This window comes from Dendrobates tinctorius, unplaced genomic scaffold, assembly GCF_039654945.1.
Source record: "Dendrobates tinctorius isolate UK_male_01 unplaced genomic scaffold, ASM3965494v1 ptg000060l, whole genome shotgun sequence".
Lineage (NCBI taxonomy): Eukaryota > Metazoa > Chordata > Amphibia > Anura > Dendrobatidae > Dendrobates > Dendrobates tinctorius.
In genome coordinates this window covers 13,838,529-13,910,617 of record NW_027361728.1, presented here as the reverse complement: position 1 = coordinate 13,910,617, position 72,089 = coordinate 13,838,529, and the positions used below count along the sequence as shown (strand labels likewise).

Below are 72,089 nucleotides of genomic sequence, written 5' to 3'. Positions count from 1 at the left end.
AAAATAGCAAAAAATACAAGATTTTTATAAGATCGGGCTCCATCTTATTGTCCGAATTTAAGGTATCTTACCTTAGGGCCAGCGTAGAGCGGGGTCACAGGAGGCATGGTCCTTTCCTCAGGAAGCCAATTGCGGCAGAAGTGGCGCAATGTTGCAGTCCCGGGGAATCGCAGCGGTGCGATGCTGCGGGTCCGGTGTCTGTGGCGAGACAGAGCAGAGTGCGTTGCATGGAGTAGAGTCCCTTACTCAGGATGCTGACGGCAGAAATGTGGCAATGCTGCAGCCCGGTGTCCACAGGGAGAAGAGCCTAGTGCATCACCGGTTTCTCAGCGGCCATTTTCCTGAAGCCGAGAGCCGCCGAGATCTCAATCTGCGCATGCGCGGCCTCTGGCAGTCATTTTCCTGAAGCCTACAGCCTCAGGAAAATGGAGCGAGAGAGGCTTTGTCGAGATCTCAATCAGCGCACGCGCCACCGGTGGCGGCCCACGGCTTCATGAAGATGGCCACAGGGAAACCAATGTTGCCCTCCACACTGCTCACCGACGACACTGAGCTTCAGCATCACCACACTTTTGCCACAGCCGATTCCCTGAGGAAAGGAAGCTGCGAGACCACTGCCGCAACCACCCCCCCCCTGCGGGTCCGCAGCAGATTTACGTGCATTGTACAGTACCATTGTTTTCAATGGTAAACTGAAAACCGCTGTGCACATGATGCGTATTTTTCCGCGCGGATTTGCTGCGGGTTCAAATCCGCAGCATGTCAATTCTTTGTGTGGATTCCGCTGCAGTTTCACACCTTCTCCATTGTAGAGGTGTGAAACCGCAGGGCTAAACCACAGGCTAATCCACAGGTAAACCGCAGGTCTTCTGACCTGAGAATTTACCTGCGGATTTTTCCAAATCCATGCAGAAAAATCTGCAGGACCTAAATCTACGCGTGCACATAGCCTTATATTTCCTAGTTCTGCTAATTTTTGCTGAAATGACCGGAACCATTTAGAGAAGGACTCCAGCTCTTTTTTTATTGCACATATAATGCTTACTCGCCATCAATACTCTCATGTAGAGTTGAGCGACTTTGGTCGGATCGGGTTTAATGAAACAAAATATGTTTCAGATGAAACTGGTCCGACTAGGGCAAAAATAGTCGGAGTTTCGTCCGAAACCCGACCCCAATGCAAGTCAATGGGAAATAAAAGTCGGCATTGAGTGGATGAATGTCATCCGCTCAATGCTGACTTTTATTTCCCATTGACTTGCATTGGGGTCGGGTTTCGGACGAAACTCCGACTATTTTTGCCCTAGTCGGACTAGTTTCATCTGAAACATATTTTGTTTCATGAAACCCGATCTGACCAAAGTCGCTCAACTCTACTCTCATTGTTTAATTTATTTCATTTTGTATTCCACTCTTGAAAAATGAAAGCTGTGTTGTTTTTGCTGCTATGGGCAGCAGTCTTTCTTTTTGACAATTTTATAAATCTGGCCTATAATTTCTTTATATAAGAGCAGTGATAGTAGGAGAGACAAGCTAAAGCTGCACCACATGCAGTAATGGTTAAAAGTTTGGACTTGCTTATTCATGCAATTGCTTTCCTTGTTCTTACTAGAAAGTGTACATGAAGGGAAATGGAACTAACCGGATGATAACTTTAGGGTATGTGCAAGTTAATTATTTGGTGAAGTAATTTCTGCATCTTTTGCCAGGAAAAACGCAGAGTACAATATGCGCATTTTTTATGCCGATTTTTCACTTACTCATTAGTTTGGATGAAATCTGCAGCAAAAACGCTGAAAGAATTGACATCCTGCAGATACAAAGGGAACCTGTCACCAGGTTTGGCCGATACAAGTTACGGCCACCGCCTTTCAGGGCTTATCTACAGCATTCTAGAATGCCTTCATGCTATCACGATGTGGAGGCCAGACCAGGACCTTCCTTCAATTCCAGGAAGTAGTGATCAAAGCCCTAATATTTGGCAGTCAGGAAGGAGCGGTCCAGAGTACTTCCAGAACTGAAAGTGCCTGTGTTGTACCAGGGCAACAACATTTCCCCGGTGAGGTCCCTCAAATTGGAAAGAGATGAAGGTTGCAAAAAAAGTGAAAAGTGTGTTACAGAAGGAGGACATCACTTATCGGTGTGACGTGCCCTGAAAAACTTGGTTAGTGTATGAAAGTCTTTCGGACTACCACTCATCCATGAACTAAAGTTTATTTCTGACTTGCAAAACTCACATATGCCAACCTGACGTAAATCACACAACTCATAAGCCAACCTGATGCACACTACACTTACTCAAATCGCCTACCTGACGTACACTACATAACTCACGTATGCCACTACAAAATTCACATACCAGGAAAACACAAGATCAATTCCAATATAGGGTTACTAGTCAGGGAGTTCCACTACGTAGGCACATTAGGGACTCTCCAAACACATGACACCCGAAGACCATTCCATCAAAGTCTGCATTCCAAAACGTCACAAACCCTGCCGTGCGCCCAAACAGAGGTTTTCCCCCACATATGGGTTATCGGCATGCTCAGGAGAAATTGCACAACATATTTTGCGGTCCATTTTATCCTGTTACCCTTGTGAAAATAAAAATGGTTTGTAAATTTTGTTGGATAAAAAGAAATTGCTGGTCAACTTTTAACCCCCCCCCCCGCCCAAAAAAAAAAAAAGTGCTGATATAAAGTAGACATGTGGGTAATGTTATCTATGAACTATTTTGTGACACATCTCTGATTTAAGAGCATAAAAATTCCAAGTTTTAAAAAAAATTACAAAATTTTCACCAGATTTCCATTTTTTTCACAAACAAACAAGTCCTATCGAAGAAATGTTACCAATACCATGAAGTACAATATGTAACAAAAAAAAAAAAAAAAAAAACATTCTCAGAATCAGCGGGATCTGTTGAAGTTTTCCAGAGTTATTACCTCAAAGTGACATTGGTCAGAATTGTAAAATTTGGCCCGGTCATGAAGGTTAAAACAGACTCAGGGGTAAAGGGTTTAAACCTTCAGTGTAAGTAAACCCCACACACAGCCTGGCAATAAAGTTCGGTGTCTGTTCCGAACACCTACTGTTCAGGCAAGAACCCAGAAGACTGACTTCTCCAAGAAGGCTTCCCGAACACCAGGCGTTTCTCGTGCTGTCATCTGCATGAAACACCTGTGGCTCTGATCAGTGGGCAGGTTATTACCACCAGATAGAGTGCTGCAGCTCCCACGCTGTCAGATGACTGCGTGAGCCCATAGCTGTGAAAGAAGGTAAAAAGTTTATCTCCGGTCAGAGGCATCGTCTGATGGGTGTACTACTCCCCAACAGCCTACACCTGCTGTTGCTGATAACAGCGAGAGCAGTCAGCAGCTGATAGTATTCTTCAACTGATGCCTGCGCTGCAAATAAAAAAAAAAAAAAAGCATGTGTTCCACTGAATTTTTTTATATCAGCTGTAGTATGGCTGGTTATCAAGAATAGAAGGGTCCTCACAAGGTTTTTTTTTTTTTTTAATTAATTATTATGTACATAAATTTAAAAAAAAAAAAAAGGCTTTGAGTCCCCCCACCCCATTTTTGACAACCAGCCAACCAGACAGCTGGGGGCTGGTATGGGGCCATGGATATTGCATCCCCCAGCATAAAAAAAAAAAAAAAAAGCCCGCAGCAGCCCCAGAAAAGCTCAGCAAGTTCACCTTCAGAAATTTCTCATGGTGAACTCACTGAGCTCTGCCTTGCATCGTTAAGACTCAAGGTGTTAGCGGTGATCTCACCGAGGTCATCACAGTTCATTGACCTGGCTGGGAACGCAGCCTAAGCGACCTGCGATAACCTCGATGATGTCACTCACCACTGGTCACTGACGCTGAGCTTGCAGAAGCTCATTCTCAGGTGGTTTTCAGCCTGGACGGTCGCACCTTGGCATTTATCGAAGACATGGATTACAGCATGAGACATAACGTCGGACAAGTGAGGGATATGCTTTTTTTTTTTTCCTTCTTCATTTTTTAACAGGGGACGAGAGCTTTAATGGAATGGGCGTTAGGGGAGTATAGCAGTGTTTGTTGTTTTAAATAAAAGTAAAATGGTGTGTCTTTATTTCAAATAAAGGACTTTATTATTGCTTTGTGTTTATTTACAGTATGATCATAGGATTACTACAGCACAGGCGTCTTATAAACGCCTCTCCATTACTAATCCATGGGCTTGATGTCACCTGACAATGCAAAGGTGACACCAACCCCACAAATATTACTCCACTTGACACCGCCACAGGGCAAGTGGAGTGGACCAAAATTCCTCCTGACGTGCGCAAAACTCATCAACTACAGAAAACGTCTGACTGCTGTGCTTGCCAACAAGGGTTTTGCTACCAAGTATTAAGTCTTGTTTGCCAGAGTGATGAATGCTTATTTCTCTCTGCACAATGCAAATATATTTATATCAATTTATACAATGTGATTTTCTGGATTTTAAATTTTGATATTCTATTTCTCAATGTTAAAATTATCGACTGCTCATAACTGTCAGTGGGCAAACTTATAAAATCAGCAAGGGATCAAATAATTATTTCCTTCACTGTACAAGGAATTACACCAAACACATTGCAACCTAGTGTAGATGTTCTTGAAACCAAACATTAGCTTATGCGTCCAAGATTCTAAAAGACCTACCAATTAAAGCTTGGAAGAGGTTGCTCTGAAAGATGTTGATGACCCGCTCGATCGATTTTCTGAGTTGCTTATCCTCAGTCTGGTACAGTTTGGTGCGATACTCCTCCAAAAGGTCCAGGGCACGCTGAGTATCTATACAAACATAAAAACAAATATGAATTAGAATACTGGCAGTAAAGCTTTGATGTATCAGGCCCATACTTTCTACTTTGGTTTTCTATCCATATGAGAATTAATAGAGGAGTGTTCAGACATCTGACCTACTACACCATTTTGTAACTGCAATAAAAGTGTCCTGTCATGGACAAAAATTACAAGTTCTCCTGATTCGTGCAAGTCCCTGCGGTCAAATAACCTTTTCTTTGAAACTGGATATGAACTTGTTTTTACCAAATTCCTTTAAAAGAAAACCTGTCCGGTCCCCAGTGCCCCCAGAACGTTGTGTCTACATGGATAAACACCCTTCCTAACAGTCCTTTTATTGTATTAAACACAAACAGATCTTTACAAAAAGTATTTCTAAAGACTGCTTATGATATTTAAATGAAGACTCAGTCGGCCCACTTAGCATGTTATCATGCCACTGTGGACATAACATACAAACGCCGGCATCATAACCAGTGCTATACAAAACCTCACGCATGCACGCAGCTTCTTTCCCACACTACACTGGGCCTCTGAAGCCAGGTGCCCATAGATGCTACTGCACAAGCACTGCCGGCGCTATTTTGCTGAAGCCACATTTTTTCCCTCCAACAAAATGGTGCCAGCATGCACAGTAGCAACTATCATCAAGAAATGCTCTTAACCTGCACAAGTCCTGCACCACTCATGGGCACCATTTTGTTGGAGGAAAAAAAAAAAAAAAAAAAAAAGGGCTCCAGCAAGACGGTGGCGGCACATGTGCAGTAGCATCTACCGGTAAGAGATAGATGCTACCACGCAGGCGTCATTTTGCCAGAGGTAAAAAATAATTTTCAAAGCCAACACTATTGTATGCAGTATTTAAAGGGAACCTGCCACCTCTTTTGGCCGCTATAAGATGTGGCCACCACATTTCAGTGCTTATCTACAGCATTCTATAATGCAGGAGATAAGCCCCCGGTCCGACCATAAAGAAAAGTTTTATACTCACCTGGGGGGCGGTCCGATCCGATGGGTGTCTCAGGTCATGTCCAGAATCTCCCATCTTCTTGCAACGCCGCCCTCCTACTTGCTTCGTCGCTCTCCGGCATCGCGCTTCTGCGCAGGCGTACTTCTCTGCCCGGTTGAGGGCAAAGTACTGCAGTGCGCAGGGCCTCGCTGACCTTTCCCAGCTCCTGTGCACTGCAGTACTTTGCTCTGCCCTCAGAGAAGTGTGCCTGCCCTGGAGCACAATGCCAAGGAGCGACGAAGCAAGCAGGAGGATGGCGTCGCAAGAAGATGGGAGGCGCCGGACCCGGACCTGCAACACCTATCGGACCGGATCGCCCACCCGAGTGAGAATAATAAAACTTATTTTTCTTATCTTGCAGGTCAGACTGGTGGCTTAGGGGCCCGTCACACATAGCGAGATCACTGATTTTGTGACGCGCCAGCGATCTCGGCGTGTGACACGCATCAGCGACAGGCCCCCCACCGGATATCGCTGATCGTGCAGGAATGTCCTGGGCCATTGTTTGATCGTTGGTCTCCCGCTGGCCAACTCGCATCGCTGCGTGTGGCAGCAGGAGACCAACGATCAGCAAGCTCCCAGCACTGTAAGCAGGCACTGGGAGCTGGTATCCAAGGTGAATATCAGGTAACTAAGCGCGTACGGTGCTTAGATACCCGCTGTGTACCTTGGATACCAGCGTGCTCGCGCTGTAAGCTGTTATCCAAGGTAAACAGCGAGTAACTAAGTGCCGCACACTTAGTTACCCGATATTTACCGGGATACCAGCTCTCAGCGCGAGCACGCTGGTATCCAAGGTACACAGCGGGTAACTAAGCGGCGCGCGCGCTTAGTTACCCAATATTTACCTTGGATACCAGCGTCCTCGCTGGTCCTTATCACTGGTGTGTCTGCCTGTTTAGCAGCTCACCAGCGATCATGTAGCGATCCTGACCAGGTTGTATCGTTTGGTGTGATGGGACCCTAATCTACAACGTTATAGAATGCTGTAGATAAGCCCAGAAAGGTAGTGGCCGCATCTTATAGTGGCCAAAAGAGTTGACAGGTTCCCTTTAACATAGGAGGCAGGACACTGAAGAATCAGTTATCTGTCATAAGCCCATAAGGATGAATATGAGAACAGAGCACCAAATAAAGACCCGGCCACAGGCCCGCCGCGAACCACAAGAATCTCATTAACTGAAAACTGCAAATACAGATTAAACAACAACCACAAGACAGATATCATCAACCTATGTATCATTTTAATCAGTGTAATGGCACCAACCTGAGAGTGTCTGTAGTTTACTTAGCAAAATCCTGATGACAGGTCCACTTTAAAGGGAATCTGTCACCTCATTTTGGCACAGTATTTAAATGACCTGGGTCAGGTCCGATGGGCGGTGTTTCAGGTCCTTTCCTCCACCCCTCCTTGGCCGCTGTCCGCAATATTTCTGTGAATTTCCATACTTGGCTTCCATATTAGGCGTATGCGCATTGCAATCTGGACTCGCGCACATGCAGTATGCTTAGACCAACTGCGGGCAAAGCTGAAAAGCATTAGTGCGCATGCGCCGGTGGACTATGTCCTGGAAGTATTTCGCTGTGTTTCGGGACATAGTTCACCGGCGCATGCGCATTAATGCTTTTCGACTTTGCCCGCAGTTGGGCAAAGCATACTGCATGTGCGCGAGTCCAGATTGCAATGCGCATAATATGGAGGCCAAGTACAGAAATTCACAGAAATATTGCAGACAGCGGCCAAGGAGGGGTAGAGGAAAGGACCCGAAACACCGCCTATCGAACCGGACCCCGGCCATTTAAATACCGCGCCAAAATGAGGTGACAGATTCCCTTTAAAGGGAATCTGTCACCATGATATGCAGTCAAATCCGCAGACAGCTTATAAAGCGCGGGAGTTGAGTAGATTAATACAAAGTTTTGTGAAAAAAGATTCAGTGAAACCTGTCTTTTTATCCTTTAGACCAGGGGTGAGGAATCTTTTCTGCCAAGGGCCATTTGGACATTTATACCATCCTTCGGGGGCCATACAAACTCTGCCCACAAAGTACATCCTGACTCTGGCACTGGTGTCAGGACGTAATCTTTCATTGCATGCCCTTCAGTGTTCAGTAGTGAACACTGCATGTGTGTGCTCACAAGCAAGAATAAATTAATGAGCTGGTGACAATCAAAATATAACTCCCTGCCAAAGTACTGTGAACCCTGAGAATCTTCCCGGGGGCCGGATTAAAGGTCATGGTGGGCCGTAAATGGCCCTGGGGCCTCAGGTTCCCCACACCTGCTTTAGACCTCTTTTTGGGATTTTTGGTCCAGTGGGTGGTCTAAACAGTGACTGACAGACAGATTTCTTTGTATAAAGGGCATGTCACACTAAGCGATATCGCTAGCAATATTGCTATAACTTGTGACGTTATAGCGATATTGCTAGCGATATCGCTGTGTCTGATACTTACCTACGACCGGCTCCCCCGCTGGTTATCGCTGATCGCACGAGAACGTCCTGGACAGTTTCTCGTCGTCTGCTTCCTGCTGTGACGACGAGCGACGCATGGAGCCGGGCGGGAGGAAGCAGGATCGCCTGGTGTGACAGGTAAGTAGCGATCCCAGTCTCCAGCGATGTCGCTGGTGAGATCTGCCTGAGTGGCAGCTCACTAGCGACCACTTAGCGATGTACCAGCGATCCTGACCGCGTCATATCGCTGGTCGGGATCGCTGGTACATCGCTATGTGTGACAGTACCTTTAGTGTGCATACAGAGATAGTTGTCAGTCACTGATCAGACCGCCTACTGGACTGAAAGCCCCAGAAAAGTAGAGGATTGAAAAGGAAAAGAAGAAAAAAAAAAAAAAAAAAAAAAAAACACAGATCCTATTAAATCTTCTCACAAAGCTATATCATCCTACTGAACTTCCTCTGCTCTATGACATGGTGCCTACAGATTTGACTGTAGTTTCAAAGTGACATGTTCTCTAAGCTTTATTTAGGAAAAAAAGGAAAAATTCACTAATGGATTCTACACAGGGTAATCAATTTTCCACAGTACTTTTATCATTTTTTTCAATCCGAAAAGAACAACTAGTGTCAGATCAATAAGGCTGGATTCGCACACTGCTTTGCAGCATTTTTCTAACTTTAAAAACAAAACTAAAAAGAAAAATGTGAATGTTTACAAAAATGGCATCTTTGTCTTTAGTTTCCCCCCCCCATCTAATTGTAGTTTACTCTAGGAATGACGTTTCGTTCTGGGGTTCTCTCTTTTATGATTTTAAAAAATGTATCCATGAAACATGGTGCATGCAAGGAACCCGATGTATGGACTGACCTCAGGTCTCCCAAATCAGAACTCAACAGCTCAGACATATGCATAAATAAGGCTGTTGAGCTCGTCCTGGGAGGCTTGAGGCCAGTGTATACACCTTGTTCCATACACTGACTGTGCATTTAAAAAAAAAAAAAATGCTGAAAATAATACGTACTATGGAAGCCCAAAACAGCTGCATATGATAAAAATAAAACGACAGAAGTGTGAACACAAACTAGCCCTAGTATACACTACTCATAGCTGAGAGGACAAAAATATACACTCATCACTTTCTCTTTGCATCTTACATAATTGGCTGCAATCCCATATTATATGGTAATAATGTACAGCGTAAAATTTCCACGAGATTGTATTTATTATATGATATTTCAGATTGAATACTACCTTACTAAGAACTGATTAGGTCTAATAATATAATGGCAACCATAGTAACATAATTACGCAGAACATATTGCATCACATTTGGGCCATACAGTTAAATGTATTTAAAAAAAAAAAAAAAAAAAAAAAAAATCCCCTCTTCCCCCTTGACGCCGCAGCCCATTTTCATTTTAGCATTTCCGCTATTTGCTCCCCTTCCTCCCAGAGTCATAACTTTTTTATTTTTCCGTCAATATGGCCGTGCGTGATGAAATTGCAAAAAAGTCCAATTCCACAATTGTTTTTTTGTTTTTGTAATTTTACCATGTTCACCAAATGCTAAAACTGAACTGCCATTATGATTCTCCAACTCATTACGAGTTCCTAGATACCAAACATGTATAGGATATTTTTTATTTTAGTGGTGGAAAAAAAAAATTTCCAAAGTTAAAAAAAATATATAAAATAAAAATTGCGTCATTTTCTAAGACCATAGCGTCTCCATTTTTCGTAATTTGGGGCTGGGTGACGGCTTACTTTTTGCAAACCAAGCTTACCTTTTAATGGATACCATTTTGGTATGGATAAATTGTTTTGATTGCCTGTTATTGCATTTTAATGCAATGTTGTGGCGACCAAAAAAAAAAAAAAAAAAAAAAATTAATTCTGGTGTTGAATTTCTTCTCATTACGCCGTTTACCGATCGGATTAACTCTTTTTATATATTGACTAGCTGAAGAGCCCTGCGCTGCCCAGGCATAGTAACTAACTACGAAGATAGATAGATAGATGAATGAGTGTGGAGCCCCGCCCACTCCGCATAGCCACATTCACTATAATATCCCACATCATCCCGTCAGCCATAGCCACCGGACAACTACCCCTAATATCCCACATCATCCCGTCAGCCAGAGCCACCGGACTACTCCCCCTAATATCCCACATCATCCCATCAGCCTGTGGTCAGAACCGAGTGGAATTGCCCTAACTTCCATACCGTGGATCCCTTTAAGAGAGGCCTGGGGTTAGAACCAAAGCGCTGGATGGATTTGCACTGACTTCCATACCAATTATCCCTTTAAGAGGGAAGATGTGCCTATTGGATGGAGGATGTGTAATGTGTATATGGGCACGGGAGGGGGGGGTGATTAATTTCTGTGGTGCTCTCTGCTCCTTTCTGGGGGGCAGACAGTGGCTGGGTGCTTATGTTCCAAGGGATGCTAGATTTCTCTCACCATGTCAGTGTCAGCTGAGGTGTTTTCTGGAGTGGGAAAACTGTTGCTCATAACCAATCACAGCTCAGCTTCTCTTTAACAGCTCTGGTGAAATGAAAGATGAACCAGAAACCACAGAAAAATGAAAAGGATCAAAAAGAAAACACAAAAAGACCAAGATAGCAGCAAAAATGACCCCTTAAAAATTAACTTTTAATTAAATAATTAAAATCTTGGACAATCCCATCTCAAAGGGTACAAAACAATCAATAACCAAATGTCACCAGGTAGAAAATTTTTCAAAATATTCAGGGCAAGTACACTCGTCCTAATGGGCCCTATCAAGTCCCTTCCTGGCCGCGGAGGTTGGCACCCCCGCTCAACGTCGGTGACGCTATAACACCCTACAAATCCCTAGTCCACGACGAGGATACACACAAACACCGGAAAAAAAAAAACCCTAGTGGAGAGACAGGATAGCGTCTCTTATATGTGCAAACTTTTTGTTTGTCTTTTTGTTTTTGAAATGAAAGATGCTTTGTGATTGGTTGGTGATACACACATTCATTTTTATAGAGAGAGATAGTATCGCTGCATTCAGAATCTCCCGGACTATGTGTGTATTTTTTTATATTTTTTCAATTGTTTCATTTTGAATGGGGCGATTTAAACTTTTATATTTTTGAAAATTCTTTTTTTACTACTTTTTACAAGCTTTAATAGTCTCCATGGGAAGCTAGAAGCTGCGATCATCCGATCACTTGTGTTACACAGAGCAGGGCTTCGACGCACATAGCTATCCGGCAATGACTACCACAGAGGTCTCCTGCAGACCCCGAGTTGTCATGCAAACCCATCAGAGCCCTGTTGTCATGTGACACTGGCACCGATGGGCGGGGTTTTTGACGTTCTTCCAGTGCGATCATGTTAAATGCCGCTGTCGGCAGATTGACAGCGGCATTTAACATGTTAACAGCCGCGGATGGATTACGATTCCAGCCGCAGCTGTTAGGAAAAAGATGTGGGTTCAGCACCGGAGACCACATAAAAGGGGGAGACCCAACATGTGCAGTACATGTACAGTGCATGTAGTGAAAGGGTTAAGGGTAGATGGAAAAAGAAGTGTGTATTATGGCTTGTTCACACAGTTTTTGCAGTAAAAAAAAAAAAAAAAAAAACCACCACACTGCACTTTACAGTACTAGCAAAGTGAATGAAATTTCTGAAATCACATGCACGTGATGCTTAATTTTTCCTTACAGATTTGATCTAAAAGGTCAACTCTTTCAGCATTTTTAATTTTTTTCAAGCATTCAATTGGGAAGAGATGAGAGTAAAGACACCAAAAACCACATGCCTTTTATGAAGCATTCTTCAAGAAAAAAAAAAAAAAAAAGCAAGAAAAACATGTTTTTTTCCTTGCAGGAAAAAAAAAAAAAAAAAAAAAAAAAAAAGAAAAACGCCTACTGCGAACTTAACCTTGATGATGTACATTGCATCACTAACCGCACACAGGGACCAATTTGATAGCCAAAATCGAGGAGACAAGTTCCCTTTAACTAGTCATCTATATCATGGGATGCATCTGTTGAATCAATCAACTTTAGGCTGAGTGCACGCGTACTTTTTGGCCCTGCAGATTTTTCCACGCAGAATGGAAAAAATCCGCAGGTCAAATGACCTGCATTTTTCCTGCGGATTTCTTGAATTTTTGATGCGGTTTTCCCCCTGCGGATTTGGTGACAGGGGAGATGGAAAACCGCACAAAAGAAGTAACATGCTGCGGATTTTGTACCGCGGAAAAATCCGCAGCGTCTGCACAGCGTTTTTTTTTTTTACATTGATTTTAAGGCTACTGTACATCACAATGCAGAAATGCAACGTTTCTGCGCGGTAAAATCCGCTGCGGAACCGCTGCAAATCTGCATCGTGTGCACACAGCCTTACTGAGATTTTGTCTTCTAAACCAAAGGGCAGGAAAAAGGACAGAAATGTGTTGGTGATATACTAAACAATATATACTTACTCACTTATAGGGCTTGGCTCTTTATTACTTTGTTTTGGCCTTAGATGCTGAGCAGGAGCTTAGAGATCTAAGGACTGTAATGCTGGATAAGACACTATGAATGAGCTGACAGTTCACAACAATCTGATTCAATGTTGCAAGAAATAGAAGTAAAACAGGGCACAAAGTCTCATTGACAAATACTATACTTCCTGCCTGGAATCACTGTTCACTAGAAGCAGATAGCAGGGGGATTAAAAAACTTTCCACCAATCAGAACATTATAACATTAAGTGGTTCTTTCTAACAAGGGAGGCAGCTCCTCCTCGGCCTCACAAGGTGTCCCATTCACCCTGCATGGCTGGTAGTCAGAACAGCAGCAGTGAGGACTGAAGCTACGTGGCGAGTGTGTGATAATAGAGCAGGCATGGCACATCAGGGGGCCCCCCACGAGCACAGCACAGGCATGGCACATCAGGGGGCCCCCCCCCCACAAGCACAGCACAGGCATGGCACATCAGGGGGCCCCCCCCCACAAGCACAGCACAGGCATGGCACATCAGGGGGCCCCCCCCCCACAAGCACAGCACAGGCATGGCACATCAGGGGGCCCCCCCCCACAAGCACAGCACAGGCATGGCACATCAGGGGGCCCCCCCCCCACAAGCACAGCACAGGCATGGCACATCAGGGGCCCCCCCCCACAAGCACAGCACAGGCACGGCACATCAGGGGCCCCCCCCCACAAGCACAGCACAGGTACGGCACATCAGGGGCCCCCCCCCACAAGCACAGCACAGGTACATCAGGGGGCCCCCCCACAAGCACAGGTATGGTACATCAGGGGGCCCCCCCACAAGCACAGGTATGGCACATCAGGGGGCCCCCCCACAAGCACAGGTATGGCACATCAGGGGGCCCCCCCACAAGCACAGCACAGGCATGGCACATCAGGGGGCCCCCCCACAAGCACAGCACAGGCATGGCACATCAGGGGGCCCCCCCACAAGCACAGCACAGGCATGGCACATCAGGGGGCCCCCCACGAGCACAGCACAGACATGGCACATCAGAGGGCCCCCCACGAGCACAGCACAGGCATGGCACATCAGCCCCCCCCACCAAGCACAGCACAGGTATGGCACATCAGGGGGCCCCCCACGAGCACAGCACAGGCATGGCACATCAGGGAGGCCCCCCACGAGCACAGCACAGGCATGGCACATCAGGGGGCCCCCCCACAAGCACAGGTATGGTACATCGGGGCCCCCCACAAACACAGCACAGGCATGGAGCATCAGCCCCCCCCCACCAAGCACAGCACATCGGGGCCCCCCACAAGCACAGCACAGGCATGGAGCATCAGCCCCCCCCCCCCCCCAAGCACAGCACAGCACAGGCATGGCACATCGGGGCCCCCCACAAGCACAGGTATGGTACATCGGGGCCCCTGACAAGCACAGCACAACAGGGGCCCATACAGGAAGCGACTACTGTGAAGGGCCCTTGGGGATGGGTTATAATCAGGGATCGCCCACTAGGTTTGTGCCCCCTCCTCCCCTTTAACGCAAGCACATAAAGTTACAACTGCTGACATTACACAGGACAGCTCGGTGCACACAGCTCCCCACAGTTATAGGAAATGCACTTTAGTGAAGACACACACCTTGCTTCCTGACAGGCATGGCGCCACCCCCTGCCACACAACAGGCTGCCAGGAGGGTGACCTCGCCAGCCCCTGCGCCCCTCAGCTGCCGACTCCACGAAATAATGCCCGGCTTCCACAGTGCCCCACCTCCCGGAGCAGAATGACACCGAGAGCTTTCTTTCACCCCCCACAGGGAGGCAGTGGAAAAGTCCTGTGCTTTGCGGGATTCCTCTCCCGAGACTGTTCCAAGCACTCCAGAAGGGAGGTTCCCCACTCCAGTATTTCCAGCACAAGTAACGTGAGGAGACTCCGGCTGTGCCCCTCACTCCAGTGGGGGTGGAGAAATCTGAAAGTTGTTGGGGAAGGGGTGGCGAAAACAAGTTGCTGTCTCCTCGGCGGGTGGCGAGAAATGTACCGTGCAGCCCCGGAACAGAACAAAAAAGTTACTCCTCACAAAGGACCGTTCTCCTCTTTCTCGTATGAATTTCCTTTCCCTCCACTTCTTCTCCTCGTCTCTCTGTGTCAGCGCCCCTGCCCCTCCTTCTCCTCTCCCTCCTCCTCTCGCTCTCCCACCGCTCCGAAACCCAAACTTTACTCCAAAATGGCGCCCCGGAGCTGACTATAGAGCACCACGTGACCTCCCCTTCAGCCCTAGCCCCGTCTCCACCAATCAGGAGTGAGCTCCGCCGGGCGGCAGCGCCTGCTTTACCTTGGCGAGCCAGGAAAGCTGAGGAGAGTGGAGTCTCTCAAGGGGAAAACTTGTGTCACACAGAGCTCCTGTCACAGACACGCACGTCACGGAGCCCCGCTGACCTGTGACAGGAATCCAGGGGGAAGCTGAATGTGACAGCTCGGGGTGCAGCCTGCTGCCATAACAGCTGGGACTGCCCCAGATTAACCCTGCAGGGGAAACAAGTTTTATTTCTTCGTTTTTCATCGAAACAGATTATCGTACAATATATTTTTCATATTTCCATTCAAGAAAATAGAAAAGTAGTTTTTAAGGGGCGCCGTTTGGGGTACAAGTACCTTGTAGACATGAGCGAATAAATGCGTTACCCCCTCGTTCTGCAGCCAGGTTAGCAATCCGTGACCGCTAGACAATATATTTTTCATATTTCCATTCAAGAAAATAGAAAAGTAGTTTTTAAGGGGCGCCATTTGGGGTACAAGTACCTTGTAGACATGAGCGAATAAATGCGTTACCCCCTCGTTCTGCAGCCAGGTTAGCAATCCGTGACCGCTAGACGGGAGCCCAGAGAACAGCCGACATCCGCGCATCACTAGTCAGCCCGGTACCACGTCACCATCAAGGCGCCACGCTAATCAGGAGGGGAGCCAGCGATAGCGGAGGCAGTATTGTGTGGGTTGTTATAGTCTGAGCCATCATTTTTTCATTTTCCCATTGACAGGTTTTTTTTTATTGTGCGCCAAGCTGTAGGTTTTTTACATCAGCCATGTTTGAAAAAATCTTTAGAAACAAAATTGTAAAAAAAAAAATTGCTTATATGAACAATAAAATGGCTTACCTATAGAAATGATTACGAAGAGTAGTGCAGGTGTATGTGAAACTTTTACTGCACAATAAACACCATAGAATCAAACCCCCAAATCCAATGACAGAGTTGCTGTTTTTCCCATAGCAATTTTTCAGTACATCATATGATAAATTCAGTGGTAACATTAAAAATACTCACAAAAGTATACAGCAGCACTCTGTAAGTGCTAACAAATGCGCAAATATTGGCCATATGAAATTTATCATAAATAATTTTTATTTATATAGCACTTTAGAATTAAGCAGGGACATGTACTTTGTACATACAATCAAAACAATACAATGTAAAACATTTCAACAGTTACAGGAGGAGTGAGGACCCTGCTCGTACGCTTACAATCTATAAGGAAATCTATTAGACAGCATTACTGTTCTATGGAATATACTATTACACGAGGGAACACAAATTGGGCAATTCATGAGAGACCAGCAGCCACGACAAGGTGTACCTTTCTTTAATGGGACTCTAAACCTAAATTAGAAATAGCACTCATCCAGCAAAAAATATAAACCCTCACAAAGCTATGTCGACAGAAATCTAAAAAAAAGTTAAGGCTTTTGAAATGTGAGAATGAAAAAAATCAGGAAAATAACACAAAGGTCAATGTGGCGCAAACGGTAGAATGCGTACATCCTTTAGATGCCTTAAAATAGTTTTCCAGCTTCAACAAAGTCTATTCATTGTATAATAAAGAGTAGTAGAATTTTCTAATATATTTTGTGTATAATTTCACCATCATGCTCAAAGTCTCTGATTGCAGCCTTCGAATGAAAACCTTAAATTTTTACCTTCAAGATATAAAAATCTGTTCTGGTTATGTGATATCATCCCAATATCATCTGTCAGGGAAAACACTGGAGAGATCACGGCAGATCCCACCGCTGCCATCAATTTGTCAGGGAAAACAGCAGGGAGAATCGCGCATGTCCCACTGCTGCCACCAATTTGTCAGGGGACACAACTTCGCTGCCCCCAATCGTCAGGAAAATTACCCAACTGATTGACGGGTGATGGATGAGGCCGCAACTGTTTCCACTACTAGGCCAGTTTATTGGGGAACTCAAAGTCAGTATATGGTATATACACATCCAACTCAATTGCATGGAATATATATATTTATATATATATATATATATATATATATATATATACTGCTCAAAAAAATAAAGGGAACACTTAAACAACAAACTCCAAGTCAGTCACACTTCTGTGAAATCAACACTGATTGTGATTCACTTTCTCCTGCTGTTGTGCAAATGGAATAAACAACAGATAGAAATGATAGAAAGGTCACTAACATCCATGTGTCTGCTCAGTAAGAGTGTCCAGTGTTCCCTTTATTTTTTGAGCAGAGTATATATATATACTGTAAACCCTGATATAATCACAGCCAACTCCACAATAACAAGATGAACTATTAGCTGCCACCACCAATTGTTTATACAAGCTGATTGGGCACCCGATACAGGTAACATGGCTTCAGTGGTGTGCTTTACAGAGCAAGAGGAACAGAGCTATTACATTTTATATAGTTAATTCCAGAAAAGTAGGCATTATTTATAAAAAATATACCAAGATGTTACAAAATGGGAACAAAACAATACAGGATATGCAATCACATGGTATAAAAAGGAAACAAAAGAAAAAATACTAAACCTATGTCACGGAAATGGGTCAGAGCTTAGCGGAGGGAGGTACTTATTTAGGAAATGGAGAGAACCAAAGCAAGATGTACCTTCCAGGACTCACAAATGACAGTAACCCAAACTCTGATGTTTATTAGATCAAGGTTATGCTCACATACCTTCTCTTTGTGAGCTCATATGAGGGCTAGTCCCAGGTGGGTGATATTGTTGTCTTGTTCCCTATCACGATTTTACCTTTCTATAGGTAAAATTACATGGATGAAATATGGCAACGATAGCATCATCCATCTGAGCTGGAGATGTTCTTATAGCCTTGAAGTAATGTGAGTGCATGTGTTATGTTCGTTCCTTCTCTACAACACTGAGAGTACACTACCGTTCAAAAGTTTAGGGTCACTTAGATATTTCCTTATTTTTGAAAGAAAAGCACAGTTTTTTCCAATTAAGCTAACATTAAATGATTCAGAAATACACTCTATACATTGTTAATTTGGTAAATGACTATTCTAGCTGCAAACGTCTATTTTTTTAATCCAATATCTTCATAGGTGTATAGAGGCCCATTTCCAACAACGATCACTCCAGTGTTCTTATGGTACTTTGTGTTTGCCAACTGTGTAAGAAGGCTATTGGATGGTTAGAATACCCTTGAAAACCCTTGTGCAAGTATGTTAGCACAGCTGAAAACAATTTGGGTGATTAGAGAAGCTATAAACCTGATCTTTCTTTCAGTTGAGAATCGGGAGCATTATATTTGTTGGTTCTATTAATCTATCAAAATGGCCAGAAAAAAAGAGCTTTCATGTGAAACTCGACAGTCTATACTTGTTCTTAGAAATGAAGGCTATTCCGTGCAAGAAATTGCCAAGAAACTGAAGATTTCCTACCATGGTGTGGATTGCCCACCAGGACAGTGGGCTACTCGGTACAAGGCCGGTGTCTCAGAAGGGATGTGTCACGGTGGCGGTGACCCGGTCCTTGGCCCTGGGTGTCCATGCAAAAGGGGTGAAACGTAGCTGAATAAAGTTTATAGGTGTATGATACGTGACGCCACCTGTGGTGCTAGGCAATGAAGGGGTTAAGCCGACGCTGCAGGCAGATCCTCTGGGACAGATGGTATAAGGCAGCAAGATGTAAGAGCTCCCCACAGGTAGAGCTGTAGTCCCAGGGCAGTAGTAATATGTGTTAAGGAAGAGGGTGCAGTGTTAGGCACAGAGATGTAGCAGTGCTGAAGGGGTTGCAGGAAGAAGGCAATGACACAACAGGGTGCAGTTTCATTTACCTTAACTGTGCTTTGTGAGTGCAGTCCATGATCCAGATTACAGATGGAACAGGAGTTGATTAGCCTGGAAGCAACTTAGGAATCTCTCTATGCAGATGGGTTGTGTAGTCTCCTTTCTAGCACTTATCTGAGGCACTTGCAGTACTGAGTTACACTGAAGTTCCCCTTGCTTGCTCTCTTTAGAACTCCCCTCGTATGGCAGACGGCCGTAGCCTCCTTTTTCTAGCTCACACAAGTTGCTGCTGTGCCTCCAAATGTTAGCTGGGAACAGAGAATTTACAGCCTTTTGTTCCTCCGGTTTCTGCTACAGGACCATCAGCATCCATACAACCTCGGATACCGGACTCCGGACCATGTGCTACAGCTAGATGTGAGCCTGAATTCTGCTCAGTCCTCCAGCTCCTCTCTCCACGTCTGCACTCTTTTCCCTCTCCACAGAACTCCTTCAGCTTCCCTTTCCTGGCCCCCAGAGAGCAGCTCCTCCCCCAGTTTGGTTCAGAGCTCCCTCTGCTGGCCTGGAGTGGGAACTGTGCTGTGTTCTGTATTTGTCTGATAGAGAGACCCTTTCATTGCTTCCAAGCATGACATCACACTCCCTAGGAGGAAGGTAATGTCACTGTGGCAACCATACTCCTGGGAGCGCCACATTCCCCCCTAGTGCAATTCAGTACTCCCGGGCTGAGAAAACATGCAAACATATGAACAATTGTAACTGTTACAAGATTTCAAAAATGAAAAATTACAAAAATCAAAGCTCAAAAATAGTCCTTGTGACGATTAGTCCATGCGTCAATGTCCATGGTCAAATTCCTGAGCAAGTTGGTAACTATATACAAGGATTGTTTTGGCCACACATAGTCCTGTGGCCCAATTGTCCATCAACATAAAATAAGATATTCAAAAAGTTCTTACAGAGTCTCTGTAGGCACATAAGCTTGAAAAGTTGCACATTTACAGGTACAGTTTACGTTTTCTATTGTTTACTTTAATCTCTATATCTAACTGGGATCTCACCTTTTGTACTACGGGTAGATCTGCGTAGCATGGGTACTTCTAATGGCCTATTTATATTTAGTGGGCCTGTTACTGCTGTTGGTAAACTGGGTAGTAGCCGTCTGCGAACTGTTAGACTCACTGTGGGCATGACAGATTCACCACTGGCAGGGCGAGGATCCTCTTTCTCCACTGCTGGTGTGGCATCCGCTGCCTGTACTTCCTGACTTCCAGAGTTGTCTTGAGTCTCTGCTACTTCAGTTGCAGTTGGCTGGGGCGAGATTAGGACAGAAACTACGATGGCTTGATCCACTCTTGTCCAGTATGCAGGAAATTCTCTGAGTACAGTGCTGACCTTTTTCTCTTCTTCCTCTATGAGTTGAAGGTTGTTTTGCTCTTTCATCTTTTCCTTTTCCTGGTCAGGGCACAGTTTCAGATGATCCCTGTCACGATGACCCGTCCTGTGTGACGCGACCAGCAGGCCGGTAACTAAAACAACAAAACACGGCACGTGATACTGTCCTGTGTGACACGACCCACAGGCCGGTAACTAAAACAACAAGACACTGGGAAAGGGGAAACAGTTACAACGGTTGGCCCTGTGATAGGGAAAGGGGACGTGGAGACCTCCTGCATTCCCCTGTGTCAGTGTCCCTAACGCTCCTAACGTTCCCTATGTCGGTTCCGCACCGGGCGCCGAACAGGAACCTGTCGCCCTAGCACACCCTACACCTATTCCTTGCTAGGGAGCTGGGTGGCGCAGGCACTGGCCCCACCGCTGTACTAATACACTAAGGGAAAAACACAAACAGGGAAACACCACTTAGCTTTACTCTGTTGCTCTTGCTCCTGGCAACAGAGTCCACCACCAGAATGCAGCTCTCCTCCTGAATCGCTGCCACCAAGCTCTGTCAGAGCTACAAGGAAATCCCCTATGACTCCTTCCACACCAGGGCTAAGACAGTGCTGCAAGGAACGCTCTCCAGCTCCTTCCTCCACCAAGGATGGTTGAAATGAACACTATCACCAACACTGATTGCAACACCTGTGACTCTTTTATAGCAGAGCTAGAGCAATCACATCTGCATTATAATCATGTGCACTTAACTTAAGAAACAAGAGTGCAATGATGCTCATCACCACCGGGGGCAAACTTAGAACAAACGACACCACAGTGCAATAATCCTAATGGTCACCAGGGGCAAAAACCAAACTTAAGCACAGCTTAAGATAAAAAAAAGGTTATCTGTGCTTTTTATCAGTCCTGATCCAGCATGGATCGTGACAATCCCTTGATACTGCTGATGAGGTTTCTCCTCCATCCTTACTGATAAGGCACACGTTGGTGTTGTCAAAGTTTGATGGTAGGACGGTGTAGGGTTCAGCTTCCCATTGGTCATCCAATTTATGCATCCTCCTTTTCCTCTTTAGGACTTGTTCTCCTGGTGACAGAGGAACTGCAGGTGCATGTTGATTGTAGTTCTTTTCCTGCTTTTGTCTTGCCTGCGCTAGACTCTTTTCCATGCACTCTTGCACTTTACGGTACTGCTGCTGCCGCTCTGTATCCCAGTCAGCATCTGGTGATGTCACCTCAGGTGTAAGGACTCCCATATCCAAATCAATAGGCAACTTGCCAGGCCTCGCTCTCATTAGGTAGGCTGGTGTGCAGTTGGTGGAATTCACAGGAATGTGATTGTAGAGGTCTACCAGATCTGGAAACTTCTCTGGCCACAGATTCCTCTCTTCCAAAGGCAAGGTCTTCAGTAGATCGATCACCACTTGATTAACCTTTTCACACATGCCATTGGTCTGTGGGTGCTATGGTGTTGGCTGATCTTCTTGCAAACGTACAAGTTACAGAATTCCTGGAACACTTCGGCCTCAAAGGCTGGACCTTGATCTGTAAGCACTCGCTTGTGATATCCGTGTGGTCACAAAAGTGCTGTTGGAATGCTCTGGCTGCTGTCCTGGCTGTTTGATCCTTGACAGGCACGACTACCAGGAATCTCGAGTAGTGGTCAACGATGGTAAGAGCATAAACGCAGCCTGAACGGCTTGGGACCAGCTTCACATTGTCCAGGGCTACCAACGCGAGTGGCTGTTTAGTTATTATTGGCTGCAAAGGAGCTCGCTGGCTGTTACAGGCCTTCCTGCACAGGTTGCATTGTCCACACTCCCGGCACCAATTTTCAATGGCCTTCCTCATACCAGCCCAGTAGAATCTCTCCCAGAGCAAGGCCTCCAACTTTTTCCATCCGAAGTGTCCAGCTCCATTGTGGTATGCTTCCAAGACCATATGATGCCTCCCTCTTTGGGATTACCACCTGACCAACTCATGAGTGCGGGCATTAATACTCCTCCGACACAGCTTTCCCTCATAGATGAACAGCCTGTCTCTTTCATTCCACAACAGCTGGGTTTTTTCAGGAGCATCTGGACCTGGACTTGAGTCAGCTTGTGACAGTAGCTCCTTTACCAGGCGGACTGCGGGATCGCTATCCTGCGTTTCTGCCCAGTCATGATGAGGCAATGGATTTAGGGTGGCCTCTTTCATGATAGATCGTCTGTTTCTCACTCCTTGGGCACGTTGGGCCGCAATTGGCCGGTGGAAGGCAGGTAACTATTTCTTTGAGTGCCTCAGGGTCTTCTCATGCATCTGGCAGATTGGACATTCTGGACAGCGCATCAGCATTGGCATTCTTGTGCCCCGCTCGGTACTTGATGGTAAATTCATAGATAGACAGCCGGGCTATCCATCGCTGCTCTAGTGCACCTAGTTTTGCAGTTTCCAAGTGAGTCAGCGGGTTGTTGTCCATGAAGATGGTAAACTTGGCTGAAACTAGGTAATGCTTGAATCGTTCAGTCACTGTTAGGCGTCGGATTTCTGTCGCTGCACAGCAGGAATCCAGAGCTTTACTTCCGGCGGTCTCCCATTCCTCTCCAGCCACAGAGGAGCTTGCTCAGCAAACTCGTCGGTCCCGGTGCTCTGCCCAGACCAGCTACGTGGGTTTGCTTGCTGCTGCCACCTCTGGCATAGCTATGGCAATGCATGCTGCTCAGCAGTAAGATTCTCCAGGGACTAAGTCCTCATGTCGGGCCACTGAGCATGCCCCGTGATTTGATCTCTCATTGGAGATCGAAGGTCACGTGCTCAGGTCCTGCTCGTGTTCGGATTGGCCCATCCGAGAAGCCTGGAAGGTCCCGGACGCTCGCGGCTATAAAAGGTTTGCATGGCCGCTCGGCCATGCGCTAGAATAGCCAGTATTTTCTGACTATAAGGAGTGAGTGATGGATGCACGTATGAATGTCTCTGGTGACTGAATCATTATGAAACCCCTACCCTTGGTACTCATGTGTTGTGCAGCCTAGCCTGCTAGCGCCCAGGCTTAGGCATAGGTAGGACAGAGTTGAGTCAGATATTAGTCACTATGCAGCATCAGTAGTAAAAGATAGATTGTAAAAAAAAATAAAAAATGGTGTTATTCTTACCCTCCGACGTCCCGCGCAGCCGTTCCCAGTAATCCTTTGCAAAAATGCCCGCGATGACGTCTGTTCTCGCGGGATCGCGATGTCTCGCGGTAATTCGCAATGACGTCGCGCGAATGACCGCGAGACTTCGCGATCCCGCGAGAACGGACGCCATCGCGGGCATTTTCGCAAAGGACTACTGGGAACGGGAGCGTGAAGAGAAGCGGGAAGACTGCGCGGGACGTCGGAGGGTGAGAATAACAATATTTTTTATTTTAATTCTATTTTTTACAGGGATATGGTACCCAAAGCCCGGAGGACAGTCTCCTCTCCTCTGGACCGTGGGTACCATCCGCAATTGTTCTGCTTACTTACCGCATGGTGTGCACAGCCACATGCGGGAAGTAAGCGGAACAATGCATTCCTATGGGTGCGGGATCGCCGCGATTCCGCAAATTAATGAGCATGCTGCGGTTTTTACCGCGAAGCGATTCCGCCGCGGTAAAAACCGCAGCATTAGCACAGCATTGCGGAATCCCATAGGAATGCATGGGATGCTTATTTTTCGCATTTTCACGGCAAAATCGCGCGGTTAAAACCGCCGCGGAAACGCGAAAAAAACGCCACGTGTGAACTCAGCCTGACAGTACTGCTCCCAGTTCCACGTTGCTGGCATCAGTATACAGAACAAATGGTTGGTCATAATCTGGGTAGGCCAGAACTTCATCCCCTGTGAGAGCCATCTTCAGTCGAGTGAAGGACCGCTCCAGTTCCTCATTCCATTCAAATGTAGGACTCTTCTTCCTGGCTTTCTTAGGCTGGCCCACCAGAAGATTTTGCATAGGTGTGGCTATCTCAGTGAAGCCTTTGATGAACCTTCGGGAGTAGCCTACCAACCCAAAGATTTGACGTACCTCCTCGAGGTTGCTGGGCTTCTGCCAGTCCCAGATGACAGTGACTTTGTCATGATCCGGTGCCATGCCTTCTGCACTCACTACATGACCGAGGTACTGCACCTTGGGCTTCAGGAGGTGGCATTTGGATGGCTTCACTTTCAGGCCAAAGTTGGACAAGGCTTCAAGCACCTCAGCCAGGTGCTCCAAATGGTCTTCATAAGTCTTGGAGAAAACAATGACATCATCAAGGTACAACAGAACTGTCTCAAAGTTCTTGTGTCCAAGACAGCACTCCATTAGCCGTTGAAATGTCCCTGGGGCGGTGCAGAGCCCGAATGGCATGTAGTTGAACTCGCAGAGATCCATTGGTGTAGAAAACGCTGTTTTCTCTTTGTCTTCCTCTGCCATGGAAACCTGCCAATACCCACTAGTGAGATCTAAGGTGGAAAAATAGTTAGCAGTTTTAAGTGCAGCTAATGACTCTTCAATTCTTTGTAATGGGTAGGCATCCTTATGTGTAATGCTGTTAATTTTTCGGTAATCAACACACATTCTCATGGTACCATCTTTCTTTTTCACAAAGACTATTGGTGCTGCCCAGGGACTACAACTATCTCTGATCTCCCCAGCTTCCTTCATTTCCCGCAACATACTTGTGCACATTGATATTGTGTTGGGGGTATAGGCCGGTACCTTTCTTTAATGGGTGGATGATCTCCAGTGGGGATATGGTGTTGAACCCATTTTGCCTTCCCAAAGTCTAGAGGGTGTTTGCTGAATACCCACTCATACTCCTGAGCCACTCGATTCAAATATAAGAGAACGAAAGGCCAGCAGTCAAAATGTCATATAAAATGCAATATTTTATTAATCATATATGTAATATAATGAGACATAGGTACATGAAAGAGGGGGGGAAAAGGACACACAAATGGCTGAAAAGAGGGCCTAGTATGGCACCCTCATCTCCCAGGAATACAATCCCATGTGGTCATACCGCAAGACAATACATATAAGAGTCATATATCATTAAGTAATTGTAATATATATCTACATACTGAACCGAGACTCAAAGAGCTCACTGTTAATAAAGGTATCTAGAACAAATGTTCATAATGACTAGACCTACAAGGGGTCTGTAGTATTACCTGGATAGAGTGGGGGTAAACCATGCAGCGGCCGGACCCCGACGCGCGTTTCGGAGCGTACTGCTCCTTCCTCAGGGGGCGTGGCTGGCAACGTCACTGTGTAATGTTTATATCGTGCCAGAACAAAGACTATTGGATGCGCCGCCTGGCTGTCATGTCCGAGGCAGCGCCCCCTCCCGATGAAACGGAAACACGCGGGCCCCACGTGATCCGAGACGTCAGAGAGAGGGAACAGCCATCGGGCCGACCAGTCGGCATTTGCGCATGACAGGAAGTGCAATATCCACCATTTTGGAAAAGGGAATATAGAAGCGGATGGGTACAAAATAACTATACAAAACATATAATAGAACATAATTATGAAACAAATATCAAAGGACACATATGCGGAAGTGTTCATAATCAAAACTTGGACTGGTCTACAAAACGTGGAGAGGAAAACACTTTACATCTAAGTCGATGTGTAACAATAAAGAGACACCATATAGCAACCACATGTAACGTTATATAACAGTACCAGTAAGATAATTTAGACATAATAATATCCAAAATGTGTACTGAATATAGTGCACCTGTATAATTATTTAATGGTATATATATATAAATAGTTGATCAGCATAGGACAAAGGGGCACCATAAGATATAATAACAAATATATGTGGGAACCCTGCTTGAAAGATATATGAAGGAAATAGGGGCATACTACAAAAAACTCACATGTGACACAATATTGTCCCAAGTGAGCATGTCCATACTGGCACATATATAGTGCGACACGCACGTCGTTACATGTGCATACATGGCATATACACATCTGGACACAATAAATGTCCCAAAAGGGACCCAACTATAAGGGGCAATAGTTATACATGGACATAAATATAACCACGCAAAATTAAACAAAACATATAACATAAAAAATTCCGATGTAAATGTCCATGTGGCAAACTGCATCAGCCACCCAGATGAACAAGTGTCTTCACGTGAAAGAATCTTCATTAGTTCTACTCCATCCATTTCAACATCTTGCTATTGAAGACTTCCTCCAAAGATAGCATAGTGAACAATCCAATAGTGAATGGAATATGTCTGAATATTATAAAGGGAAAAATTAAAACCAATAAAATAGAGTAATAGGAAAACTAAAAAGCCACAGTGATAAATCAAATGTTCAGCAAGCGGGAACTATAGAAATGGAGCAAAGGATATGTTCTCATTAAGACCGTTTGGTTGCATAGTGCCCAGTCTCCATATCCACCGAGTTTCAAGTTGAGCTAGGCGACCAGACAATTTGCCACCCCTTATGTTTATTTTAAGAGAATCAATACCCTGAACTCTAAGTAATGCAGAGTTACACTGGTGAAATTCTTTAAAATGTCTAGGCAATGTTTTTAGAAGGGAGTCATCGGTGCAAGACAGAGCAGCCTGTATACCTAGTACATGTTCCCTTGTACGGACTTTCAGCTGCCTCGTGGTCATACCCACATAAATTAGTCCACAGGGACACGTAGCATGGTATATCACGTATCGAGAGATGCATGATATCCGACTCTTGATCTTGAATGTTTTTGTACCATCATGGTTAACAAACAAATTACACTGTTCAATGTTTGGACAAGCCACACACCTCCCACATGGCGAACAACCATGCCCAGTTGAAAACGCATCCAAGAAAGTGGGCATCGGACGATGGACATAGTGACTAGTCACAAGTTTGTCTCGTAAATTGCTGGCCCGCCTTAATGTAATAGAAGGAAACTTAGGAATAATTTTAGCTAAGATAGGATCAGCCTGTAAAATCGGCCACGCCTTCCTCAATGCCGTGCGGACCATCTCATGAGACGGATGAAACGAGGTAATAAACCTCACAGTGTTCTCATTTTTACGTGTCTTAACTAATGTATTCCTGTAGAGAAGATCATTACGAGTCGAATATCTCGCGCGTTGATAAGCTTTCTTGACACAGCGTTTGCTATATCCGCGTGACAAGAAACGTGCTTGTAAATCTTTAGCTCTCATATGAAAATCACTATCTGAAGAGCATATTCGACGTAACCGCAAGAACTGACCCACAGGAATAGCCTTAATGAGATGATCCGGATGGCAAGAGGAGGCGTGGAGGAGAGAGTTAGTGGCTGTATCCTTGCGGTAGATATCTGTTTGAATAACCCCATCCACATCTTTCTTGATAGTAACATCAAGAAAGTTAATTTTGGATGAATCCCATGTCAAGGTAAGTTTGATGTTAAAATCATTGAGGTTCAGAACAGACACAAATTCCATAAGGTCGACGGAACTACCCTGCCAGAGGAACAAGATATCGTCGATATAGCGCGCCCAAAATGGAACACGGTCAATCGACCCCTGTCCATCAGACAGGAAGAGGTCCCTCTCCCACAGCCCCAGGAAGAGGTTGGCATAGGATGGCGCAAAGGCCGCCCCCATGGCAGTCCCCTGGAGCTGCAGGTAAAACGACCCCTTGAACACAAAAAAATTGTGCGTGAGAGTGAACTCTAATAGCTCCAGGATGAGGTCTCTGAGACCCAACGGGATCGTGGATGTGCTGAGAAAAAACTGGACTGCCCGCAGGCCATCCAGATGTCTGATGCTCGTATATAGGGACTCAACATCCACTGAAGCCAGAAGAGTGTCACTCTCCAGACATAGTCCGTCGACCTTACGCAATAGATCACCTGTGTCTTTGAGGAAGGAGGGTAAGCTGGTGACCAGAGGCTGAAGAAGATGGTCGATCCATTTATTAACATTTTCGAGAAAGTTCCCCCTCCCCGATACTATAGGTCTACCGGGTGGACAATTGATGTTCTTATGAATTTCAGGCAAGAGGTAGAATGTAGAAATAGTGGGTTCTTTGACGGTGAGTGAGGAAGCCAGCTGTTTGGTGATAGTGCCATCGGACATGGCTTTATCAAGAATAGTATCTAATTTGGCAACAAATGCCGAGAGGGGGTTATAGGTGAGTTTTCTATAGCAAACTGGATTGTCCAGCTGCCGGAATACCTCCCTCTCATACATTTGTGTAGGCCAGATCACCACATTACCACCTTTATCGGCCGGCTTCAACACCGCATCCGTCAAATTTCTAAGGTAATTTAACCTCATCCTCTCTTCCCCAGTCAAATTATCACCTCTGCCAAACTTAGGGATTTTTCCAAAATCCTCAGTTACCACCCGTACAAATAGATCAATGCTTGGACACGATGTGAGGGGGGGAAACCTTGTCGAACGTGGTCGAATGGATGCAGGGATCTTACCGTGGTCATCATCATGTTCAGCCGCTAGTTCCTCAAGAGTTCTTATTGCCTCCTGTTCTTCCTCTGTGGGGAAAAGATGGTATAGATCATTATTGAAAAAATGTCTTTTAAACAATAGGGATCTAGCAAACAGATTTAAATCTTTTTTAATATTCAGACATATTCCATTCACTATTGGATTGTTCACTATGCTATCTTTGGAGGAAGTCTTCAATAGCAAGATGTTGAAATGGATGGAGTAGAACTAATGAAGATTCTTTCACGTGAAGACACTTGTTCATCTGGGTGGCTGATGCAGTTTGCCACATGGACATTTACATCGGAATTTTTTATGTTATATGTTTTGTTTAATTTTGCGTGGTTATATTTATGTCCATGTATAACTATTGCCCCTTATAGTTGGGTCCCTTTTGGGACATTTATTGTGTCCAGATGTGTATATGCCATGTATGCACATGTAACGACGTGCGTGTCGCACTATATATGTGCCAGTATGGACATGCTCACTTGGGACAATATTGTGTCACATGTGAGTTTTTTGTGGTATGCCCCTATTTCCTTCATATATCTTTCAAGCAGGGTTCCCACATATATTTGTTATTATATCTTATGGTGCCCCTTTGTCCTATGCTGATCAACTATTTATATATATATATACCATTAAATAATTATACAGGTGCACTATATTCAGTACACATTTTGGATATTATTATGTCTAAATTATCTTACTGGTACTGTTATATAACGTTACATGTGGTTGCTATATGGTGTCTCTTTATTGTTACACATCGACTTAGATGTAAAGTGTTTTCCTCTCCACGTTTTGTAGACCAGTCCAAGTTTTGATTATGAACACTTCCGCATATGTGTCCTTTGATATTTGTTTCATAATTATGTTCTATTATATGTTTTGTATAGTTATTTTGTACCCATCCGCTTCTATATTCCCTTTTCCAAAATGGTGGATATTGCACTTCCTGTCATGCGCAAATGCCGACTGGTCGGCCCGATGGCTGTTCCCTCTCTCTGACGTCTCGGATCACGTGGGGCCCGCGTGTTTCCGTTTCATCGGGAGGGGGCGCTGCCTCGGACATGACAGCCAGGCGGCGCATCCAATAGTCTTTGTTCTGGCACGATATAAACATTACACAGTGACGTTGCCAGCCACGCCCCCTGAGGAAGGAGCAGTACGCTCCGAAACGCGCGTCGGTGTCCGGCCGCTGCATGGTTTACCCCCACTCTATCCAGGTAATACTACAGACCCCTTGTAGGTCTAGTCATTATGAACATTTGTTCTAGATACCTTTATTAACAGTGAGCTCTTTGAGTCTCGGTTCAGTATGTAGATATATATTACAATTACTTAATGATATATGACTCTTATATGTATTGTCTTGCGGTATGACCACATGGGATTGTATTCCTGGGAGATGAGGGTGCCATACTAGGCCCTCTTTTCAGCCATTTGTGTGTCCTTCCCCCCCCTCTTTCATGTACCTATGTCTCATTATATTACATATATGATTAATAAAATATTGCATTTTATATGACATTTTGACTGCTGGCCTTTCGTTCTCTTATATTTGAATTCTGTGATTGCAGTTGTCTTCATCAATTGTCCCCTATGTGTATGTGTATTGGCTTATTCTATCTGCCATGTGATTTATTGTGGCACTTTTTGGCCCCATACACATTATGTATACCACAATTCTTATTTCCTGAGCCACTCGGTAAACCCCATTCTTTTGGTATGAAGGGGTGGAGTCAATTCCCACATGCAGATGCTGACACCACTCCTCCAGCTGCTTTACAGAGCCATTGTCCCCTGCCTGGTTGGATGAGACCAAGGGCTCTGCTGCCTGTATTGCGTTGTTACTGACAGTAAACAGCTTAGCAGCTGTGGTATGCCGAGGTATTGTAGCCTTCTCTTCCCCACAATTCAAGAGGCATACAGGTACTCTCCCTTTGCAGACATCAACTACCCCTCTGGCTGTCAGGACAGTGGGCCGGCTATCAGAGTACACTGGCTCTACCAATGCTTGGTAATCTTTTCCTCTGAGGCCTATGGCTGCCCGACACCAAACTAGCATTTCACATCTGGAGGGTATCGCAATGAGGAAAGAATCACTCACTCTGAGGCTGCCAATTTCTCTGCCAGACAGTTCTACCTGCTGTCTTTGCATCAGGGCCTTGATCTACTTCTGCAGGACTCGATGCTCACTGGAACCAGCAGTCTCAGCTACCTGTTGCAACAAAACAATAACCTCGGCAAGACAATTTTCAATCACATTAGTACCTAAGGTCATCATTGGGTTACATTCTCGTCGATCAATGTCTTCAACTATCAGACCTTGATATTTTAACTCCACTCGCCCCACCTTAATGGTAATCTCTTTACATCCTACTTGCGGTAAAGACTGACCATTGCTGGCAACTACTGTCATCTCATCACTTGGGCTGCTAGTAAGTTCAGAGTCAGCCCAATACCGTTTGTAAAGGATATATGGCATAGTTGTCACCTGAGAGCCAGTGTCCAGCAAAGCGTTCATGGGGATGCTGTCAATCACCACTGGGAGGACCGGTCGCCCTACAACATACTTGGCTCGCCAGTTCTTTGGGCCTTGTGGTCCTACTCCTGGGGGTTGGCCTTCTGCCCCAGGGGTTGCTCGTTTAAATAACAGAATCTTGCGATGTGGCCTGCTTTGCGGCAGTGACGACAGATGGGACGTCCGTCCTGGTCATAGCGATCGTTGTGTCTCCCTCGGAGTGGCGGGATCCTCTTCTTCCGTAGCCACGGGACATCCTCTGGACTGGATGCCAGCTGGATCTTCTCCTTTGAGGACACCTGCATGGGCTGCACAGTTTTGGCAAGTGCAGCCATATTTTTGGTCAGCTCTTGGACCTGAAGGCGCAGTTCTGTAGATGGATCATTATCCAGAGTCTGTGCGGCAGCCTCCACAGGGCTCTGAGGGAAAGATGCTGCTTCTTGGTGGTGTGTAATTGCTGGACGCCTAGCGGGCGCTGGACGGCTGACATTTGGTTCATGCAGCACCCGGATAGCCCTGTCTTTAAAGTCTGCAAAGTCTAGATCAGGGTTTTGTAGGGCTTTGATGCGCAGCTGTGCTCTGTGGGTACTGGATAGGAGTCCCTCAATAAATTGCTCCTTTAACAACCTGTCTCCATCTTTCACCCTGTCTGGGTCAATCTGCTTTATGGCTTGCAGCGCCTCCTGCAGGTTAAGAGCATAGTCCCGTATACTGTCCTGCACTCTCTGCTTACACCTAAAGAATCTCATTTTTATTTCAGCTGCAATGCTGGTGTCAAAGGTGCTTCTTAGCTTAGCCAGAATCTTTTTAACAGTCTCTTTATCAGTGTCCTGCCAGGACTTTGCTTCTCTTTGCGCTGCACCAGTTAGCTGCCCAATAAAGATGTTTAATTTTTGGCTTTCAGACAGAGGATACACTTCAAACAAACTGCACAGTCTCTCTTTGAATTCACTCAGGGTATGTGACTCCCCTGAGCACTGCGATAACCAGGCCACTCCCGGTATATAGGGCATGGACAGCGGCATTATGGGGACTGCTGCAGTGGGCGCTGGTTCTTGCGCTGCCATTGGAGCGCAGCTGCACTTGCCCCTGCATCTTGCGGCGCTGTGGGGGGGTGCGGTGGCGTTCACCGCTGCATCTTCTCTTGCCTGAGACATTCTCTTCACCCCGTAGTAAATGTTGGCCAGGCCCTGTGTTGCGCTAGCTTACTGGTCGCCGCTCCGCAGGCTGGATGATCGGGGGATGCTGGTACTGCAGACCTCTGCTCCTCACTTCCCGCCCGCTGGTCTCTTCCCGCGCAGCACCTCACTTTTCGCGCTCTCTGGCAGGCTCCGCCCATGCGGCACCCCCGTTAGCTTCCCGCACACGCCAAGTAGCGGGGTAATGGCGGCAACTGCACAACAAGTCCACGGCACACAACACAGTCTCTGGCATGCCAGGGCAGTGGGGTACTCGGTACCGGGCCGGTGTCTCAGAGAGATGTGTCACGGTGGCGGTGACCCGGTCCGTGGCCCTGGGCGTCCATGCAAAAGGGGTGAAATGTAGCTGAATAAAGTTTATAGGTGGATGATACGTGACGCCACCTGTGGTGCTCGGCAATGAAGGGGTTAAGCCGACGTTGCAGGCAGATCCTCTGGGACAGATGGTATAAGGCAGCAAGATGTAAGAGCTCCCCACAGGTAGAGCTGTAGTCCCAGGGCAGTAGTAATATGTGTTGAGGAAGAGGGTGCAGTGTTAGGCACAGAGATGTAGCAGTGCTGAAGGGGTTGCAGGAAGAAGGCAATGACACAACAGGGTGCAGTTTCATTTACCTTTACTGTGCTTTGTGAGTGCAGTCCAGAATACAGATTACAGATGGAACAGGAGTTGATTAGCCTGGAAGCAACTTAGGAATCTCTCTATGCAGGTGGGTTGTGTAGTCTCCTTTCTAGCGCTTATCTGAGGCACTTGCAGTACTGAGTTACATTGAAGTTCCCCTTGCTTGCTCTCTTTAGAACTCCCCTCGTATGGCAGACAGCCATAGCCTCCTTTTTCTGGCTCACACAAGTTGCTGCTGTGCCTCCGAGTTTTAGCTGGGAACAGAAAAATAAAATGCAAAGAGAGGCGCAATGAGTGTACCTGTATTAAGTTGCTTTCCTAACTAAATCAATAAGGTGCTCACCTTGCAGGGTTGTGCCACCCTTGCACAACCACGGTGTGAACGTAAATGGTAGTTAGGGAGCGTGTCCTCGCAGCCCAGAAGGGCACTGCACGTGGCTGTCAGCAACCTCCGCTCTCCTGGTCAGTCCATCTCACACCGGCTTATTCCAACCTGAGGAAGACGGCTGTGACCGTAGGAACGCGTTGTGGGTATTGGAGAATAAAAGTTGTTTTTTACCCTTTTCTCTGGTTTGTGCCTGTCCTTTAGCGCTCCTGTAGTCCGCTATTTTTTTTGCTTCACATTAGCTGGGAACAGAGCATTTACAGCCTCTTGTTCTTCCGGTTTCTGCTGCAGGACCGTCAGCATCCATACAACCTCGGATACCGGACTCCGGACCATGCGCTACAGCTAGAAGTGAGCCTGAATTCTGCTCAGTCCTCCAGCTCCTCTCTCCACGTCTGCACTCTTTTCCCTCTCCACAGAACTCCTTCAGCTTCCCTTTCCTGGCCCCCAGAGAGCAGCTCCTTCCCCAGTTTGGTTCAGAGCTCCCTCTGCTGGCCTGGAGTGGGAACTGTGCTGTGTTCTGTATTTGTCTGATAGAGAGACCCTTTCTTTGCTTCCAAGCATGACATCACACTCCCTAGGAGGAAGGTAATGCCACTGTGGTGACCATACTCTTGGGGGCGCCACAGGTGTGTACTACTCCCTTCAGAGATTAACACAAACAGGCTCTAACCAGAGTAGAAAGAGAAGTGGGAGGCCCCGCTGCACAACTGAGCAACAAGACAAGTACATTAGTGTCTGTAGTTTGAGAAGTTGACACCTTACAGGTCCTCAACTAGCAGCTTCATTAAATAGTAAACACAAAACGCCATTGTCAGCGTCTACAGTGAAGAGGCGACTCTGGAATGCTGGCCTTCAGGGCAGAGTGACAAAGAAAAAGCCATATCATATGGGCAAAAGAACACAGACATTGGACAGAGGAAGATTGGAAAAAAGTGTTATGGACAGACGAATCCAAGTTTGAGGTGTTTGGATCACTCAGAAGAACATTTGTGAGATGCACAACAACTGAAAAGATGCTGGAAGAGTGCCTGACGCCATCTGTCAAGCATGGTGGAAGTAATGTGATGGTCTGGGGTTGCTTTGGTGCTGGTAAAGTGGGAGAGTTGTACAAGGTAAAAGGGATTTTGAATAAGGAAGGCTATCACTCCATTTTGCAACGCCATGCCATACCCTGTGGACAGCACTTGATTGGAGCCAATTTCATCCTACAACACGACAGAGACCCAAAGCACACCTCCAAATTATGCAAGAACTATTTAGGGAAGAAGCAGGCAGCTGGTATTCTATCTGTAATGGAGTGGCAAGCGAAGTCACCAGATCTCAACCCCATTGAGCTGTTGTGGGAGCAGCTTGACCGTATGGTACGCAAAAAGTGCCCTTCAAGCCAAACCAACTTGTGGGAGGGGCTTTTGGAAGCATGGGGTGAAATTTCTCCAGATTACCTCAGCAAATTAACAGCTAGAATGCCAAAGGTCTGCAATGCTGTAATTGCTGCAAAGTGAGCATTCTTTGACGAATGCAAAGTTTGAAGGAGAAAATTATAATTTCAAATAAAAATCTTTTTTCGACCCTTGTCAATGTCTAGACTAGATTTTAAATTCATTTTGCAACTCATTTGATTAATAAAAGTATGAGTTTTCATGGAAAACACAAAATTGTCTGGGTGACCCCAAACTTTTGAACGGTAGTGTATATCTCCCATAAATATCAGATATATGCAAATCCCAATATTCATCACTGACCACTGGCTTGAGTGTCCGAAACAAGTCCTTTTAACAGAGGAAGTAATTGCCTTGGAAGTGTAGTTCTCCACCTCTGAGTATAGGAATCTTAGTTTTGGTGGCTGGTTCTCAGCAAATTTCTGCTGTGGTTACCGGTTAACAGCAGGAGATCTTACTACAATGGAGGTTGAATTTACAGCTCTTTTTTCACTTCCCCTGTTATAATTAATCCCTTTTGTTCAATTTGAGGATGATATGTCCCCTTTCCGGAGATGTCTTTATGGATTTTTATTATTTTTCTCTACGACATCATCCCAGAAGTAACAACTCTATAGAAAAAAAAAGCCAGAGACAGACAACACAGGATACACTTTCCACAGTTGGTGAAGATCACAGTTCACCTCTTGATCCAAAATACATTCATATATGTCAATGAGTCAAACATAATTTTCCCATTGTGTATGTGGCTACTGTAAAGCAAATTACTGTTCTTTACAAAGCACCAGCTCAGAAGAGGAAGGTTGCCCCTATAATCATGTAATACACTGAAGTGTAACAATGTTTTGAACTTTTGACTTTCAGGCTCCATATCTCACCATCCACTACTGCTTTGAAGGTGAGACTACCATCATTTTGTAGACAATCATCTTGGCTATATCATACATACATTTGATTTGAAACTATTTAGCATATGATTAGTTATGCAGATTCTTGTCATGTTTCTGCACTTTTACTGTTTTGCTCCTGGAGGTGGAAAAACTGTTTCTTCCTGAATACTACAAAATACAACCTGCTCTCACATTCCCTAGTAGTTCAGTGTGTTATTAGTATGATTCCCAAGCGAAAAGTTACTGGTTTGAATCAAGGAGCAGCCATGAAGATTTTCCAAGAAAAGAGAAATAGCATCATCCGGCTCATCGATAGCAGTCTCTTGGCCAAGAAAATTGCCAAACTGCATCATGCAAAACCGTGACATTTGTAAGAATAAGAAATGAAGTCTGTCCATCCATTCAAAAGCCAAGAGGTGGACATCCAGGCATAATGTCAGAGTCATCAAGCTGGTTCATCACAAGGTCTGTCAGTTCTGGCACAACAACGGAAGAAGCGTCTGCTCAAGTTTGAAAAAAAAGGTACAAAAAGTGGACAGCAGAAGATTGGAAACTGGTGATTTGGAGAGATGTGAAAAAAAATAATAGACTAGGCTAGTATGGGTGCAAATAAGACTGAAAGAAACAAGGGAGAAAGGGGCTAACGAATCAAGAAATTGAAGGACCTGTCAAATTCGGTGAATGAGGTCTGATGATATGGGGTTGTTTTACAGCCAAAGGCATTGGATACTTGACCAGGATCGATGGTGGTCTCAATGCTGAGCTATATGTGAGTATCCTACAAGATGAGTTACTTCATAGACTCAAATGCTGGGTATGAAAAAGACAAAATAGTATTCCAGCAGGACAACAAAAGAAAGCATATGTCACGCTTGCGCCTTGGCTGATTGGCACGAGCCGGGGGGTTGTGGCCCCATTGTGCCACAAACCAGACTACCCTGGAAGTGGCGAGACTACGACAGCTACCGCGGTCTTCACTGGAGCCTCTGATGGTGAGGTCAGGCTTGTGCGGCAGGTAGCTGCCGGGTGCCACTCCAGGGTGGTGTCTGGCTGTGGCTGCTGATCCCACTCGGGGACAAGTCACTTGGACAGGTTCTACAGACAGACAGGCGGATAGGCATGGCAGGCACAGCTGGAACCCAGGCAGGCACGGCTGAGACACAGGGCAAGCAGGCATGGCTAAGACACAGGGCAAGCAGGCACGGCTGAGACACAGGGCAAGCAGGCACGGCTTGGAGACACAGGGCAAGCAGGCATGACTTGGAGACACAGGGCAGGCTGGCAAGGCAGGCAGGTGTGGTGTACGAAGGAACAGGTAGGGACTTGTTCACACAGCAGGAGCGTGTACTGGCCGGAAGGAATGGAATATGATGGGACAGGTTTGGCCCTGTTCACATGGGAGGAGCAGGTATGGATACAGGCAGGAGTGCGGAGTAGGCGGAGCCGCAGGAGTGTGGAGCAGGCGGAGCCGCAAGGAGTGCGAAGCAGAAGGAGCTGTAAGGGTGCAGAGCAGACGGAGCCGCAAGGGTGCGGAGCAGGCGGAGCCGCAAGGGTGCGGAGCAGGCAGAGCTGCAAGGCTGCGGAGCAGGCGGAGCTGCAATGGTGCAGAGCAGGCGGAGCTGCAAGGGTGCAGAGCACACAGAGCTGCAAGGGTGCAGAGCACAGACAGGGAGGACACAAGGAAAGACAGAGCAGGGAAAGAAGCCAAAGACAAGGAGGCAGGGTAGGACAGAGTTCAGACAAGGTACAGGGACAAAGCCTCAAGGACCAGGATATACTGCCTCCTGGAAGGCGGACAGAGGTACTAGGCAAGACAAGGTCAGGAGCTATAGCACAGAGACCAAGATATTCAGCCTCTTGGAGGGCAGACAGACAGGTACAAGACAAAGCTAGGAGTGTGGCCTCCAGAGAGCGAGACATAGGACAGGGCCTGGCTTACTCAGCTGCAAGACACTAACTGAGTTTAGACATTGCTCAGGCAATGTTCCAGTGGGTGGGGCAGGCCTAAATAGTAGAGGGCTCTAGGTAATTGGTCAGGGACACATTAGCCAGGTGCTCCATGACTCCATAAGAAGCAGAGAGTTCAGGCGCCGCCCCGCTATACACACAATTAGGAAACATGAACACAGCACACAGGAGAAAAGAGGGACAGAGCATGGAGCTGGCAGTATACAGAAATCACAGCATGGCCTGGAGCAGTGAGCAAGATGGTGAGTGGGGAATGGGAGGCCATGCAGCGATACCAGTAGGGTTGTTACAGCATACATTGAAATTGGTGAAGAAATGGTTCAATGACAATGAAGTAGAGGTGCTGAATTTGCTCCCACAGTCCCCAGGCCTCAACCCAATAGAACACTTGTGGGTAGAGTTGAAGAAAAAACTGTATACATGCTCAAACTGATTGATACCTTTTAATGGCTAACTGAAAATATGGTCACAAATTGCAAGCTTTCGAGACTACTCAGGTCCTTTCATCAGGCACAGAAGGGAACTGAGTAGTCTCGAAAGCTTGCAATTTGTTACCATCTTTTCAGTTAGCCATTAAACTGTATCAACCACTGAGGACTCTCAGATTTTAATATTTTTCTATCTACTGGCTAAGACGGTACAAAGATATATATTTTTCCTATACATACCCAAGTGAGTCGACCAGTGTACACCAACTGTGATACTTTCAAAAGGAAAACCTTGTTGCAATCCACTAGTCCTCATTGGGACCATGCACAGCATATGAACCTGCAATTGAGCTTTCACACGTTGAGTCACTCCCACAGAAGCCCATCCTTGCAGATTAGCAAGCAACAGTACTTTGTCCCGCTCTGTTCTTAGGAACATTAGGTTGCCAAATCAAATGGACCAACATTGAGACCGCATGTGCATCTACCAAACCTCACAATTGAACACACTACTCTTATATCCCAAATTTTTCAAGGAAGGTCTCCTAGCTTTCTAAAATTGGAAAGCTTAGCCTGCACCTTTGAAAGCCACTAAACTATTTTTCAAAATACCAATTTTTACCAGTACCATCAGAGTTCTCATGCACATGCTTGTTTTGCTGACTGAATTTGAACACTGCAGTGCTCTTTTTTAATTTGCTGCATATCAATTCTTTCAGCATTTTTGCAGCACTTTTTTACTGGTACAGAAAGGAATTAGAAAGTGAAAAAAAAAAGCTGCAAAAAAATGCAACAAACGTGGTCAATAAAACTATTTTTATTAAACGTGTACTGTAGACAAAACACGCATGTAATCTGCACCCAAACAAATGCTGCAAAAAAAAAAAAAATCAGTGTAAGCGCAGCAACACTGTAAATCACTGTGGTAATAATGACGCTATATGTGTAAGTAAATTAAATAACACCAGCAGTTTGAATAGAACATTTTTACTGGCAAGAGAGCAGGTATTGGCTACAAAAAATAAGCATAGTAAAAAGTCTGCGTGTGAACATACCCTTACATGGAGGTCCAGTAATAAGTTAATTAGCCTTAGGCTATCTAATAGTTCTAGCCAGATTCAAAAGTTGTAGCCAAGACACAATCATAATATGATTTATAGCTGAGTAACATCAAGCTAACAATGTCATCTGACAGACAGAGTTTTATTTCAATTAAATGTGCTGCAAATGTAAACATTTCTTCATCCGTAAAATAGGTCAGGTATTTTGTAACTGACCTGATGGTATTTAGTGTTAACAGATTTGTTAAACTGATACACAAATTACAGACATGTGAAAGCACATTGTAACTTCTTCTGTGGTTCAGATACTTTACCAAGCTTCTGAAGAAAAACTGTTCAAAAACATATAGTGTGTTTTTATATTGGGTCTAGAAAGGACATACAATTCCCTTATTCCTTTTATGAAAACATAAATGCCTGTTTCTAGAATTTATACATTTATTTTATTTATTATTCCTAATGCTGCTATTATCATTATTATTTTACTTTGGCATTAATTGCATTTACATTATAATGTATATGAACTCCTGTTAGACTACCTAGCAACTTTCAGTTCCCTGGCTGTTGGTTACAATTTTCAGAAAATAACCATCATCCTCTTTTCTATCACTAAAAGGGTTTTCGACCTCATTTTCAAAATAAAGTAACCATAGAAAGCATTTTGTAATTTGTTTGCAAAACCACCCATACACCTTGCAGGCAGTTATTTTGTCCTCTCTTGGCCCCCGGAAGCCACCACCATGGACCCAGTTTTTTTTATGTGCAGTAGTTGTGCAGCTGAAAATGACATACATGTCCCTTGGTTTCTAGCGTTCTCCTCACAGCAAGTGATGTTATCGCCCCTCTGTGCTCCAGCATACATTGAAGAAAGCGGCATGCAAGTGTGCTCTTGTTGACTATTCTGCATCGGGCCACCCTTATTGATGCAATGTCACTACCACATGGAAGCTCACTTGTAGACACACCCCTTCCAAGACTTCCATAGTGCCGGGGCCGGATCACCCGCAGGACCACCTTCTGAAATAATAGACTTTTGAACCAGAGCTGGTCTATACCACTTGTAAAGAAGTCTTTGTACGTGATTAGTAATGTGCTGGTCCCAGCACTGGCCAGAAGTATAATGTGTAGACATACTTGGTACCAGTGGTGGATTATAATGAGGTCAATTTGGGCAGTTGCCCCGGGCCCAGTGGGGTTAAGGGGCCCACAGCCCAGGCCAGTAAATTGCCCCATTATAATCCGCCACCGCGCAGGGCCGGATTATAGGCAGGGCAGGCGGGGCTTCAGCCCCGGGGCCCCCACCACAAGAGCTTCTAAGGGGGCCCCCACCACATTCCTGCTGGCTGCTGCAATGGCACTCCATCTTCTCCCCACCTAAAAGTGAGTGACCGTGGGGGCGGCATTATGTGCTCTGCTACCAGCAGCATCTACAAGTAGCGTGAACGCTGATGCTGCTGGTAGCGTGCAAAGGCTTGTGATGAGCTCACAGGAGGTAAGGTGTCAGGGCCCCCGATCATGTGACCCCTGTCTCCTCCCCTCCTGTGACCTCATCACAGGTCCTGTGCGCACAGCACAGAGCACTGAGAGCAGCCATGTATGTGGAGTGCGGCTCTGCGGGTGGAGATCGGTGCTGGAGGCTCCATTATTCTCTATGTGGAGTGCGGCTCTGCGGGTGGAGGTCGGTGCCGGAGGCTCCATTATTCTCTATGTGTAGTGCGGCTCTGCGGGTGGAGGTCGGTGCTGGAGGCCCCATTATTCTCTATGTGGAGTGTGGCTCTGCGGGTGGAGGTCGGTGCTGGAGGCTCCATTATTCTCTATGTGGAGTGCGGCTCTGCGGGTGGAGGTCGGTGCTGGAGGCTCCATTATTCTCTATGTGGAGTGTGGCTCTGCGGGTGGAGGTCGGTGCCGGTGGCTCCATTATTCTCTATGTGGAGTGCGGCTCTGCGGGTGGAGGTCGGTGCTGGAGGCTCCATTATTCTCTATGTGGAGTGCGGCTCTGCGGGTGGAGGTCGGTGCTGGAGGCCCCATTATTCTCTATGTAGAGTGTGGCTCTGCGGGTGGAGGTCTGTGCTGGAGGCCCCATTATTCTCTATGTGGAGTGTGGCTCTGCGGGTGGAGGTCGGTGCTGGAGGCCCCATTATTCTCTATGTAGAGTGTGGCTCTGCGGGTGGAGGTCGGTGCTGGAGGCCCCATTATTCTCTATGTAGAGTGTGGCTCTACGATTCGTGACCCCCGTCACGTGACGAGGGGGGCCCACAGAGTCTGAACTGCCCCGGGCCCTGGCTACCCTTAATCCACCCCTGCTTGGTACCATCTTGAACCAGAATGTCACAGGAAGACTATCAGGCTGTGTTTCTGGGGAAACTCTCCAGAATCACTGCAGTACGTACTGTACATTGGGAAAAGTCTATGAATGTTTGAAATATATTTTTTAGCACATCATCTTTTGTCCCGGAAAAGCCCTTTAATATCCCAGTTCAGTATGGCTAAATTACCGTTATTTCTAAAAAAGGTGGCGTGTATTCAAGTGACACGTACTTGTGATGCAATCTAATCCCTAGTCTAGCTTGTGATCTTTGCTTAGGGTGAATACCAAGAAAAGCTCAATGTGTATTCACTAAATCTATAAAGTTTTATTCATCCACAAAACCCAGCAGAGTGACTGTAATATGTTGATTTTTCTAAAAAGGGGCATTTGGAACAGTGTATTAAACTGCACAATTCCATAGGACCGCATACAGGTATTTTTTACAATGTGATCCTGTGGGCTAATATATTCCAATTTATGCCTATGCAGTATGATACCACATTGGAATCATACTTCAGAAGCTTTTACTGGCTACTGTGTGTTAAATGGAGAGCCATAGCATGATGTGAATAAAGTCTTAAATTGTAGGACACAAAATGTTGGGCAGGTACAAATCCATCCTGAGTGAGTCATTTTTTCCCTTGGCATTTTTCAAAGCCCTGAGCCAGTGTACATCAGATTAACAGAAGATTATATTAAGCAGACAGCAGCAAGATCCAGACTAGCAAAACAGGAACAGTGCAGAATCAAAATGGTACAAGTTAAAAAGTTTATATTTTTATAATTTAATGGCCATAAAAACCATATTGTTTTCACCTCTGAAATAACGTTTGTAAGGTAACCATCATAACAAATATATTTTGTAAAAATAATTTTCAGAAATCAAACTGAAAATTGATATTTCTCATTCACCTAGAGAACACTTCAAAAATATAGCACTTTGGCTGAATGAAATAAATTTCTTTCAATTGTCATTCATTGCCAATATATTTTCTTTGTTGCGAGTATGACATAGTGTATAATAAAATTGTTCTTAACTCAGCATAGCCCTAACAGTGTCACTGTATAGGGCTCATTTTCTTGATGATATTGTTCATACTGGTAGACAATTGAAATAGATTTCATGTGGATTTTATAATGGAATCTATCAATTCATATTAGGACCCTTTCATACAGTTTTCACACATGCCGGAGACACGTAAACACGTAGACCCATTCAAATGAATTTGCATATTATTTTCCCAGAGGAGCATTGCATGGCGAATAAGCCTCCTTACCTTGACAAGCCAGAGCTGGCATGTCACTCTCCACAAAGAGAAACCTTACCCTTTAGACCTCAGTCCAGAGCCTCTCACCTAGCCAAATCAGTTCTCACACTTTGCACTGACGAGGAGCAAAGTTTCCTGAATACCTTGAGTGCTGTCTCTTGGCCTTCCGGCATCGCCACTTCGGTGGCTTAAGCCGGTCGCTGCTTTTGGGAGATAGCCAGGAGGATTCGGGGAGGAGATCCTTGGAGCTGTGGACGATGGGAGTCCGACTTCAATTCTCTGGGACCGGTGATAGCCAGGTCAAAAATGGATTCAGGATTGACATAGCTGAAGATAAGCTGTTGCATTTTTCTCTGGGATATTTGGTCAACATGGTGTTTTATGACATCCTGAAGATTCGGAAGTCTGATATAATATGCCTGCAGGAGTTTAGGAGGGAAGAGAGGTATGTACTGGTGCTATCTTCTATGGCGCTTGCCAGAATTTGTTTACTGCCCTGAAAAATGGAGTTGCAAATCCTTTCTGGAAGGTCATACCTTTACTGTCCTGTACTCTAAGGGAGATATCCCACTTGTAGTTTTCATGCACAACCCTTTTGTTTCCCTGGAGGACATTGCTTTATTTTTGAAAAGACATTGCATTTATGTTCAGTACTCCCACAGGGTCCTGAATGGAGAAGGGCTCTGGACCGGGAAGTACAATTTTTTTGTGAGATTTGGGATGGATCCCCAAGGTCCAGGAGGCATCCATTAACCCCCTCTTAATTTTTCAATTGGGAAAAATAGTGTTTTTTTGTTCTTTTCAGATGCCCCGATGTATTGCAGGAGGTGTAAACATTTTGGGCATACCCAGGATAGTTGCAAGGAGATGCCAACTTGCAGGAATTGCAAAGCTTCTGGCCATATGGAAAAAGACTGCACAAATCCTGTTATGTGTAATGCTTGTGGTGAGGAGGGCCATAAGTATCGGGACTGTAAGACCAGGATCAGTCCTAGGTCTTATGCTGAGGTCTCAGGTGGGGCAGCTGCGCCCCCTGCTCCTGTTGTTGACATTCCACAGGTTTCAGACCCGCATCTTATTGAGGAACCTGAAATCATGGATGCACAAGAGGAGGCCCTGCCCCAAGCCGAGTCTCCCAGCCCAGAGGTGGCAGTTTTGGAAGTTGCTGATGTTGAATATGAGCTCTCTCATCAGTCTGATGTCTGTGGGGAGGGGGAGTTGGAGAGTACTCTTGGCAATACCCCCAGTGTATGTTGGTTTACTACTGAGGAGGAGTTGGCCAGTTGTGGAGATCAAGGTGACTTCACTCTTGCGAGGTCCTCAGAGGATGAGGAGCCTGGAACTTCCTGTAAGAAGCCCAGAATGGATTGGGCAGACCCCGGTGAAGTTGGTTTAAGTCCGGTGAGTGAACGTAGTTACCCTCAGAATGTCTTCTCTCCTGACACCAATGCTTTCTTAGGCATTCCTGAAGACGTAAACAAATTCATGGAGTTGCAGTTCCAGATGGAAGACGAAACGGCTGAAGAAGTGGCGTGTTTGTCGTCATGTAAATAACACAGTCATGTTATGGCTCCCCAAGCTGGTTGGGGCATTGTGTCCCTAAATGTCAGGCAAATTAGATCCAAATTCAGGAGGGCAATCGCTCTAGATTATATTAAACAGATGAATGCTCACATCTTTTGTCTTCAGGAATGTGGGATTGTGGACTCTCCAAGCGATAAGGACTGGCCTTACGGACAGCATGTATGGTCTGGCTCATGTGTTAATAGGAATGATGGTGTAGGGATATTGATGGGTAACAAGGAGATTAGTTTAGATAGCTACACGGTGGTAGAGGTGGGTAGATGTATAATTGCACATGTCAGCTATAGGGGGTGGCGGGCTAGAATTATTAATGTGTATTGTCCATCAGGACACGACAGGAAAAAGGAGTGTCTGGCTCTTTTGGAAAAATTAAGTTAGTTTCTTCCGGGCAAAATGCCTACAGTTTTAGTTGGAGAATTTAATTGCATCACAGAAGGGAATTGTGACATAATTGGTAAAAAGTTATCCAATCTTATTTCTGATTTTTCCCTTCTAGATGCTGCTGCTCTCAAATTTGGCATCCCACCACCACCAACATACCATGCTGATAGGGGTGGTATTGCATCCATGATAGATAAAATGTTGTTTTCCAAAAATATGTTGTGTATGAATTTTGAACAAAATGCTGTACCTTTTTCTGATCATGAGTGTTTGAGAGATGTGCTTAGTGCGATTGATGACCGTGTGTATGTGGGTGGGGTTTGGAAGCTGAATGTAAGATTGTTAGAAGATGAGGATGTGATGAATGAATATAAAATAAAGTATAAAGAGTGGAGAGTATGTAAGAGGGATTTTGCGTGTGTGCTGGAATGGTGGGACTGGGTTAAGGTGTGTTGCAAAAAATTCTTCAAAAAAAGGGGCTATAAAAAAGCTGCTATTTATCGGAGTAGATTTAATGATGTAAACAGGCGTTTAGACTGGTTAAGGAAGTGTGGAGAAAGTGGCATGGATGTGTCTGATCTGATGGCTGAGACAAAGAGTGAAATAAAGAGTGTTATGGATGAAAAGGGAAAGAAATAATCTATCGCACCAAAATAGAACATCTTGAGAAAGATGAAAAGTGCACGAGGTTCTTTTTTAAGAAAATGAATGGGAGAAAGGTTGATATGGATAAAATCCTGGATAGTAACGGTTTGTGCGTGTCAGGTGAGAATCTGATAAAGGAGGTGAATAGGTTCTATAACAAGTTATATGATAAAAAATGGATTGATTCTGGTCTTGTTTCAGAAGTGTTGAATGGGTTAGAGAACAAGTTGGATAGTGGAGAATGTGATATTTTGAATGAGGACGTAATTATGGAAGAAGTAGAAAACGTGATGAAGAGTGCTAAAAAGAATAAGACACCAGGTAAAGACGGATTGCCGGTAGAATTCTATGTGAAGGCATGGGATTTTCTGAGTGCTGATTTGACTGAGATATGTAAGTATATGTGGGAGAGTGGTAAGTTGTGTGAATCAATGAAAGAGGGGGTGGTTGTGCTTGTGCATAAGAAAGGTGAGAGAAAGTGTTTAGAGAATTGGAGAACTATAACATTGTTGAATGCAGATTACAAAATCTATAGCAAATTGTTGGCGAATTGTATGCGTGAGGTGATTGGAAGTGTTGTGGATGAGGATCAAGTGTGTGCTATGCTTGGAAGAAGTATGAGTGATAACTTATTGTTATTAAGGGATTTAATTGGAGACAGCATGGGAAGGAAACGGAAGTTTATGGTTCTGTCAATTGATTTTGAGAAAGTGTTTGATAGGGTCTCGCATGTGTTTTTGTTTAAAGTTCTGGAGAGAATGGGATTTCCTCAAAAATTTGTGAATGGGATAATGTCTATGTTTGATTGTGTGTCAATTGAGTTTCTTGTTAATGGGTGGTTGAGTGAGAAAGTGAATATTAAGTCTGGTGTAAGGCAAGGGTATCCCATGTCCCCTGTCTTGTTTGTATGCGTGATTGAACCTTTGTTGTGCTTGGTGAGACGTGATAAAATGATGTGAGGTCTGTTGGTACCTGGGAGTGGTGGAAAGCATGTGAAAGTTCTTGGATACATGGATGATGTGGCTGTGAGTGAAAGTGTTGCGTCTATGAGTAGGGATCAGTTGCTTCTGGAGTTTTTCTGTGGTGCATCTGGCTTTAGAGTGAATTGGAATAAATGTAGTTTAAAAGGATTTGGTGGATGTGAGACTGTGTGGCATACTATGTGGGACTGTGATTACGCGTGCAGTATGTGGAAGTGTGTAGGTGGGTTGTGTAAGGAGTTAGCGGGTGTGAGTTTTATTGACTGGCGTGTTGCAATGTTTGGAATTGGTGCATGTGGTCGTGTGAAAAATAGAATCCTATGGTTAATTATGATTTGTGTGATTCAGAGTTTGTGGGATGTGAGTAATTTAGGAATTTTCAAAGAGAAGCATGTATCTGTGAATAAGTGTGTCGGGCTGATCCTTTCTAGATTATACTTGATTTATAAATTAAACAGCGAAGGCGGTGGTGGTTCTGATGCAGAGGGTGTCTGGAAATTTAAAAAATGGCAGCACCTGATCAAATATCAGTGAATTTTAGTGATGTTTATTGATGTTCAGGATGTCTTTTGTGTATACCCTTGGTTTGCTGTACTAAAATAAATATGAACCATGATGATGAGAGTTGAAACAACGACGTTTAAGTTGATGAGCTTATATACTGAGTTGTTTATAACTAACCTGAATGGTTTAAAAAAAAACAAAAACACTCTGTCTGCAAATTGAGATTCTGATTTTGCTTTTGTAAGTCATATTACAAGACTCGTTAAAGGGTTGATTGTGACTTGTAGGATCGCTACTACCAACAGGTGGCGCTATAGAGTTCAAGTCCTCTTTTTCTCTGAAGAGGCAATTTGCATAGAAACTTTCCCTGAATTTATATCTAGTCTTCAAATTGAAATGATATGGTCGAAAAAAATGGCACTTCATGACGATTAGAGACATTTTTACACTTGGCATAATGTTGGTTTTAGTACGGTCACTTCAGTACGGAGCAGACATGAAGATTAATCTTTTAGGAAACATGTTAAAAAATGGAGGCAAGTGCAATAAATGTTACACTACCCACAGAAACTATACCTCTAGCCCTCAGCCTTTACATCAGAGTAACTGAATTGGAAACTGAACTTATTTTAAAACTTTGCTATGAATATAATGTTGTAGCACATAAAATTGAAAAAGTGAAACCAGAAGTAGCAATCAAGTATGTAGAAAAAAAAGATGTTATAAATACCTTTGTCCTAAAATAGTTTGAACATAGTTGGGAACATTTCTTATTTAAATCCATGTGCTTTTGACTGAATACTCAGTTCTAAGGGGTAAGGTTTCTCCTTGTGGAGAGTGACAAGCCAGGTTTGGCACGTATGAGAAAGCTTAAATGCCTTGCATGCTCTGGGAAATTAAATTAGTAAATTGTCTTTTCAAAGAGAAAGAGGACTTGAACTCTAGCGCCACCTGTTGGAAGTAGCAATCCTAAAAGTCAATATCGACCCTTTAATGAGCCTTGCAATATGACTTAGGATAAAAGTCAAACCAAAATCCCAATTTTCAGACACAGTGATTTGTGATATTGCCTCTTGTATCAAAAAATAGGGTAGGGGAAAAGGAAAGTCAGCTCACCACAGCATACTTGTCTGTAGTAGTGGAAGTCCTCTGCATGGAGCCGCCCCAGTCCAGGGCGTTCAGCAATCAGCAGAAAAGAAGAAGAATGTGCTCCAGCGATGAAGCAATAAACTAATGTATTAAAAAAAGTTTTTTTATTTGCTTCTTAAAAACATGAAAAAACAATGTGGGTAACACAAGAAGCAGAGATATGACCAACGCGTTTCAGCAATTAAGCCTTAATCATGGTATACACATACACAAAGTCATCTGAGTTATATACTCTGCCATAGAGTGCATCAGGTGGAAGGTCAATTTCAAATCACACTGGAGCACATTCTTCTTCTTTTCTGCTGATTGCCTCTTGTAAGTTCAAGTAATGAGTATAGTATTGGAATACGTGGCACTAGCATTCAAGTCCTCTTCCTCTCTGAATAGACAGTTTCCATATTTAACTTCCCAGAGGAGCATGCAAGGCATTTAAGCTTTCTCATACGTGCCAAACCTGGCTTGTCACTCTCCACAAGGAGAAACCTTATCCCTTATATCCCAGTCTCCCAACTAGCCAAATAATATCTCATACTTTGCACTGATGAGGTGCAATTCACAGAAACACTGTGTCTGCAAATTGGGATGTTGGTTTGGCTTTTATCTAAAGTCATATTGCAAGGCTCGTTAAAGAGTTGTTATTGACTTGTAGGATTGCTAATTCCAATAGGAGGTATTAGAACTCAAGTCCTCTTCCACTTTGAAGAGACAATTTGCACTTTTACCTAAGTAGCATTTTTGAAGGGATTTGGTGATCAGCTTAGAAGATGGTGGAGGAGAATAATGCAAAGGGTTATAGAGCCAGTAGTCAGACAACTCCAGTGACAGATTTCCCTATGAGTGGTAGCCAATCATATCCACAACAGCCTACTGCAGCCAATTATAACTGCGCATTCAAAGTTTTCTACACAAGGCAGTATGGTCAATTATGAAGAAACTATATGATACAAAGTGCCTATGGGATTCACATATGTATGAGCCATTAACCCCTTTCTGCCATCCGACGTACTATCCCGTCCATGGGACCTGGGCCCCTATGCCCATGGACGGGATAGTACGTCTAGCGCGATCAGCGGCGCCCACGTGGTGAGCGCCACTGATCGCGGCCGGGTGTCAGCTGATTATCACAGCTGACACCCGGCACAATGTGTCAGGGGCGGTCACGGACCGCCCCCGACATGTTAACCCCTTGCACACCGCGATCAAACATGATCGCGGTGTACCGGGGGTTAAAGGGAAGCATCGGCAGGGAGGGGGCTCCCTCCGTGCTTCCCTGAGCCCCCCACAGCAGCGCAATGTGCAGCGCTGCTGCGGGGGACTCCTTTCCTCCAGGCCCCCGAATCCAAGATGGCGACGGGGGCCTTCGGGGGCCTGAGGAAGCTGGCTTCCTCAGTGCCTGCAAAGCGCAGGCATGAGGAAGCCTTCTGCAGTGCCTGTGTCAGATCGCTGATCTGTCACAGTGATCTGTGATGTGACAGATCAGCGATCTGTCACAGGACAGTGATGTCCCAACTGGGACTATTTAATAAAGTAAAAAAAATAAATAAAAAAAGTGTTAAAATAATAAAAAAAAAAAATCGCCAAATAAATTAGAAAAAAAAAAAAATATTCCCCCAATAAATACATTTTTTGGAAATAATAAAAAAAAAACAATAAAAGTACACATATTAGGTATCGCAGCGTCCGTAATGACCCGCCCTATAAAACTGTCCCATTAGTTAACCCCTTTAGCGAACCCCTTAAAAAATAAAAATAAAAAACGAAGCAAAAAATAATGATTTATTATCATACCGCCAAACAAAAAGTGTAATAACGCGCGATCAAAAAGACGCATATAAATATCCATGGTACCGCTGAAAACGTCATCTTGTCCCGCAAAAAACGAGCCACCACACAGCATCATCAGCGAAAAAATAAAAAAGTTATAGCTCGCAGAATAAAGCGATGCAAAAATAATTATTTTTTATATAAAATAGTTTTCATTGCATAAAACCGACAAAAACATAAAAAAACGACCTAAATGAGGTATCGCTGTAACCGTACTGACCCGAAGAATAAAACCGCTTTATCAATTTTACCGCACGCGGAACGGTGAAAACGCACCCCCCCAAAAGAAATTCATGAAATGCTGGTTTTTGTTCATTCTGCGTCCCAAAAATAGGGATAAAAAGCGATCAAAAAATGTCACGTGCCCGAAAATGGTACCAATAAAAACGCCAACTCGTCCCGCAAAAAATAAGACCTCACATGACTCGGTGAGTCAAAATACGGAAAAATTATAGCTCTCAATATGTGGTGATGCAAAAACTATTTTTACAATAAAAAGCGTCTTTTAGCGTGCGACAGCTGCCAAACATAAAAACCGCCATAAATAGTAAATCAAACCCCCCGTCATCACCCCCTTAGTTAGGGAAAAATAATAAAATTAAAAAAAAAGTATTTATCTCCATTTTCCCATTAGGGTTAGGGTTAGGGCTAGGGTTAGGGCTAGGGTTAGGGTTAGGGCTAGGGTTAGGGTTAGGGCTACGGTTAGGGCTCAGATTAGGGTTAGGGGTGTGTTGGGGTTAGGGTTGGAGTTATAATTGGGGGGTTTCCACTGTTTGGGCACATCAGGGGCTCTCCAAATGCAACATGGCGTCTGATCTCAATTCCAGCCAATTCTGAGTTGAAAAAGTCAAATGGTGCTCCTTCCCTTCCAAGCTCTGCCATGCGCCCAAACAGTGTTTTACCCCCACATGTAGGGTATCAGCCTACTCAGGACAAATTGCAAAACAATTTTTGGGGTCCAATTTCTCCTGTTACCCTTAGGAAAATAAAAAATTGGGGGCAAAAATATCATTTTTGTGGAAAAAAATGATTTTTTTATTTTCACGTCTGAGTGTTATAAACTTCTGTGAAGCACTTGGGGGTTCAAAGTGCTCACCACACATCTAGATAAGTTCCGTGGGGGGTCTAGTGTCCAAAATGGGGTCACTTGTGGGGAGTTTCAATAGTTTAGGTACATCAGGGGCTCTCCAAACGCACATGACACCCGCAGACCATTCCATCAAAGTCTGCATTCCAAAACGTCACTGCTTCCCTTCCGAGCCCCGACGTGTGTCCATACAGTAGTTTTCTCCCACATATGGGGTGTCAGCGTACTCAGGCCAAATTGGACAACAACTTTTGGGGTCCAATTTCTCCTGTTACCCTTGGGAAAATGAAAAAATTGGGGACTAATTGATCATGTTTCTGGAAAAAATACGATTTTTTTATTTTCATGACCTGGCATTATAAACTTCTGTGAAGCCCTTGGGGGTTCAAAGTGCTCACCTCACATCTAGATAAGTTCCTTAGTGGGTCTAGTTTTCAAAATGGGGTCATTTGTGGGGGTTTTTCACTGTTTAGGTACATTAGGGGCTCTCCAAAGGCAACATGACACCCGCAGACCATTCCATCAAAGTCTGCATTCCAAAACGTCACTACTTCCCTTCCGAGCCCCGATGTGTGCCCATACAGTAGTTTTCTCCCACATATGGGGTATCAGCATACTCAGGACAAATTGGACAACAACTTTTGGGGTCCAATTTCTCCTGGTACCCTTGGGAAAATAAAAAAATGGTGACTAAAAGATCATGTTTGTGGAAAAAATACGAATTTTTTATTTTCACGCCCGGGCATTATAAACTTCTGTGAAGAACTGGGGGGGTCAAAGTGCTCACCACACATCTAGATAAGTTCCTTAGGGGGTCTAGTTTCCAAAATGGTGTCATATGTGGGGGGTTTCCACTGTTTTGGTACATCAGGGGTTTTCCAAATGCGACATGGTGTCCGATCTCAATTCCAGCCAAAAACGTCAAATGGCGCTGCTTCCTTTCCGAGCTCTGCCATGCGCCCAAATAGTGGTTTGCCCCCACATGTGGGGTATCAGCGTACTCAGGACAAATTGCACAATAACTTTTAGGGTCCTGTTACCCTTGGAAAAATAAGAATTGAGGGTGAAAAGATCATTTTTGTGGAAAAAATATGATTTTTTAATTGTATGGCTTTATGTTATAAACTTCTGTGAAGCCCATGGGGGTTCAAAGTTCTCACCACACATCTAGATAAGTTCCTTAGGGGGTCTAGTTTCCAAAATGGTGTCATTTGTGGGGGGTTTCCACTGTTTTGGTACATCAGGGGTTTTCCAAACGCGACATGGTGTCCGATCTCAATTCCAGCCAAAAAGTCAAATGGCGCTGCTTCCCTTCCGAGCTCTGCCATGCGCCCAAATAGTGGTTTACCCCCACATGTGGGGTATCAGCGTACTCAGGACAAATTGCACAATAACTTTTAGGGTCCTGTTACCCTTGGAAAAATAAAAATTGGGGTGAAAAGATAATTTTTGTGGAAAAAATATGATTTTTTAATTGTACCGCTGTACGTTATAAACTTCTGTAAAGCCCTTGTGGGTTCAAAGTTCTCACCACATATCTAGATAAGTTCCTTGGGGGGTCTAGTTTCCAAAATGGGGTCACTTGTAGGGGGTTTCCACTGTTTAGGTACATCAGGGACTCTCCAAACGTGACATGGCGTCCAATCTGAATTCCAGCCAATTTTGCATTGAAAAAGTCAAACGGTGCTCCTTCCATTCTTAACTCTGCCATGCACCGAAACAGTGGTTCTTTTGCAGTCCAATTTCTCCTGTTACCCTTGGTAAAATAAAAAAAATTGAACCTGAAGTATTTTTTTTATGAAAAAAGTTAGATGTTCATTTTTTTTTTTAAATATTCAAAAAAATTCCTGTGACGCACCTAAAGGGTTAATAAACTTCTTGAATGTGGTTTTGAGCACTTTAATGGGTGCAGTTTTTAGAATGGTGTCACTTTTGGGTATTTTCTATCATATAGACCCCTCAAAGTGGCTTCAAATGTGATGTGGTCCTAAAAATAAAATGGTGTTGTAAAAATGAGAAATCGCTGGTCAACTTTTAACCCTTATAACTTCCTAACAAAAAAAAATTTTGGTTCCAAAATTGTGCTGATGTAAAGTAAACATGTGGGAAATGTTAGTTATCAAGTTTTTTGTGTGCCGTATCTCTGTGATTTAAGGGCATAAAAATTCAAAGTTGGAAAATTGCGAAATTTTCAAAATTTTCGCCAAATTTCCGTTTTTCTCACAAATAAACGCAAGTTATTTGAATGAAATTTTACCACTAACATGAAGTACAATATGTCACGAGAAAACAATGTCAGAATCACCGGGATCCATGGAAGCGTTCCAGAGTTATGACCTCATAAAGGTACAGTGGTCAGAATTGTAAAAATTGGCCCGGTCATGAACGTGCAAACCACCCTTGGGGGTGAAGGGGTTAAAGGGAATCTGTCAGTAGGGTTTTGTTACTTTATCTGAGAGCATCATAATGTGAGGGCAGAAAGTCTAATTACACTGATGTGTGACTTATTAGGCTGTGTATTGTAATTTCAGTAAAATAAGTGCTTGATTAGCAGGAGATTATCACTGGCTGACTACATGACTCATGCTGACCAGTCTGGCTAATCTGTGGAACCCCGCCCCCACCACCGATTGGCAGCTTGCTGACAATTCAGTATACACAGGAAGCTGACAGTCAGAGGTCTGGGCAAGGTTTTACACAGCCAAGAAGACTTAGCTCTGCTACATCTACATCAAAGCAGGGATTCTATCAAAACTGCACCAAGAAAGGCATACATCACTGGAATCAGGCACTCAGTCTCGACATGATGCTGCTTTTAGATTCCACACCAAAACCCTGCTGACAGATTTCTTTTAAATGGATATTCTTTGTGTAATTAAATGTTACCCAATCTTCCAGAATGCTTTGTGTGAATTTCTTGTGATTTTCATAGTTTCTGCTTGCCATCAATAAATAGTAATAATCATTGTTTACTTGCAGTGGATAATAAAACATTGTCCTGATCTTGCAATGGAAATACAGGTGTAGGACTGATTACAGTTGTCAGAGCTGTATAAGGGTTTATTCCCACTGCTTTTTTTTTCCAGCAGTGCATTTTTTAAAGCAGAAGACACTACTGGAATCTAACCTTGTCTCTGTCGTTTACTCAGAGCTTTGAAATCCTGATTGTTTTTTGTTTGTGTTTTTGGATGGTTTCCTGATGTGTTTAGCAACGTTTTTTCCAGTTACCATTTTTTGTTATTATTCTTCCAGCATTTCTTGGTTTCTTTTTATTTGCCTTTTTCTGTTTTTTTTTGTTTGTTTTAAATCCATAAAGCAGTTAATATATGGTAATGTTCAGATTTGTTAAGGAAAAAATGCTTGCAAAACTCTCAAGTAGAAGTATCTTCTGGGCGTAATTTTTTAGCCCTACCATTCATTTCTATTGCATAGGCAGATGAAGCAAATGGCGCTCCCCTAAGCAAAGTAATGGGTCTGAGACTAAGGTAACAGGACATCTAACTCTACCCCGCCCAAATAGGTAACGTAACAAGCTCCAACGACCACATGCACTAGGATAGTTATCATTCAAAGTTAGATATAGAATCGTTCATTGTTAGCGAACCATTTACATAATATGAGGGACAGGACACAGTGATATTCATCACTGACGTCCTGTATTTTAAATGTCAAACCTAAAGACAGTCATGGAAACTAATATAATTTAAAGGGAGCCTGTCACCCCCCCAGGGCGTTTTTAAGTAAAAGACCCACCTTCAGCAGCACTAAGGCTGCATTCTGTGAAGGTGGCTCTTCTGTTTCTGACCCCTAGTAACGCAGAAACATTGACTTTTATAAATAGGCCCTCATACCTGTAATGACTCCCATAGGTATGGTGTGCCCTCCCTGTATCAGCCGTCTATCATGCCCCTGTTGTGTCTGGGCCCCGCCTCCTCCGGTGTAGTATGCCTGTGCTGTGACAACTCTAGCTGCGCCTTCCCCCATCCCCCTCCTCCTCTTTCTTTTTCCTCCCTGAAAGTGACTCTTTTACTTAAAAACGCCCTGGGGGGGTGACAGGTTCCCTTTAACTATAATGGGGGCCGACTAGTTTCCATTAGGGTATTCAACAAATGCTGGCCACAAAAAACTGATCTTAATGGAAGCCAAACAGTCCTTAATATAGATAAAGAGATATGTATGACGAATTTTACTTCCATCATACAACAAAACTGATGGTTGGTGGTTCTGGTGACAAAGCACCGGGACACAGCACAGAGGACATTTCTCTGTTCTCACAGAGTGACAGCAAGTCAGTGACTTGCTGTCTTCACTTTGCTGAATGTCTGCTGCCAGATGAAAGTGCCAAGATAGAAAGCTGCAGGCATTCAGCAACATCTTTTTTTTTTTAAACTGCGCCCCCCTTGATTAAGCAGAAGATAGTGCCATACCCCTCGTCCCGACTCCCGACCCCTGATATGTATCATCTAAACAGAAGAAAATGCCTGAAGAATGGACGTTACTACTTTTAATTGCTTGGTGTCTTTAAAAGCCTGAACATAACAACAAGTCATTTTTCTGTAGAAATTAATTGGAAGATTCTTTTGCGATCCACTAACAATCATTGAAAGTTGTTATTGATTGACAAGAGGAAGAAATTGTCTGAATATATACAGAATTATAATCAAAAACGGTAACTTTTTTCATTCTTCAAAAATAGCTTTTATATTTGCTGAAATCAGAATGCCGCTTTAACTGCAATTAAATTTGAATATTCAGTTGCATTAAGCTGTAAGGTCAGGATTCCTATTAATCCACATAACAATACATAGTCATTGATTTATCCTAACTCCTGTATAACCACTGAAGATTGATTTGTGACAATTAAAAATAAATAGGACTGCTTTATAGAATATTAAATATACATTTAATTCCTGGAGACAGTGGATATGATCATGTATTTTTCTATTATCTGTCTGATAGTAAAAGTTTTCTGCCTCTTTGTCCATTTCTTTAAATAAGCACTCCCATGATTTTTATTTTCATTAAAGCTCTGCGTAGGTGCATCTAGTGTAGTGTGAGTGTATTAATATACATTAAAGGGAATCTGTCAACCCCCGGGATGTATATGGCCTATTAATATGGGCACACAGGAAGCCTGTTTTCGCCTTGGTGACCAGGCCAATTTTTACAATTCTGACCACTGTCAATTTATGTGGTTATAATTCTGGAAAGCTTCAATATATCCCACTGATTCTGAGACTGTTTTTTTCGTGACATATTGTATTTTATGATAGTGGTAAAATTTGTTCGATATGACTTGCTTTTATTTCTGAAAATATTGGAAATTTGGCAAAACTTTTGAAAATTTCACAATTTTCAAACTTTTAATCTTTATGCCCTTAAACCAGAGAGTTATGGCACAAAAAGTAGTTAATAAATAACATTTCCCACAAGTCTACTTTATATCAGCACAATTTTTGAAAGATAATGTTTTTTTGTTACGAAGTTAGAAGGGTTAAAAGTTGATCAGCAATTTTTCATTTTTCCATAAAATTTACAAAACCATTTTTTCAGGGACCACATCACATTTGAAATGACTTTGTGGGGCCCATATGACAGAAAATACCCAAAAATGATACCATTCTAAAAACTGAATCCCTCAAGATACTCAAAACCATATTCAAGAAGTGTATTAACCCTTCAGGTGCTTCACAAGAATTTTTTGAATACTACATTTTTTGAATCAATAGCCGGCGCCATGTCGTGTTTGGAGAGCCCCTGAGGTGCCTAAACAGTGGAACCCCCCCAAGTGACCCTATTTTTGACATTAGATCCCTCAAAGATTTTAACTAGATGTGTGTTGAGCACCTTGAAACTTCAGGGGCTTAACAGAATACTATTTCCATAGTATTGGAAAAATGAAAAACGGTGGTCCGCAAGCTTTTTTGCAACCCGCTACTGCGGCATTGCATTATACAGCTAACAAAACAAGACGGTATGTAATAAAAAACAGGGCTCTATATAATTCAATATGTAAGGGACGGTACTGTACATAATAAGAGAGGGCACTGTAAAAGGGACAGCAATATACTTAACACAATAAAGGAGAGTATGTAATATATATACATGTATGCGTGTGTGGCTATATATATATATGTAGCTTTGCCGCCATAAAAGGAAGGGGGCCCAGACACATTTCTTGCACAGGGGCCCCAAGCTGTGAGTGTCCACCCCTGATTAGCAATAAAAATGGATCGTATTCCAGAGCGGTGAAGCACTTTGTAAAGTGCACAAAAAGTTCTACTGCATTGAAAAGGTTAAATGTCTTGAAAGGGGAGGGAGCTGGCAAAAATTTCTGACGACACAAGAGGCTTTTTGGATTACTTAGCCAATATTTTTGTATGTGAGACACTTTAGCATTGTTTTGGCTTTGCATTGGACAATTTATGTGATTGGTTCCTTGTTGCTTTATAATGTAACTCATTCCACTGTTTTCCATATACTATGATTAAGGGTGTTGTTCGCCAGAAACACGTCAGTTTTAACGTTTTTCCTGGAAATTTTTTGTTTTAAAGGATTTAAATAAATATTTTTTTTCTACTTACCAGATGGACGTGCTGCATTCCTCCTCTCTCCTGTGATAATTAAAGGACAACTACTTTAGAAAAACTTTCCAGATTATCAGGCAGGCTACAGGTTTCAAGCTATATGGGAAAGAAAAAGGATCTTTTGCTGCTGAAAAGCATTAAATAGTGCAGTGAATTGGACAAGGTATGAAAACATTAGATATTTCATGAAAACTTAAGTGAGATCATCGTACTGCAAAGAAATGTGTGACTAATACAGAGCACAAATGGCTTTGGGCAGATAAAGGCATAGTGAGGAACGTTTCTGCCAGACAAATTAATTGAACTAAGAGAGCAGCTGCTAAAATACCATTTCCAAGCATCAAACAGGTATTTGAGGCTGCTGGGGCCTCTGGAGTCCTGCAAACCTGAAGGTGTAGGATCCTTCAGAATCTTGCAGTTGTGCATAAGCATGCTATTTGGCCACCTCTAAACAGTGCTGACAAGCAGAAATGGTTGCAGCGAGCCTAGACATACATGAAGACTAATTTTAAAACAGTCTTGTTTACTGATGAGTGCATTGCATCCCTGGATGGTCCAGATGGATGGCATGGTGGATGGTTGATGGATGGCTACCACCATGTCTAGTGCAAACATATATTCCCAATAAAATAAATTTTATTCATAAATATTAAAATGTCACCAACCCAGTGTATACCAATAACACAAGCCAGCATAGATATAACCTGTCCAATTCCCTACAATAGTCTGCTATCCCTTCCTGGCAGTGGAGGTTGGCACCCTAAAAGATAAGGTCATTTAGTGCGCCCACTCCACGACGGCTGTCCCAGACTAGCCCTGATAGCCCCTAATGATCTACAGGTGGGAAAACAATGAGCAATAGTATAGAAATGAATGGATAGAACTTAGTTAACAAGAATAAAATGCTGACAGGTTATAACATCAATAACTCTATTGTCTATAGATACAGGTCAAAGAATATATTCCCCAAATACAGAAAGCTGTATATCAACATGAGCAAAAATAAGCCCAATGTACGGTATATATCACACATGAAATGGGGATTACAAAAAAAGCTGTATATCAGCAAAAGTAAATATATGCCCACAATATATATCACATATGATTTGGGTGTACAAAAAACTGTCGCAAAGGACCATGTGACCATATGACAAGAGACAAGTAAAATTCAATGCAAAATTCACATAGCGAATTGGTCAGAAAAAGAAGGCTAGTTGGTTGATGGGCAGATATAATTTGCCCAAGTTATATGCTAAGCGTCTCATATTTTTCCAAAAACTCCAAAGCCATATTGCTATTCAAATTTCACATATTCCACATTGACATGCCTTAGCCTGACAGAGTGCAACCTTATTTTTTATATTGTATATGGAGGTAGCTCCTCCTGGTATGCACCTATTCACACTAGTCTGGATGTGCCAGTCAGTTTTTTGTCATTTAAATGCTAAAACTGACCTGCCATTATGATTCTCCAGGTCAGTACACCTACGCAGATACCAAAAATGTATGGGTTACTTTTTTTTAAGTGGTGGAAAAAAAATCCAAAGTTTGTAAGAAAAAAAATGTTGCCATTTTCCAAGACCCGTACCATCTCAATTTTTTGGGATCTGGTCCTGGGTGATGGCTTATTTTTTACATGCGGAGCTGACAATTTTCATTGATACCATTTTGGGGTAGATACAATGTTTTGGTCACCTGTTGTTTTATTGCAATGCTACAGAGACCAAAAAAAAAAGTAATTGTGGAGTTTTGACTTTTTTCTCATTACGTGGTTTACTGAGGTTCAGAATGACAGGCACGGGGGTCTTCTGGAGAACCCCGACTGTCATGACAACCCACTGTCGCGTCGCGATCAAGTGACAGGAGCACTGATGGCCGTGTCTTATAACGTGCTTCCAGATCGACTGAGTTAAATGCCACTTTCAGAGAAGTAACCCTTCTTTGATATCACCTTCACAATTCTTGCATCCATTTAACTTGTGAGTTTTTGGATAGTTTCTGCTTGAATTTCTTTGCAGGGCGTCAGGACAGGTTCCCTGAACTGCTGTTTTGATGTGTGAATTGATTCCAATCCTCATAGATCTTTTGCTTGAGGATACTTTAAAGGTTCTCAATAGAGGTCAGTTTTAGCATTTAGTGAACATGGTAAAAAAACAAACAATTGTGGAATTGCACTTTTTTATGCAATTTCACCGCACTTGGATTTTTTTTTAACGTTTTCCAGTAAGCTATATGGTAAAATCAATGGTGTCATTCAAAAGTATAATTTGTCCTGAAAAAACAAGCCCTCACATGGCCATCTTGATGGAAAAAATAAAAAAGATATGGCTCTGACAAGAAGGGGAGCAAGAAATGAAAAAGCAAAAACAGAAAATCGCAAGGTGGTGAAGGGGTTAAAGCTATGTCGCATCACTAAAACTTTCAAGGAAACGCTCCACTAAGCCAGTTGGGAAAACAACTTTAAGAGGTTAAAGAGAAAGTGACCTTGTTACCCATAATAATTCTAGTTTTTTATTTTCCACTTGAAACATAGACCACTTGTCTTTGATACTATATCCATACAGCAGGCCTTAGGCCATGTGCACACGATGCATATTTCCTGCGGATCCGCAGCGGATTTTACTGCGCAGAAACGCTGCAGATCCGCAGTGTGATTTACAGTAGCATGTAAATCAATGGAAAAAAAAACGCTGTGCACACGCTGCGGTTTTTTCCGCGCGGTTTGTGTGCGGTACAAAAAAAGCAGCATGTCACTTCTTTTGTGCGGTTTTCCACCTGCTCCATTCTCCAAATCCGCAGGGGGAAAACCGCAGTGGAAAACCGCACAAAAACCGCAAGAAAACCGCAAAAAAACAGGAAGAAATCCGCAGGAAAAATGCAGGTCATTTGACCTGCGGATTTCTTAAAATCTGCGCGGAAAAATCCGCAGGACAAAAAACTACGTGGGCACTTAGCCTTAGACGTCACAAATTGTAATGTTGTGGTAGTTTGTATGATGAAGTAATATTTTATGAGTATATTCCTGTAAAGCATAATCTATACTACTACATCTACTACATAGCGTGGGATGCCCTGCACTGCCATAAGAGGAACAGGTCTAAGAGATTATACATTAGATTTAAGGACAGCTTTTCTTGTGCTCTTATCACCTGCTTTTGGCCTACACAGCAGATGTGGAGCTGACTTGCTGGCAGGGATTTCTGTGCCAGTTGAATCATCAGGTAATTTCAGATGATGTCAACTTGTTGCTAGTGAAAGATATGTCACTTCTCATACTGTTATAAAAATAAATAAATGAAGATTTTGCATTTGAATACTAGGCATGAAGGACTCAATGGGTCATGTGGCCATTGTGTTCCCAGGTGGGTGCTACATGGTCTTACTACTGGACACACAAAGGTCTTTTGCCTATTCTCAGTAAAAAAAAAAAAAAAAGACTAAGGGTATGTGCAGACATAGAGTAAAATTTCTGCATCATTTCTGCATCATTTCTGCACCTCTTGGCAGGAAAAATGCAGCAGCAATAGCACATGTTTTTGCCTCAGTATTGATGCATTTTTGATGGATTTGAGTGAAGTCAATGGCATCCTGCTACAATTTCATATTTTGTCAAACACTTGTCTCCAACCATATTTTCAGTTTATTCACCAGGTGTGCATATGACTATATATAGACGATTTAAAGCGTCTTCATAGAATTTGTAACTACATAGAAATTTTTCCTCACAAGGAATGGTGAGACTGATTATTACCCTCTTAACTGTAAACACGGAGTTCAATGAACATTATGTACACGGTTTTGAAAGCAGAAATGGCACTCCTCTGTCAACCCTGATGATCACTTGATCTCTAGGTACTGTAGGGCTGCAGTGTTTTAGTAGACGCGGATGTAAACAATGGGAGGCGGTTTTTGGGTGTGTAGATTTCAGCATGGAATTGTCACCAAAATCCACACGAATAAACAACTTTTTTTTCAAATTGGATAATAGAAATAAAGCCGTATTTATCACTAAAAAGATGCAAAAGTTATAATAACTGAACAACCAAACACATTATGATTTTCAAGCTCATGAACCTGCATGGTCATTAAAGCAGTGTATATAACCATGTCTTGAACTGGTTTAAGATTAGTGTAGAAGTCACAGGAACGCAGGATGCAGTGACGGACGGGAGGCAGAACAAGGGTTAACAGGTTTACTTACAGGGGATAACTCCACGCAGAGAGATAGAGGGTTAAACAAGTATAATAACAGTACAGTGAAAAGAATAGCGGTTCTTGTAACCACAGTTCTTGTGACGAAGTTGTGTCAGAAGCTCCGCGGACTATAACTCCTACTGAGGACTCAATGGCGCCGGCAACAGCTGGCGCAGTGTCTTTATTAATGGGGTTTAGCAAACAACAATACCCCGTCTTCTGGTGACAGTGGTCGATCTCCAGTACCTTCCACCACCCCTAGTCCATATACTATAGTGGCTAAATAACGATGAGGACCACTATCCTGTATGAGCCCAGCGTGGCTCTGTTAACATACACTGGCAAAGTCAGGTTACAATTGTCTGGGCCGACTTTCACTAGCACAGTCGGGACGTAAAATAATGGTCACGCTCCCGGTCTCTTTCAGGCGGCACGTGCGCGGTACTCACGATCCTGAAGCGCCCGACACCTGGCTCTATGGCGGTCACCGGGCACGCCCTGTACAACTCCTTCTCTCTTGTCCCCCGCTGCTGGTGGTGGGTGACGACGGTCGCTAGTCTGTGTGGCACAGGTGCTCCCCGGACGGAGCACTCCTCTCTCTTGTTGCTGTAGCACCCGGCTTGGCTCTGCTCTGCTGGCACGGCTCTGCTCTGCACAGCTCTGCTCTGCTGACAGTGATCCTGCTTTCCGTATTGCTGCTGGGCACACTCAGTCCCTCAGCGCAGCAGCCCCTATGTTCCTGGTTGGCTGGAGCACAGCCTGTTAACGGCCCGATACTCTCTCATGGGAAGGGGAGCGGAGCACACCGTTCACCTGACTGTGTGCTGCTCTGCCCTGGTGCCAAACTGCCTTCCTTCTCTCGCTTTTTCTTTCTCCTCTTCTGCCCCCTCCGACAGCAGGCAGCTCCTCCCCTCTAGAGCTTCCCCAGGCAACAGGGGGAGGTCCAAAACCTACAAAAGACAAAATGAAAAAAACCTTGCTATAATTAAATAAGTAAAAAGCAAAAGTGCATTTAAATCATACAGAGTTCTTAGTAATACTGTATTTGATCAAACATAGCATAAAAGCCGTCCCACCATCGACAAGCTGACTCTGTGGTCGGGGCGGTCCTACACTGTCTAGTAATAATAACCTTATCATGTGTCAAAGTTGACGTCTGTGTGAATAAGGGCACACAGGCTTGCCCCCGGGAACTATCTAGTATTAATAACCTTATCATGTGTCAAAGTTGACGTCTGTGTGAATAAGGGCACTCAGGCTTGCCCCCGGGAACAGTGGATGCAGCCTCTCTGGTTTTGGACCCAGCACGCAGGTACCCGCTTCCTCGTCGACCCCCTTACACTAGATCCATACTATGCTTGTGGCCATTGTTGGACTTATGATCTCAGGAGGTGTGCATCCAAAAGTGGCCATTGTACTGATGGATGCCAAAACATCCATCCACTATAAGGACCCATTGTAAAGAAACATATACCACATGGTATATGTTCCTTTACAGTATATCTCTGTATAGGAAAGGACAGTTTGCTGCACTTTCCTATACAGTTAGATAGAATGCGAGCGAATACCTGGCAGACAGGATGAATGAGCACGCTTTTGGGCTCTTCCTGGTGAGTAGGATGCGGAACTTATGGCTATGTTACAGTATAGGTTGGGAAAAATGCTCCCAACATATACTGTTGGCTAAATGTACTTACCATAATAAACATTTATAGGAAATAATCTGAATCCTCTTTTTTTCATCTTTTTACCTTTGGTAAAATTCCACAGGATCCTTCATTCCTCAAACTGGTCAGAGCTTAGGCAAAGCACAGATAAGAAAACAGGTAGTGATTATTTCCCTTCTCTGCCATGATGGAATCAGCAGAAACTCAGCAATATTCATTGAACACTAAGGCCTGCTTCACACATCAGTTTTTTCAAATCAGTCAAAATCCACCAAAATTTGAAAATGGCGGATCTGCTTTTCTTGTGGCGGATCCGCCATTTTTTCCCATAGAGATACATTAGTGGCGGATTTTGGCGGATGGTCGTCCGTTACGTCCGCTATTTGGCAGACCCGCCAGATTCCTGGTGGATTCTGTCTGAGGTGAATGGACTTTGCAACTTTTTTGGCGCAGTCAAAATGGCGGGAGACAGCGGATCCGCCGTCGTCCGCCATGTGGTAGAATGGGCGCCTATGGGCGGCGGATCCGCCGAGATCCGCTAAATCGCACTGAACATGCTCAGAAAAAAAGATACTTTTCCAGAGAGTCCAAAAACTATATAAGGTGGGCTAATTAATCATTGGGCACAAACATCCGGCACCAGCCACACTGAAGAGACAGAGCTAGAGCCAGACAGACAGCTCCAGCCCAGCAGCAAGACCCCCAGCTGAGCTGTAAAACCTGCCCAGCAGCAAGACCCCCAGCTGCAAGGCTCCTGGAGCAAGAGGCCTGACAGCACCTGCCCAGCTGCCCAGCACCAAGCACCAAGCCAGGACGAAGAGGCCTGCTACCAAAGCCTGCAATTGTGTGAGTATTAAACTATTTGTGTGGGGCTGTCTGTGGCTTGTCTGCCTGTGTGTTTGTGGTCTGTCTGTGTGTGTGTGGCCTGCGTATGTGTGTGGCCTGCGTGTTTGTGTGTGTGTGTGGTCTGCTTTCCTGCATGTATGTTCGTGGCCTCCCAGTGTTGCATATGTGTGCGTGTGTGTGTGTGTATTTTTATTATGCCTTTTTTTCATACTTTAATTGTTTTTCTGTTGCATGTGTACTGAATTTTATTTTCATAGTACTGTAATTTTATTTCCATATTTGCAATTGTGCTGTGATTGTGTTGTGTTACCTGTGTGTGTGTGGTCTGCCTTCCTGCATGTATGTTCGTGGCCTCCCAGTGTTGCATGTCTATGTGTGTGTGTGTGTGTGTATTTTTATTATGCCTTTTTTTCATACTTTAATTGTTTTTCTGTTGCATGTGTACTGAATTTTATTTTCATAGTACTGTAATTTTATTTCCATATTTGCAATTGTGCTGTGTATTGTATGTGGTGTAACTGTGGTGTTGTATGTGGTGTTTCTGTTGTATATTACTGTTTTTTTATTTTTCATTTATTGTGGTGATATAGAAGAGTTAGGCTGAGTTCACACGTGGCGTTTTTTTCGCGTTTCCACGGCAGTTTTAACCGCACGATTTTGCTGCGAAAACGCGAAAAATAAGCATCCCATGCATTCCTATGGGATTCCGCAATGCTGTGCTAAAAAACGCAGCATGCTCATTATTTTGTGGAATCGCTGCGATCCCGCACCCATAGGAATGCATTGTTCCGCTTCCTTCCCGCATGTGGCTGTGCACACCATGCGGAAAGTAAGCAGAACAATTGCGGATGGTACCCACGGTCCGGAGGAGAGGAGACTGTCCTCCGGGCTTTGGGTACCATATCCCTGTAAAAAATAGAATTTAAAGTAAAAAATATTGTTATTCTCACCCTCCGACGTCCCGCACAGCCTTCCCGCCTCTCTCCACGCTCCCGTTCCCAGTAGTCCTTTGCGAAAATGCCCGCGATGGCGTCCGATTTCGCGGGATCGCAAAGTCTCGCGGTAATTCGCGCAACGTCATCGCGAATTACCGCGAGACGTCGCGATCCCGCGAGAACTGACGTCATCGCGGGCATTTTCGCAAAGGACTACTGGGAACGCCTGCGCGGGACGTCGGAAGGTAAGAATAACAATATTTTTTATTTTTTTTTTTACATTCTATCTTTTACTACTGACGAGTAGTTTACTATGTTTGACGAGTGTGACCAACCTGTCAATCAGTTCTCCAAGCGATGCTACAGATCGCTTGGAAAACGCTAGCATTTTGCAAGCTAATTACGCTTGCAAAATGCTAGTTTTTCCGCGGGAAAATCACGGGAATTTAAAATGCGATTTTCCCGCGGACTGGAATTCCGGAATTCTCGCGGTAATTTCCGCGAGAGTTCCGGTACGTGTGCACTTAGCCTTAATGGTTTGCTTTTATATCCCTTTAAATGCCTTTAAGACTTCAATTGCCTTTTGCCTAATATTGCTATGTATTATTCTTATTATTCTTATGTAGACTACTAGTCTCTGTCTTCAAGGAAACTATACTTGTTATCATATTTGTTCTCAACAACGTGTTCTGGGTATATTGTAAACAAGGTACGACCCTGAGATGATGGTGGGGGCCAAATGAGCTCCATAGAGTCACATATTGTTGTAAATGGTATAAAAACATATCTTGTATTTCATTACATCAGATAAGTGATTTGACCACGGCTTGTGTGTTGAAGTCTCTTTGTCTCCAAGCGCTTGCAACAGAAAGGGTGAAAAACCTCACAATTCGGACTCCCTGGTGATCTGGACAGCTGACGCTTGGTCAGAACAAAAGCAGCTACGACAGTTTTGGTGCCCAACGTGGGGCCGTGGAAACCAGCCTATTTGGAATCCGTATGTGGGAGCTTCCTGGGAGGTTGAAAATGCAGAATCCAGGCTGCAGCAGGTGAGAACATTTATTCTTACATTGATTCTGCATCTGCAACCTTTCTAAGGATGTCTACATATCTCTGGGTAAGACTGTACAAACACGGTTCAAAAGAACCCACATCACCAGTGAGTGGTGAGTATGTCTGTATGAGAGTTGAATAATAGAGTAATAAGATAATAATTGTCATCTGTATTATCTGTTATAATGTTCTGGCAATATACTAAGTACTAACTGGTTGTGTACTGGTGTACTGTGTAGCACAAAGTCTGGGATAGACTCTGTGCAGTTGTTGTTGTTGTTTTTGATTGGCAGTAAATCATATGAGGCTGTATTTTGTATAGGGCTGTGGTTTTTGGTTGTTTTGGACCTTCTGACGTTGGTTTGGTTTTCATTGATTCTTGTTGTTTAAAAAAGTTGGCTTTGGTGTTCTCAGAGTGTCAGTAGACACTGCTGTAGGTTAAGGTGTTAAATCCAAGGTCCAAGATAGGCAGGCTGCGTGAATCCTTGTATGTATGTCTATGAGAACCTCTGAATGAGTTCAGAGACTGAATGAATTGAGTATAAAAAAAATCCCTGAATGAGCACGTATGAATGAATCATCACACATCATTTTTGTGTCAAGAGATTGTTACCTTTCTAGTTGTGGTGGAATCCCGGACAGATGCGTTATAGAAATTTCAAATCTAAATCAGAGACTGATTGAATTGAGTAATGATATTGCTCGTGTTATATGTGGCATTGCATTGTAAAGTTTCCTGAATGCATTTGGCCAGAAAAAGGGCAAGGCATGGTTAATCTCATTATACAGTTATCTGCTCTTACAGTGAAATCCCGTGATTTTGAGTTTCTTTGTAGAAATTGATTTTGATAAGTCTAAAAAACTACGAAATTAGTTGAAGTACAACACTACATTCTGATGGGAGGGGGAAGGATGGCGCTGCGCGGTTTCTTTTCTCCCCTTCTCTCGCTCCCCTCGTCTTATCTCTGCTTAGTGTCTAATGAGAGGATTCACAGAGCTGTGCTCAGATTCTCTGTGGTTGTCCTTGATGAAATGCTCGTTATTTGATTTGTGCATTTTAAAGCAACAGTACTTAATTGAAGTTGGAAGTTAAAAGTAAAATATGGTGCCTACTCTAGAAGGAAATTGTAAGTGATTGTTTGGTCATTGTAAGTGATTGTTTGGTAATTGTAAGTGATTGTTTGGTCATTAATGTGTTTGAACCTGCTTCTAGTTGTGTGATTGATTTGTATAGCAAATTGTGTATCTACAGAGGAGGTAGCCGACTGTACGGCTGATAAAGTAGGTCAGAGGCCTATCACACCTGGGCCTTCTTACTTTAGTCAGCGGGTTTTTTGTTGTGGGTGAGAGGCGAGGGCGAGGAGCCCTCTGGATATACCTTGGCAGGCTCACTCTGACTTGCTATGTGTGGGCTGTAAGACAGAGGTCCAGACACACAGAAGGGCATTTCAGAAGAAAGGTGAGCTGTCTAAGTTGAAGTAGCCTTCCCACAATGGAGCAGGGCTAGAAGGAAAAAGGCCTATTCCTATCTAGTCAGCTGATCTAGCGGGTGAGAGGCAGAGAGCCTTCCCGTTACATCCTGTAGGTCTACCGGGTGAGAGGCAAGGAGCCTTCCCACTACACCTTGGCAGGCTCTCTCTGACGTGCTAAGTGTGGCCTGTAAGACAGAGGTCCAGGCACACTGGGAGGGCATTTCAGAAGAAAGGTGAGCTGTCGGCAGAAAAAGGTTGAAACCATGGCAACTTTTTCTGTGTACAGTCGGTGCCCCCAATGAGATCCAAGACAGCTATGCAAATTGTAAAAGACAGAGAAGAAAGGAAGCAGTGAAACAGGTTGGACCAATATTTAAAAAGGCAAAAATACCAGAGTGTGAATGTTTGGATGTACAAAAAGGCACAGACAAGGGAAGAAAATAGCAAGTGAATAAATGATGCTTGAGAATGAATGTGCAGCAGTATGGAAGGTGTATTATGAATGTTTTGATTGACAAAATTTAACCAGAGACCCAGACAAAACAGATGGACTTGTAAACACTGTGATCAGACTCAGACAAACCCAGACTGAATAGCTACTTGTGTGACCTTTGCTACTGACCTAAGCGAGTTGCACTAAATCCTGTCCAGACAAGATCATAAGAAGCTGACATAATAGTGTGGGTAGTGGGGACATTGACCTTCGAGGAGTAAGCTGACAGTAGACATCAGACGACCAACCCCATCAGGACCTAGAAGTGCGACTAGAATAAGAAATATGCAGGTGTATTATCCCTGGAGCCCCTCTGACCAGCTAGCTTTGTTGAAGCAGTTGCCTGACCCTGAAGACCAATCATTCCCATTTTACAGACACATAAAGGAAATACAGCAGACATATAAGTGTACCTGGGCAGACCTAGAGAGGTTGCTGAGTTTAAAGGCAGGTGACGCACTAAGACATATAATTAAGACACACACAGATGTGACAAAGAATCAGGCTTGGGGCATGGATGATAAATCTGCACGGTCTGGGGAGACGTACTATGAGTCACTAAGAAAATGGGCAGACATGGGGTACATTTGCATAAACCCACTTGATGTTAGAATACTGGTGAATGCATTCATTGACGGTATGAACAAAGACTTACGAGACGCCAGACCTGAATGGAGATATGTAGATCCGAAAAGATAGCTAAGGTAGCTAAAGAAGTTGAGCAAACAAGGACAATAAGACGACCTGTCATGTATGCTGGAGCACAAGGAAAAAAGTGGAGACGTAATAAGGGACCTAAGGACATAGAAACAGTGAGGTGCTGGAATTGTGGTACTTACAAAACTTATTGTTAGTGACAATACCCCTATGAATTTACTGGGAGCAGATGTGCTGAGTGCGATCCCGGCCATCATACAGTACTCTCCTGAGGGTATTACAGTCACAAGTCCCCTCTCAGATAAACATTTGTGTAAGATTGCGGCAATGGTGTATATGACAAAAGCGGTGAATCTAACACCTGACACCAAAATGCCTGAGGATGAAGAAATGGGACAGGTGCCAGACACTGTTTGGGCAAGGGGGGAAAAATGATGTGGGTTGGTTGCCCATTCCCCCTGTCATGATTAAATTGGAAAAAAAAAAAGGAACCACTTCTCCTTGTTTTAAGCAATACCCCTTGAGCCTAGCCAAATCAATTGCCCCGAGCAGAGATATTAGAGAGTATGTTAAGGCAGGGGTTCTGGTGCAAAGAAACCCCCCCTGGACTGCAAAGATCTTCCCCCTGCGACACCACTTTGTATCCCATTAGGAAAAAAAGGACTCAAGGGTTTGCTGACACTTACAGAAAGGTTCATGACTTAAGGGCTATTAATGATGATACAGTGAGTGTGACCTCAATCGTCCCTAACACACACACACAATACTGTCACAGATCCCAGTAATGTCAAAATGTTTCACAGTCATTGATTTAGCAGGTGCATTGTTCTCTGTACCCCTGCACCCTGACTGTCAGTATCTTTTTCCTTTACTCATAAAGATGAACAATATTGTTGGACAGTCTTCCCACAAAGGGGGAAAGAAATCCCCTGCCATCTATTCAGCAGTGATGGCAAAGATCCTTGAGTAGTGGCAATCACCTCATCCGCTGATTGTACTATTACAGTACGTGGATGACCCTAAGGGTTGCAAGGTCTCACGTGACAAATTACAGTATTACAAACAAAAGGTGACATTTGTTGGGACATTATATTGCCGAAGGTACCAGACAACTGACAGGAAACAGGCAATTCAAGATCTCCCTCTACCCAGGTCACATCAGCATCTATGCACTTTCCTAGGTTTAGTGACCTACAGTAGGCCTTGGATAAAGGTCCGCTTCACAAATATTCCAACCACTTTATGACTGCTTGTCATCAGACCCGGGACCTCACACAAAATTGATTGTGTCTGTGCGGTAGGAGCAGCTGCACTACTACTAGGAAAGGCATGTGAGATCACACTGACGTTTCTTTTGACAATCTATTCCCCACATGACATCCATGCCATACTCGTACAAGTTCAACCAAAACATCTGTCTAACGCCAGACAGCTCCGACTTGAGTCTGCTTTACTAATTCCTGAGTATGTCACCCTCAAAAGATGTAACGTTCTGAATCCAGCCACCCTCCTGCCTGTGGATTCAGAAAAGGGGGAATTGGTGACCGTATTAGCGAGTGAGGAAGGATACTTTGACATGACACATGAACATGTCTGCATAGAACTGATGAGTCAGGAGAAGGTTGGGTCTGCCCACGTTCATGAAAAACCTGTTCCTAATGCAGACTTTGAGTTTCTTTTTTGTAGATGGCTCCAGATACCACCAGGATGGACGATTCTACACTGGATATGCAGTAGTATCCTCACATGAGGTAATCCAAGCGGAACCACTCTCTCCTCACATGTCGGCGCAGGAGGCAGAGTTGAAGGCACTCACTGAGGCGTGTAGAGCCGCTGCAGGTAAAGTCGCTAATATTTTCACAGATTCGAAGCCCATTAAAAATGCAGAGCTGGTGAAACAATTGATGGAGGCATTAATGTTACAGTCCAGGTTGGCATTGTCAAGGTAAAAGCACACACAAAGGTGACTCCGTGGAGGTAGAGGGCAACAGAAGGGTGAACGAGGCTGCTAAAGTAGCACAAGGCAGCCTAGAGAGAGCAGTGGATGGTGGCGGGGAGTCAGCATATTCCAGCCACATTGAGCCTAGATGTCCTGAAATCCCTCCAGCAAAAAGCTGCCCAAACAGAGAAGGTACACCCGGGGAGACTGGGAGCTGAGCTGAACTCAAATCGAGTATGGGAGAATAAGGATAAATTGTGCCCACCAAAGTCCCTGTTCCCAATCATGGCGCAAGCAGCACATGGCCCCACTCACACCTCAAAAAGTCACATGTGTGCCATGGTAGATGCCTACTGGATCGCTCCTGGTTTCAGTTACGCAGCCGCGAAACTTGTACAATCATGCCTCATCTGTGCACAGCACAATCCAGGTAAAACAGTAAAAGTCCCTAAGAAAGCGACATCTAGGCCTCTCTACCCGTTTCAGAGACAGATTGACGACATACAGCTACCAAGGTAGGAGTGTATGCAAATATCCTAGTATGTGTAGATCTCTTCTCTGGTTGGCCGGAAGCCTATCCGATAAAATGTGCAAATGCTAAAATGACTACAGACAAACTGATGAAAGAACTGATCTGCAGGTATGGTGTCCCAGAAGCCACAGAAACAGATAGGGGTACACACTTCACGGGAGAAATAATGAGGGAAGTCATGCAGGCCCCCGGGTGTACAGCAAACATTTCATACACCATATAGGCCACAAAGTAGTGGGAAAGTGGAAAGACTAAATGGGACACTTAAACTGAAAATTCAAAAGGCCATGGCAGACACAGGAAAGAGCTGGGTAGAGTGCTTGCCTCTTGCACTCTTTTCAGTCAGACACACTCCAAATAGAAACACATGCTTGTATCCTTCTGAAGTCCTGTTGGTAGTGCACCAAAGACTGGTCTGTACTTCCCACAGGTGCTACAAATGCAACACGGTGCTATGTCACCCTACGTCCAGGCCTTGCAGGAAAGACTTATTGTGGTGCATAAACATGTGTTCTCATACATTCCAGATCCTAATGCCAGTGCAGATGTGCATCAGCTGAATCCAGGTGATTGGGTGGTTATACGCATACACGTGAGGAGCCTGGACCCACGATTTGACGGCCCCTTCCAAGTCCAGCTGACCAAATCCACTTCAGTAAAACTTGAGAGAAAGCTCACCTGGATCCACGCCAGTCACTGCAAGAAGGTCCTGTCAACAGGAGAATGACTGTTCTCATCATCACCTTGCTGGCAGTGACAGGGTTACTGCACTCTACAGAGACACAAGACAACC

The 72,089-nt window shown here is 44.1% G+C and overlaps 1 protein-coding gene and 1 long non-coding RNA gene across 17 annotated transcripts in view; both read right to left on the bottom strand.

Annotated features, from left to right (window-relative positions):
* The window catches only part of DLG1 (discs large MAGUK scaffold protein 1), a 322,080-nt gene extending 307,078 nt beyond the window's left edge, over positions 1-15,002 (bottom strand). For 11 of the 16 annotated variants that reach the window (XM_073578705.1, XM_073578707.1, XM_073578710.1 and 8 more), the window contains exons 1-2: positions 14,408-15,001; positions 4,685-4,816 (exon numbers count right to left, since the gene is read on the bottom strand). In XM_073578705.1, the coding sequence (XP_073434806.1) occupies positions 4,685-4,816; positions 14,408-14,426 (151 nt within the window). In that variant the 5' untranslated portion in view covers positions 14,427-15,001. Of the gene's footprint in view, positions 1-4,684; positions 4,817-14,407 lie in introns of all 16 variants that reach the window. The other 5 variants (XM_073578714.1, XM_073578715.1, XM_073578718.1 and 2 more) reach the window with 2 other exon arrangements.
* Positions 15,003-25,078: 10,076 nt separating this feature from the next.
* On the bottom strand, positions 25,079-57,779 carry LOC141092750 (uncharacterized). The gene is made up of 3 exons (XR_012232892.1): positions 57,506-57,779; positions 28,654-28,716; positions 25,079-26,470 (listed from the first exon to the last, which is right to left on the bottom strand). It is a non-coding gene; the product is annotated as an uncharacterized lncRNA (long non-coding RNA).
* Positions 57,780-72,089: the final 14,310 nt, after the last annotated feature.